The sequence below is a fragment of the Vidua chalybeata genome, chromosome 3, assembly GCF_026979565.1.
Source record: "Vidua chalybeata isolate OUT-0048 chromosome 3, bVidCha1 merged haplotype, whole genome shotgun sequence".
NCBI lineage: Eukaryota > Metazoa > Chordata > Aves > Passeriformes > Viduidae > Vidua > Vidua chalybeata.
Genome location: NC_071532.1, coordinates 42,928,776 through 43,000,864, shown reverse-complemented (window position 1 = coordinate 43,000,864; position 72,089 = coordinate 42,928,776). Strand labels below are relative to the sequence as shown.

General features: G+C 38.5%; 1 protein-coding gene across 2 annotated transcripts; it reads right to left on the bottom strand.

Moving 5' to 3' along the window:
* Positions 1–39,360: 39,360 nt before the first annotated feature.
* On the bottom strand, positions 39,361–71,770 carry THBS2 (thrombospondin 2). 2 transcript variants are annotated; one of them, XM_053938394.1, is made up of 22 exons: positions 71,685–71,770; positions 70,550–70,624; positions 69,067–69,623; positions 67,526–67,610; positions 63,351–63,544; positions 62,420–62,560; positions 62,094–62,190; positions 61,211–61,381; positions 60,211–60,387; positions 59,293–59,466; positions 58,725–58,852; positions 58,474–58,626; positions 57,206–57,424; positions 54,025–54,132; positions 52,079–52,238; positions 50,491–50,609; positions 49,820–50,054; positions 46,759–46,986; positions 46,000–46,271; positions 44,926–45,023; positions 42,578–42,717; positions 39,361–41,904 (listed from the first exon to the last, which is right to left on the bottom strand). In XM_053938394.1, exons 1-22 carry the CDS (start codon positions 71,689–71,691, stop codon positions 41,897–41,899), a joined length of 3,546 nt encoding a protein of 1,181 aa, XP_053794369.1. In that variant the 5' UTR covers positions 71,692–71,770; the 3' UTR covers positions 39,361–41,896. The 2 variants fall into 2 exon arrangements, with proteins under 2 accessions (XP_053794369.1, XP_053794370.1); XM_053938395.1 differs by lacking the exons at positions 50,491–50,609; positions 52,079–52,238; positions 54,025–54,132 and having other exon boundaries at positions 49,820–49,973.
* Positions 71,771–72,089: the final 319 nt, after the last annotated feature.

The following is a 72,089-nucleotide window of genomic DNA, read 5'->3' as shown; positions in this document are numbered from 1 at the left end:
TTTAGTTAAGGATAAATTTCAGAACGGGAACTGCTCATGATTAGAAAACAAGTTTCACCTTAAGAAAACTACTGACACATCTGAAAAACATCTCATAAAGACACTGGAGAAGAAGTTCCTATTTACATTAGGAGAAACCACACATCAAAGTGTCATATGGATAAAAGCCATTAACCTCAGCCCCTCAGAGAGCAAAGCAGGAAAAGGTGGGGAGATGCTAGGACTAGAACACAGGCAGAAGACTAAATACTGAAAATTTATATTAAGCAAGTGTCTGAATTAATTATATCAGGTATTCTATTATTTTTGGTTACTTAAAAGAAATTTCCATCTGAATTTCACTCTTTCTAACTGCTTTTAGTGCACATTGTTTTACTAAAACATTTTGAGCTGGAAAATTAGAACATTTTGCTTATAAAAGGTCAAAAATTTCTGGCAACTTGAAATATATGCTGACTACCAAAATATGCTTTTCTGCATATTTCTGTTTCAACTAATTGGTATTTTCTCCAGTTAAAAGCTATTTAATCAAAATATATAAGATAAATTTAAGGATTCTGAGTATGAGCAATATTTGCCCAGCTGGTGACATTCCTGTAGTGGATAACAGAGAAAAACTAAATCCCAATCTGATGCTGCCAAATGTCTTAATAATGTAGCAAATGCATCTGGATGGGTGGTACAGGCCACCAGTCCTTCAGGCACTTTCCCAGAGGACACTCTCTGAGGAAGGTGACAGGGGCTCCCCAGGCATCCCATGGCATCCCATTTACACTGACCTTATCCTGGTGTGGTGAGCTGTGACCGTGCCAGGTAAAACCAGGAAAAGTATGTTTCAAGTGTCTCGGGTCGTCAGGCCTGACAGCAGAGTGCAGCCCCTGCCAGGTGCACATCTCTCCCCAGGTAGGGGGAAAATCAGGCCCCTGACTCCCACCCCTGTGTGAGCTTGGGTGAATTGCCAGCCAGCTCATGACTGGACTACAGGACTGTCTTGTCACCAAATGGGCATATTTCACAAAGACTTTTGTTGATTTATGTTATCTGTCTTTTTATACTTTTAGAAAAGGTGCCACAGGATACTAGCAAAAAGGTAATGCCCTTTGCTGTTTGTCACATGTGGTATAACGGAGTGTGCCTGTTCAGTGTGTTTATCATCAAGCAAAATTATAAAATTTGCTTTCCCCAGGATGTAGTACATCTTTGAAAACAGTCAGCCCTGCAGATCTAGATAGAGATTATGTGCATGTTTTAAGTCCATTGCAGAAAAAAAAATGATCCTGCACTGCCTATATACATGTGTATATAATACGTTCCTAATTATTTTTGCATTTATATGTATTTTATGCACAAAACCCCACAAGTCTGAAAGAGATGAAACCTGAAAAAAACACTAGGGGTCCCTCTTGGCAGCGAAGCATTCAGCAGTGTTCAAAAGAACAGAGCCAATTCCTGAGATAAATTTAGCTTTTACTGGAAATGCCTTCTCTTGAGAAGGGGGAAAGAATGGAAAAAAAAGGAAAGATAATTTATGGCTTTCTGTTCAAAACCTTCCTGGACCAAATTCACTTTTGCACTTTTTGTCACCTTCCAGCTCTGAAATGGAGACTGGGCTAAGCAGTGTAAGGGCTTGTCTATCCTCTCTTGAACTTCCCTGCTGAATTTGAAGGCATCAGCACAAAAGAACCAAAATACGGCTTTAACCTGGACCTCAGAGAGGGGTGGGGACCTGCCAAGACTGAATTCAGTGCTCAAGCTTCAATAACCCTGTAAGAATGCAGTTGAAAAAGGGAAAGGAGATTCATTTCTAATGAATGCAGCTTGAAATATATATTTCAAGACTTAAATGGATAGGTTTTTAGTTACAGTGTGGTGCAGAGAAGAGTAGATGTGGAACAACTGCTTACACTGACACAAAACAGCCTCTCATTCTCTCACACTCCCTGGGTCCCTTAGGATGCGATTGGACAGATGGATGCAAAAAACACCTAGGAAGACAGACAGAGAAAAAATCTTATGTAAAATAAATGAAATTAAATCCTCTGGCAATGAGGCCAAGAGCTTGTAATTGTGTATTTGCTGGGCATGCTATTTAACACCAGTTGTGGGCTTCCTGCTTTGAAAATATATCAAGGACATCTTTCTAATTTTATTCTTACAAAGGCTAGTATTAACATCATTTTTATATAAAACAAGCTTGGAGAAAAATTGTCAAGTTTTTAAATTCATTTTAGATGCAGTAATTCTCATTGTTTGCAGCAGATTGTTTTCAATGAGAACATTTGACAGCCGATACTATTGTGACAGTTTTTTCTAGTACCCTTACTATTGCACTGTATCTGTTGTATGTTATGTTTCCCATATTTTTTTTTTTGTGACAAAGCAAACAACAAACAGCTCAGAAATCCAATACTGGATAGTTCTTACAGTCTCTACTTGTACCTGTGCAGTGAAATCGTAGAGTGTTTGCAAACATGACATGTATAGAAGACTATACAAAGTTACAAAGACAGAATTTTCAAGAGTTCTTCATAGCATCACAGAATGATTTGAGTTAGAAGAGAGCTTAAAGGTCTTCTAGTTCCAGGCCCCCTGCCATGGGCAAGGACACCTTCCACTAAACAAAGTTCCTCTAAGAACCATCCAGCATGACCTGGAACACCTCCAAGGATGTGGCAGCCTCAGCTTCTTTAGGAAACCTGTTCCAGTTCTTCACCACCCTCACAGATAAGAATTTCTTCCTAACATCTAATCTAAACTTGCCCTCTTGTCCTATCACTTGACGTAAATTAGATGCTTGTCATTTCCCACTGGATTTCAATGAGAATTGTGGACCTGGTTCTTTTCAGTATTTTAGGAAATCTCATTTAAGACATGAGTTATGAGTTCCATTGCTGTTCCACTGTATCTAATTAGGCTTCCTAATGAGCACAAGGTCAGTAAAGTACCATGTGTTTTGCTTAAAGTCTCTGAAATTTCACTAAATCCCAACTAAAAGTCCCAGACTGCAAACTGTCAGGATTATATCAAGTCTCCTGACCAATCCAGTATCTTTCTTTTTTGTGACTGACACAGTCACAGATTGAGAGAAGCAAAGACACCTGAACTTACTATGTGGCAGCATCAAAGGCTTGCATTTAGCATGGGTCTACCTAGAAAAGCTCCTCATGGGAAAAAAAGAAAACTGAAATTGACAAATTTGGCCTTTCACCTGGGAATAGCAAGCCTCCAGCTGCCCAGCCTATAGCACTCATGCAGAGAACTTGTTTGTAGGACATCTCAAACCAGTCTCATGTGTGCTCTGTGTAGACACATCTTACTACACATATGCAGCTTATGTAAGGAATTTGTACCCTATGCATCTGCTCAGTGGATGTACATGGGCCTTATTCCTCCTTGGTACATTATGAATTATTCTAATAATTTGCCAGTAGATAAGAATGAACTCCCATGTCCTTATCTATTTCTTGGATCGGTTCAATTTATGGTGCAGACTAAATGCACATACTTCTGTCCTGGAAATATCTAGAAATAATTTGACAGCTAATAAAGATGAATTAACAGCAATAGCAAACCCCAATGATCTCTAAAGTCACAAGGTAGGGCAGCAGCTAAACTAAGAAATACCAGCTGCAGAAGTAAGATCCCAGTCTCATTTTTAAATCAGTAGGTTATACAACCCTTTACCTTTCCCTGTCTCCTTGGGTGAATGTGAAAATCATCCAGATTAATTTCCATCTCTTGTTATTCAAAGGTACAGTAACTAAGAAGGAGACCAGATAAACCTGTGCAATATTTGCCTGAACCTAGTTTCTTAAATGCCTTTCACATAAAAAAAAAAAAAAAAAAAAAAAAAAGAAAAAAAAAAAAAAAGTATACAGAAAAGAGTGGATATTCAAGAAATTATTCCTTGGTGTCCTTCCATTCAGCTTCAAAATAGTTCCAGTGGGCTACAACATTGGGAATTACACATCATTAAACACATTATTTTGCTAAATAAGAGTAAGCCACTAAATTTGTCCTTCTGAAAGTAGCTCTTGGAACCAAAAGTACAGGTAGATGAATGTCTAATAACTGAACTGTGGATATGTTTCCACTTCAAGTAAAAAACGCTGAAAACATCCTACAAGTGGATCTTGTGAAATCAGGTGTACACATATAAAATGCTACCAAGTACAAGAAACATTGTGAAGTATAGAGGTGTTTATAAAACTGGAGTTCCCTGTGGTCCATTGGAATTGTTTACAAACAGCCTTAAAACTGGTAACATCTACACTGAAAATCCACTTGTTTATTAATATTTATTTAATTAAGATGAGGATTATTCACTGTCTACCTGTACCTGGTGAATTTTTGTGTTAGTAGGCCTGAGTGAACACACCTGGATCCAGGAGTTGACTCATCAATGAAGATACAAGCTATGACCAAAATATGGTGATGCCCAGCTGGATATCAGCTACTGCATGGTCTGCCTGTCTTCCTTGGGTCTGCCCTTAACAGTGTTATGGGTGGTGGGAGAAGTTTGGGATTAACACTTTTGGAGCACTTTAAAGGACTCAAGCCCATATAAAACCAGGTTTTATTAGCCCTGTTACTCACAGAGCAACATTGCAAGGTATGATTTTTTTCCTACAAGTAATTTCCAAGCACCTAACAGGCCACACAGCTGACTTGCTGGTGTCAGCAGGTGCTGCTAGATGACACTGAACACTACTAGCTGATACCCTGGCTGCAAGTTCAGGAGACACAATAGGCCTGTGGCCTGAGACAGCCACTGAGTTGCTGTGTGGGTCATAGCCTGACAGAAATGGATGCAATCTGCCTCATGCAGGTAAGGAGCAGCACTTTGGCACAATTGCTTTGAGTCTATACCCTGGCTTTTACTTGGAGAACAGTGTTAGGGCCTGGCAGGGAGAAAAGTTGTCCCAGTACTCGTCTTAGGAGACTCAGCCTTGAACAACATGCTACACTCAAGCCCACCCTTTGTCTTGCCCAAGCTGATCATTTTCAGTTTTCTCCTATTCAGCACAGAGCAGAACCTCACAGCATGGACATTATCTGGAAGTTTTTGAGGCTGCAGTCATGATCATGAGATACCATTTATCAAATGAGTCAACATCCGGAGTTATCACTTGGGCTCTGAGAAAACTTTAGCATTAGAAAGATTTATGCCAGAGACCATATAATTTGGTTTACCATATGCTGTTTTATCTGATAAAGATAAGTGCAGAGCAGTTGCCAAAAGAAGAAAAGCAAAGAGAAAAAGCAGTACAACAAAGCTGTTTTCATTTAGTTCACCTTTAAGAAGTTGGCTAAATATCTAGAAAGAATTCCCAGATATATTTTTCCCAAGCCCATAAAATCCTTTCTCATCACTACAGAGCCTTTGAAGGATTTGCCCAGGGTTCTTAGAGTGCCTTTCCTCCATGTATATGTCAGGATTTCAAGTACTTCTAAACAGTTTCAAATTCTAAACAATTATCTGCATAATGAAGTGGTCCCCAATCTCATTTGTTCAAAGTCTAACTCAGACAAAAAAAAAGAGTAAAATACAGTGAGACTTATAAACCAAGTGCTATGGGATATCACAGAGAAGATTTCAGAAGATTTGGGAAGAAAAAAGATTAAAAATTAGATTTAGTATAAGAGAACTTTCTAGAAAGATATAATTTATGAAACAAACAGTAGATTGCAACTTCATCTAATGAAAAATTATGCCTGTACTACATGTGTTCTGATGAAACACAACTGAAAGGGGAAGCAATGCTCTCTTAGGACAGAAAAGATATCATGGTTTCAGCAGAGGGTTTCCAAATTAAGAACAGCTGAGCTGAGACTGCCTGTGGAAAGCCGGGACTGTAGCAATTGGTGAGCACTACAGATCACGTCAACAGCTAGCAGTAATAATGCTATTCAAAGGTCTTATTTACAATCCCTGCATCCAATATGGTCCAGAGTTCTCTCAACAAAGAGAAGAGTTTTTTCAAGCAGCCACACTGAAAAGTAAAGTTCTATTGTAATGGATTATTTCCCTTGCTTTTTGTTTCTAGTGCATTTTCTGGAGTTTTATTTCATTTTATCTCACAGAATATGTCCTCCTAACAAGAAAAGCCAAGAATATGTCCCTCTAACAAGAATGAGAAATTTCACTCACTTGCTGTCATTGGCATGTTTTTTACAAGGACATGTGAAAGTCTGACTCTTGAATGTGTTCTGCCAACAAAAAATTAAGGCACTGACATAGATGTAATCTGTCTGACATTCCTAAAATTTTCTGTGTGAAATGGTTTTCCCCATTTGCACATCACACAGTATGCAAGACCTAAATTTATGGTTGTTTTTTTTTCCTAGGAATGCATTCTTTTATAGGGTTTGAACTGATTAACATGTGAAACACATCCACTAACTGATGTTAGCTTTAAGATAATTTGGTAGAATTACTTATTATTGAAACCTTACATTACAATTAGAGATAACAAGATCTCATATAATAAAATAGGAAAGTACAATGGTCCAGTCCTGGTTTATCTCACTGTAAAGAGTCAATGAAGTTCAGATTTACTCTGGGTTTAAATTGCCATAATTACTAGGTTTCCAAATCTGGGTAACAATTTGAGCTTTTCCATTTTTTTTTTATATTATAATTTACCATCAGAAACTTTTCTGTTACATTTTTTAAGGAATTAGAAATCAAGCTGACAGATATTCCCTGAAGGTTGGGTCTGTGTAGTTTTCCCAGACAAAGGCAATATGGTAACTATTCCCTCACAGCAACACACGGTATTTGGGAAAGAAGGCAATATGCTGTGGCTCATGTTTCCCACCCCCTAGCCCAAAATAATGAAAAGCAGTGATAAACAAACCCCCCAGAAGCTACATCATCCAAGCAGGGGTTGTAGCACCACTCTGCCGACCTCAGTCCTGCCCAGGTTCTCCTGCTGCTGCTGTGAACTTCCCGCACTGCTGCTCTCCAGAGCACTCCTGCCCCGCTCAGCTGGGCTCTGCTCGGCTCAGCTGGACCTAACTGGGTCAGGGTTGTCCCCACTGCTACCAGCAGCTTCCCTGCTGGGGCTGTCGTTTCAGCACTACGTTTGATCGTGTTTTGGCCTCTTTCAGCACTGCAGGCGCACTCCAGACAGAACGGAAATGGGGACCAGCAGGATAGCGAAGGGATCACATCTGCAGCAGCTGATGCTGACACCTTCCCAGAGTGAGGCAAAATGGCCAACTTCCAGTAAAAGGCATCAGGCTTTTCCTCAGAAAACCACGCTACCAGAGATAACATAGGTCCCTGCTGCTAGGGACCAAGACAATATGTACAGACTTTGTGAAAAAGAAAGTCCCTTTAATAATGTCTCTAAAGTCCCTTTAATCCACTCTTCAGTAATCTCTCTGACCATTCTTCCCTTTCCTCAATTACATTATTAGTAGAGAGTTAGTGAAGAAGAGGGGCCTAGCTCAGCTTCTATGCAAAGATATACACATGTCTACATATCTACAAAGATATATACATGTCTACCCTTTTGTCCTTTGTTCACTTTTATATAATTCCTATAAATCCACAATGTAGTCAGGACTAAAGGAACTTTCTGTGATCTTTTTATCAGCTGTCACTATTTTAACACTGATATAATCCCAAAGCACTAGGAAAAGATTCATTTATGGAGGAGCTGGATGTGCTTGCCTAGAAGTGGCTCAGCATTGCCAAGATTAAGGAGTAATAAGGCTACTGCAATAAAGTTCATGATCACCAGGAAGAGTAAACATATTTTCCTGGAGCAGTAGAATGTATTCATAGTCCAATTACAATTACAAACATTTTATATAATTTTTGAAAATTTATTCCCTGTTTACTTCTCTCTGTGTTGTATTTGTTAGAGCAAGGATTTCAGACACTGTAAGAATACCATTAACATCTGAAACACATCTGTACATTTACTTTTGACTGTATCACACTCACAATTCACCACAGACAGAGGTTCTCTCAATTTAATCCTGTGTTGGATCTGTCTGGGATGGTTTTAATTTTCTCTGTAGCAACCTGTAATGTGTTGTGTTTTGAATTTGTGACTAAAATAGAGATGATATTAGAAGAGCATTTGCTGAACAGTTCTTGCACACCATTAAAGAGTTAGTCTTTCTAACTCTTCATCTCAGTGACTAAATTTGGGATGCAAAAGAAACTGAGAGATGATGCAGCCAGAACAGATGATACTAACTGATGGAACGGATATTCCATGCCATATAACATCATGGTCAGTAATAAAAGAAAGTGGGGGGATTTTGGCATAGTAGCCATTTCTTGTAGACTGGCTGGGCATCAACTTACTTGGGGAAGGTGATGAATGATTTGCCAATTTTTTTTTGTTTTCTTTCTTCTTCCTCTTTGCTTACTTAACTACCTATCTCTATCTCAAGCCATAAGCTTTCTTAGTTTTGCTCTTCCTAAATTTCTCCTGTCCCACTGGGGAAGGACAGAGGGAGTAAGTGTTTGAACTGTGCTTAGTTGCCTAATTATAGTTAATCTATAGCAGATCATTAAAATGTTCATCCCTTCTGACTTCAGCTACCAAAAGCCATGGCTCAGATACCAAAGCTCACTTCCTCTATAATCTATTGTGAGGTTCAGGTAAGGACAGCCAAGAGCTGATTTGCTCTTTTTCAGTCTCTCTCCTCCCATTGACTGAAGAAGGAACTTGAAATGTACCTCAGGTGCTGACAATACTGACACCAGAGGACAAGCCTTGAGCTGGCATGGGCAAGCTGTTAGGTATCTGATTCACTACCTGGGCAGGTTTTGGATACCTAGCTTTGAATTGCCTACACAGAAATCTGCACACAGTAATGCTTATATGTCTTGATACATGATCTATGTTTCTTGGACAAGAATCTGAGTCCAAAACTCCATGAAGAACAGTCCCACCTTTCTTGCAGGGTTCGTGTAACAAAACTGCCAGATTAAATCAGGTTAAAATCAAATGCTTGGGGAAAAAAAAACCTTTTCTAACCTAGCATATCTTCTCACCATGAATCCTTCTCTCCAGCTTTGCTCTTCAGTCCAGGACTTTTCATAGCCACAGCTTTTACATAAGTTCCCTGGGATTCTGAATGGGACCCCTGTGCACACTGGCCAGACAACTGCCCCAAGTCACCCTGTGAGCTCGCTGCCTGATCTGCCTGCTGTGCCAGGCGCTCGCAGCTTGGACTCCATGTGTCCTCCCTCAGCTCTGTCTTTGCTGTCAGAAAAGAGGCAATTGCCCCATTTGTCCAGTGAATTGTGCCTGAGCCTCTGTCTTCTGTGTTAGTCCAATGTTGCATCCTGGGATTGGGTTTTAGGGGTTCTTATTTGTGTTAGCTAGCCAAGTCCTGTGTACCCCCGTGCTTCCCCTGTGTCGTTCCCCCCCACCCCCGCGGTTTCTGGCCCCAAGCTGCCTGCGGTTGGATTTTCCCCCTCTGCCGCTCCTGTAACCACCACCCCGTCTGGCCCCAGGAAACCCCGTGCCTGCCACCCTAATCCACACGATCCCACTCAGCCCGAGGCTCGGTGCCTGCCCCTGCGGGGTTCTCTGGTTGGTCGCTGTTGCTGGCGTCACTGCCATGGCAGCCGCCCCTATTGGATGGCAGGCCATGGATCCTCTCGCCCCACCCCTCCATAAAATCCTACCCCGCCGGCACCCAGGCGCCATTTTCTCCCATGCGAGTGTCGGGAGAGGTTGCATCTTTCCATCGAACCACGCCACGTGACCAATAAACCGTTCCTGTCAAGCACGGAGTAAATGGACAAATTCCTTACTTCTTTTCCGGATCTCTAGTGCACGGTAACAGCGTCTGGCCAGCCCACGCGCCCGAGACACGGAGCCGTGTCTGGGAAACCGCGGCAGAAAACCCCGGCAGCACGTAGAAGCTACGCCACAGCCAGGCTCCCAAGAGCTGCATGCAGCCGGGGAGAATGAAAGCTAATGCCGCAGTCCAAGGCCATGTCATTTTAGGGAAGTATATTATCCTGTACACAGTATGATGTGAGTGAACAAAGGGAACAGCCCATCCATGAGAATCAGACCTGCTCTGCATTTTTTTCTGAGCACAAGTAATAAATTTGATGTGCGTGGGAGGCGTTTAACTTCCGCTGCATGTGCAGCCCACATGAGATGGAGACATTCAAGAGGTTCAACCAGCACTTCCAGGACCTGTGCAGTTGCAGAGTGCTGAGCTGGCTGCACATAGCAATCCACCACAGTGTGCAAGAATGGCACTTCCAAACAAGGCACGCACCAGTCTGGAATCTTGGGACATATGACAGAGAGAATGCCTATTGTCTGCAGATGAAAAGTCTGAAAAAACAGTTTGCCCTTCTAAAAAAGATTCAAGGTGAAAAAAATATGCCCAGGAAATCCTGGACGCTTGGTAGGTATTCCCAAGCTGGCATCTGTGGTAGCACAACTCTCTTGCCAGCACTGCCTGTGTTAGACTGTTGAAATCTTCGAGAGGTTTGTCTACACTTGGCTGAAACACAGGAGTGACTACAGTGCAAACAGTAATTTGATAAATGTTATGACAGGAACAATAGGAAGAGGTGTCTTGCCAAGCACAGTCTGAATTGCAAAGGGAAGTAATGGAAACATGAGGCAAAGTATTATTTTTGGATATTGGAGAGTGCATAGTATGGAATATTTTGAAATTAATTTCTATTTGTTTGGCAGCTTGTTTGATTGGGACAGATAGCATTTGGATTTTGTTTTGTGTTTTTTCTTCTTACCACAATTTTTTGGCTTTTTGACATGAAACATAATGAAAGGAAAATTAGTAGAAAAATTTATTTCCATACTCTCAGAGCTGTGCTTTGCCTCTTAATGTCCCTTTCTTTCCTCTTAAGGCTTTGTGACACACCTGTGTTAAAAACTCAGTGCTGAATATGGTAGATAAAACAGTCTCCTCTGACTGCACAAGAATGTTTCTTAGATATCACTGCTGACTCTTTGGATTGGAAGTGTGTGAATAACAAGAAAATAGGGGACATGCTGAACTTAAAGAAAAACAAACCTTGGACAAAATGACTGATAAGTAGAAAAAAATAATAATTATTTGCCCTGGAGGTTGTTGCTGTGCCTCTGATGCTCATCAGTAATGTTTCAGAGGGATAATCTTAAAACCATTCCTATAAGGGGCCCAAATGCAGCAGTAAAGTGAGTTAGTAGTGCAGCAGTAAAGATTAATTAGTAGTCATAGCTGCAGATAATTGCTAAACTTTGAACTCAGGTTCTAAAATGGATCATCATCAAAAGAATCATCTTCCCTGCAAAATAAAAATTGTTAGTATAGGTAGCTAATATTACGTTAACATATCATGTACTTCTAGCCCACTTTTCTCTTTCAAATACCCAGGAAAGTGATACCATGAACAGCTGTCTGCTTTTTTCATATACAGGATATAGTTGAGCCTTTCAGATATTCTTCTTACCAGAGATAATGCTGGTAATATACGTGAGTAAAAAAAAAAATTCTCCCCTCAGAATTACTATATCTGGTACTGTAGAATTTATTTTTTACTTAGAACATAGATTGTGACCATATGCAGTGCTGTTCTTTTAACTGTTCCTGCTGTTGTCTTTCCTTTAGACAGTTCCCATAGTGGAGAGCTCCTGGAAATAATTTTGGAGTCAGAAATTCTTTCTGTGTAAAAAACTTGAGACTTCCTGCAGCTGTGGGATATGAGCCATCAGACAGGAGATTTGGACTTGCTTTCCACCTCCAGTGCATGGCAGAAGAAAGGTCCGTAATATCATCAAACTTTGCTGTGGAGGTTTTCCACATAAGAAACGAGGCAACAATGAGTGCTAAACACTAGAACAGAAAGAGAAATAAAAGTATCATCTGTTTGTTCAGGACAGGTATGTACGTAGCTTTTTCACACTGATTTTTATGAAGAGGAAACAGTATCAGATGTGGCACCTGGCCCACTTACTCCTCTTTCTGGCATGTCTTTTCCCCTTATCCAATACATAGCCTGGACCTGGACCACACATAAGGGCTTCACCAGATTGATGGTAGCACATGAGCATCTCGAGTCCTCATTCCAGAGAGAAGGGAAAACAGTTCCCAGAATTGCTCCTCCTAGAACAAACTCGGGGAGCATGTTCTGCTCTGGAGATGGGAAAACATGCCAGTGGAGTCATAATGGGTTATCACTTTTGTTAGCAATATAGGAAAAAAATATACTAGTTATGAGTGGAATTTGAGCTCTAGGGAAAATCAAGAAGAGGCTGATGTTAGCTCCAGTGGCAACAGGATTTAGCTCTGTGTCCTTATTTCAAAGGCCAAATTTAAAAGGTTTTTTGGGCAGATTTACTAAAAGCATTACAAACACAGCTGAAGCACTTCAATCAAAATAATCTCTCATAGGGGTGTCAGACCACTTACTCACAAGTTTCTAAACTATTACTTTAATGGGTGAGAAACTTTCATATCTCTAGTAAAACCTCCATTAGATGCTGTCGTGGTTTGACACAGAAGTGAATTTTTTCAGGAAGTTGAGTCAAACCAATCAGTGGTCAGGTTTGGATATTGGCATTTGGACTGACCACTGAAGGTATGGACATGCCTCTGAGAACACAGGGGGTTAAAAGCAAGAACTCCCAGGGGAACTGTCTCTTTGGTTCCGGTCGTCAGAGAGTGCAGACTCTCCCCTGCCCAGCCACAGGCTGGGTGGGGGAGGGGAAGCCACGTGGCCTGCGGGAGGTAGGCCGAGGGGGCTGAAGGACTGGAACCAAGCTAGCTCCTGCAGACGGAAGGGTGGAGAGAAACGGAGATGCCTTTGTTCCTCCCCGCCCCCCACCCAGAGGGAAAGAGACAGAGAGTGTGACAGTATCTGAAATTTACTGGCAGAGAAGAAGGAGAAGGGGGGGGATAAGCCCAGCATGGGAGTTGGAGTTAGTTCTGGGCAGAGATTTCAGCCATCTGGGGAGTCTGAACTTTTAAGCCTATCCTGGGAAACGAAGGCTTTGTAAAATATTACTCCTCCTCGATTTATAGTGGAAGAGAGACAATCCGGGACCTGAGATGTTAGAAGAAGAAATTTTTAGATGGGAGGAGATGATGGAGTAGCTTTTGACTGGACTTTTCTTGTTAACCATAGACTGAATCAAATTCTCCTGCAACAGAGACTGCATTTTTAAGGGGATGCAATGGTGAACCAAAGAGACCTGCTTTAGCAACTACCAGCACTGGAATGGCAAGAACAGAGAAAAGCTGAGGAGGGAATGGTGATGCCCTCTGTCTTCAGGAAGATGATCTCTGTTCTTCGACCCTCGACCCCAGGGGGAAAGAAATGGGGGGGGGGGGGGGGGACTGTAGTCCCAAGATGAAAAGCTGAACTGTTGTCTCTTTGGGTCCGTCGCAAAGCATCCTTAAAGGAGCCCTATGAGCAGTCTGTCCATGCACGGTGGTGAGAGCACTGTGACATGGAAAGGAGAGTGTCACACTGGCAGATTTTCTCCAGGTGGTTGCCATGTGTGACATGGAAACACAGGAGGTGGCAACTGTGTTTCCTGGGGGGTCTGTGGTGCAAGAGAGACTCCTCTCTCCCTTGATGGACTGAGTATTGCTTATCTGAAGGGTGGCAACTTGATCAGGAATCCCGGGTGATGTCTCACTGTGGTTGTTTTGGAAATTGGGTGGGAGGAGGAGTGTTTTGGAGGGTCTTCATCCTGGATTTAATGTGTGTGTCTTTTACAGTAGTAGTAGTTTAATAAAGTTTTTTTTTTTCTTTTGTTATTAAGCTTGGGCCTGCTCTGCTCGGTTGCTGGTAACATCTCACAGCATTTATGTTGGGAAGGTGTATTTTCATGGGGGTGCTGGCATTGCGCCAGTGTCAAACCATGACAGATGCCAAGCACAAACTGGCAAATCAGCACCATGCTATTATTTTTCATCTGAAAATCTTAGCTGAGGTTGTTAGTAGTTCAGGAGTCTCTCTATGTCCTGTTGCTTTACCCATTATAGGTTTCCCTAAGACATATATTTTAAGTATAATTTAAAATGCAAATACAAACTGGACAAAGACAAGGCCAAGGGTACTAGTATCCAAGCTGGGAATGTATGGCAAGCAAGTGTATGAGGAGGAGAGATTTTATGATTAAGAGGTGCAAAAATACACAGGTAAAAGGAAATCAAATCATTATTGCCGTTGGCAGGCATTGCAGTTCCATTATGGACTTTTGACTATGAACCTCAAATGCAGGGCAGTGGTTAAGTAAATAAAGACCAAACTTGAGTGGGTGGCTTGATAGGGCTGGCAACTGGATCTTTCCTTTCCTTTAATGAGACCTGCTCCAGCCATACTGCACCACAGTTAATTCTTGCTGCTGTTATATCCCATGTCATCTGCCAAATGCTAGGACAACAAGAAGAAGATGCAAGAAGTTGCAAACATAAATATTTAGTCTTTGCCTCATAACAAATTTACAGTGTTTGGTAAAGGTTAAAATGCCTAGCCGTATTCTTGTTCTATGTTTCTTTTTGTAGCTTTGCTTTGTGCTAAGAAATATTTTTATCTACATTGAAATTAACAAGTGGATTTAAGGGAAGGGAGGAGAAAATGACCTAATGTGTCTAATAAGGGACAAACTTCCCATTTCCTCAAACGACAAAACACAGTGAAAATTTAAAAAATATCTTTCATTAAAGTACAGAAGCTTATCCATTCAGGAGAGAGTCTGCTGGGCCTCAGGAGCATGAGTGAATCACAGTATTTAATATTTTGCCCTAACCTAATCACTTTCCTAATGCATGCTGTTAGTGCAATGCTTTCTGAAGTGAGGTAGGGGCAATCAAACCATTCAGCATCAAGCACAGAGTACCAGAATGTTCCAGTTGGTAGCTGTCTAACAGTTGCTGCATCTATTTTAAAAGCATGTTCTTAAAAGCATGTACTACCTAAGCTTCTTGCTGGAGCTTAGGTAGTACAGTCAATAGTGGTTTAGTCTATATAACCAAGGCGGCTTTATTCTGCTGCCACCACACAAGCTTCTTCATTGGAGATGTGCTGAGGGATACAGTCATTGGAGATGTGGATCCAAGGGATCCACACAGATCTGGCAAATATGCTACAGGATCTGCAGAGGAGTAATGCTTTCCTGGTGAATAGGTGGGGGTGCCCCGGTGAAATGAACAGGGCTAATGCCTTTATTAATGTTCAGCTCTTTATTAAAAAGATCAGCTGAGCAGGGGGCTCGACACAGAGCTCGCCCCCACGGTTGTAGCTTTCCCAGGCAGCCGGAAGGAAGGCGGCGTGCAGAGTCGGTCACTGGAGTCCCGAGCAGCAGCTGTCCTTTCTCCTTTCCTTGTGGCACACCGGTGGCCCGAGGATGAGGAGGCGTGGCGTGCAGAGTCTGTTGCTGAAGTCCAGAACAACAGCTGTCCCTGCTCCTTCCGTGGTGGCAGCACCAGGGCTCTCTGTCTCTCTATCACCCTACTTCTCAGAGCCTAATATAGTCTGTTCCTTCTTAGGTGATGGCGACCAGTAAAAGTCAATCAGGGGATGTGTTTCCCTCTTCCTCAGCTAGGGCATTTGTCTAGACTCCTCTATTGTGTTCAGTTTTTGATTTATATTCATTTTTATCTCCTAAAAATACTCCCATGATCCTAAGGGGTTTTTATTTGCATGTTAGTCCCAGAATGGCAGCGTGGAGGGGTGGGAGGCCAGTTAGTTTAGAGAAAACAAACAGAGCAATTAGCTAATTAGCATTTCAATATCGATACTTAGCTAGAGTTAGTAGTTTTCTTTTATGGTTGCCATGGGAACTAGGAAAGCCCTGCCCGCGTCTCTGGGGAACACCTGGAAACTGTTCATAACACCGGGGTATTAAATCCCCATGTACAAGCAGCTGTATGGATGTTGATGAAGTCTAGAAAATTATTCTATTAACTATTGCCAAGTATCTGCCATAGGGTCAAGTTAATTATTCATTAATTTTTTGACTGGCCTGTCAGTGAGTGCTCAGATTTTAGTTCATATACAGAAGCCTGAATAAAGCCAGAGCTGAATCCCACCCTCACTGAGCATAGCCCAGAACAGTTTACTCAGATCTTTCTTGATCTTAATCCTGCTGTATTGCAATGGAGACACGTATCTTCTTTCCTACTTAGAGCAAGATCTCAATTTTTCAGTTCTGTGCTTTTAATCACTTAGGTATTGATTATTTATAATAGGTATTGAATATTTGTTTTCACCTCAGAATGTCTAAAATCAGAGCTAGCCTTAATTCCAAATGCCATATTCAACCTCTCTACTTGGGAATTTTCAGATCTCTATACAGCCACATCTGCTTTGAGCCTGCATTCACAGAGGAGTTCCAGCCTCCATGCTGGCATGCCACAGGCTGGATTCCTCTGGCCAGGACATGTACCCAGGTTGTGTGTGCGAGCTCAGCACTTCCCAGCTGAGAGAGCGCTGGCTGCCATGACCAAAGCTCTGCTCCATTCCCTCTTGCTGTCTGAGCTAAATCCTGACATTTCCTTGTATGTAATTAACTGTCTCAGCTACAGTGCTATCCAGCTGCAAGATTTTTACCCAATGAGTCATATACCCCCCTGCCAAAAAGGCTTTATTTTTTCCTTCTTTGTTTGTTTTGCTTTGCTTTGTTTCTGTGTAACAGACAGCCAAACACGTTAGCCGTTCTTTAGGGATTCCCGTATTCTGGGCAGCTATACCATATGCAAATCTTTCTTACAAGGAATTCTCAGGACAAAGCAACCTCAATTACACACGTTTTTACTTACTGGCTATGAAAGATCAACTTCCCAGCTTCTAGTAGTCCTGGTAAGGCTGTTGATCATACAACTCATATAGAGAGCCTTGCACTCCTCTGCCACAAGCAATTTCTGCACCATTGTTTGAAAATCTCCCTAGCATAGACATTGATTATGCAAACAATTGGAAATCAAACGCACAGCTTTACAGAGGAGCATTCAGACAGATTATTCTATTGGCAAAGGTGTTAGCAGTCTTGTTTTATTTAGATTTCAGGCTTTGGTTACCTGGGAGGAACTAATTGTTTCTAAATCTCTGAAAGTGACATGTGTGCATGAACAAAGCAGCCTAAGGTACTTCATTTTATTCTAGTTCTTTGAATGCTGATAAACACAAGTGAGCAGGCAGATGGGCAGTGACCTGAAGCTTGTGGTGAAAGCAGATCTGAATGATGAGGGATCCATGACAGTTTTCTCCTCCATGGCATCTTTCACACAGTACAAAACCCACAGATAAAATTTGTCCAAAATTTGTAATCTCACTCCAAACTTATGAAATGCACAGTTACCTGAAGTAGAATATATTTCCGGGCAATATATGTGTAGGTGTTACATTTTACTATGCAAACACTTGGTATAAATTTACACAATACAAGTAACATTTAAAATCACCAGTGGCTTTAGTCATTGTCAGGGATTTGGACACTTTTTGCAATCCAAGACAAATAGGGAGCTCGGAAAAAAAATTACAGTGGACATGACCAAATTTTTGCAGCATTGAGAGGAGAGAACTTCAATTACAAATAGCATTTTTTTTAACCTACAAACCCAAACATTTTAAAAAACCACATTGTGTGTCCTTGAATGCCTCTTGCATAGGAATTGTAAATAGCAAAAGGAACTACACAGCAAAATGTGGTGCAAATCTGAATGTAAAAAATGCTCTTGTGAATCAGAAACGGGTAGGTTCAGACACAGACTTCCTTAGTTTTTTCAAATGGCTTGAAGTCATGAAACTGTTTTCATGGCCAGTCATTAAGCCTTTTTCTATGGCTGAAATAATTAAAAGTTTTTAGCTCTGAGCACTTCATATACATAAGGAAAGAATATTTTTCAGAGTAGGGATTGGAGTATTTTAATTTTTTTTAGGGGCTGATGCAAAGATTCTGAAATAACAGATACATTCCCACTTTGAAAGATTAAACACATTCTATTCCTTGAAGCCAGATTTTTTCCCCCTACCAAACAAAACATGACATAACAAAGCAGGGAACACATAGGCTCAATTGGATGATTTAATACAGCACATAAATGAGTGTATGGCTGGGCACAGTAGTGAAGCGATACACGGAATAAATAGATAGACTCCACAACCTGGGGTAGTTATGAAGTGGGTATGTATGTCAGCGCCCAACACAAGTGAGATAGCTCTCCAAAACTTGTGCCCTGAGCCTCAGTCTGACCCACACTTTTATTCCCAAAGATGTTCCATATGCAATACATTGCACAACTTTTTCATGCATATTCAACCCCTGGCCCCGCCTGTCCTCGCCTCTCATGCTGAGTAAGTCCACGCCCTTCTGGGCACGCGTGGTTTGCTGTGGTGGTCGTACGGGGGTCTCTCGGTGGTCCTGAGGGTGAAGATTGTGGTCTTCCTCATGATTGAACTTTTGAACTTTTCCTCTCTGCGCGTGCGCTTTCGGTCCTTTGGTGCTTGCTTATCTGAGTACGTCTGTCAGTCTTGATAGGCTTGGAGACAGAGGAGCTTCTTTATCTGGGTTCTTTGCCTCTTCTGGTATTGTTCTTTATGCAAGAAGCTCTAGAAATTTGCATTTTCCTATGCCCTTTGTACCAGGCAGAGGTTTCTTAAGTAAAAGGTTAAAATTCAATACATAACTCTACAAGCTAAATTATAAATGCTTAATTCATTTTGTTAACTTAACTCCAAAAATCTCTGTTTCAGTAGCACATTTTCTGTTTAAGCAGACTTGACTAGGAAAATATTTTAATTTTTTCTCTGAATTAATCTTTTACTCTGAAGTACAGCTATACAAAATTGACACTTTTCTACTCAAGGTACATGCTCTTTCCCTGTATTAATGTCTGATCTTCTAAATTCAGTGCTTATAGTTTCTCTTCTCTATTGCAGGCCACAGTGTACAATCTTTTTAGTAGGATTTTACATGAATTGTGATTCCAGAATCTTTATTGCTAACCCTGGAGCCAGAAGGAGCTCAGACAGACTTTTATATTTTGAGATTAATTTTTCATAATTTTTAGTCAATTAAGAGACAACCTTCTAGTTGTAATTTGAGCAGATTTTTCATGGAACTTCTTAAAGACAATATATACATCCACAACTTAAAGACACTCTTAGACAGAATATTCAAACTGTTCCAAATTCCTGCTTAATAATAAAATTATTAAGCTTTCTGAAAGGACTCTTCTGGTCTTTCACCTTTAATATCCATGCAGAAATGTTGTCAGAACTTAAATTACAATATTTTTTGTCAAATGAATATGAAATAAGCTGAAACCTGCAATGCACTTATCCTTCTCTTAATTACACTTGCTATGTTAGGAAGCTACAGAGCAGATTGTAATATTCATAGAATTATCTCACTAATGTTAACAGCAGTCCAGAGAGACAGAAAATGGCAAAATGCTCTTATTTGGAATATTGTTAGTGTCTGTACAAACCTGGTCATCCAGATTATAGTTTATTGGATCTAAGGTAGTATATGTAAATATTTCCAAAATGGCTAGTAAGTATCTATTAAGACCTCCCCAGGCTTTTCTTTCAACCAGTTCCAAAATATTTTTAAAATATTCAAATGCTCTCACTGCATGAAGTGCAGAAGTGCTTCTTACTGAGAAAATATTCTGGTGATAGATCTCTTCCTGATTCTTAATCTTTTCTTTAGAGCAACAATAAAGAAAAGGCAGGTCACTTGATTTTTTTCCTTGGGCAGGTTGCTTCTTAATATTCCTAAGGTGAAATCAGTCCTGGTAGGACGGGATATGCATCAGGTCTCCACACTTCTTAGTCATGTTTAAGTGCTACTTGTACTTAGGAACATAAGTGACTCTAAATTTTTGCACATGCCTTGTGCAGCCCACCAGAAGTAAGCAATGGTTAGGGATTGTAGATAATGATCCATGTCCTAATTCAGGCAAAAATTCCCGAAGTACATACTCAGGGTTTTTTCCATCTCCTTAAATTCATGGTTCCTCCTTATGTCTGACCCAAGTACATCACAGTATTTCATGCTTCAGACAAGCTCTTTCTTCCACCTGGCTTCAGAATGGCCTGACTCCATCTAAATGCAGTAGGGCATTCACAGCTAGTAAAATTCATTTGGCTAATATCAACCTTGAAAGCTGAAAGCCTGCTTTAACATGAATAGAATTGCAATTTCCTCACAGCTGATCTGATCACACAGCTTAGCAGCACAAACTCTATAACCAAGGTAGAATATGCCACTAGAGAATTTTCACTGGGTTGCCCACTTTGCAAATTACCTTTTGTGTGGTCCAGTAAAGGTGTCAATTCTGACCAAGTTTTAAAAAGTGAAAATGACCTAATATTTTCATGGGCTTGACCTAAGCATAAACAGAAATATTTCTAACAAACAAACTTTAGGAGTGCACCAAAAATATATCATGGAGATAAGGTTCAGTGGAAAACCAGAGCATAAGCATACACACTAGAGAAAGAAAAGAGTTTTAAAAAAATTGAATATGTTGAATACTTACCAGCTAAGCCCTGCTACAGGAGTAAAGGCCAAATGCTTTTGGAGCAATAGGCTAAGGCTAAAATCCATTTTGTTGTTGCTACTGTTCTAGTCATGATTGTTTGTTTTTTTTTTTTTTACCAAATCACCTTATGCACATGAAAAAAATCGTTTGACTCCTTTATTAAATTGCATATTTATAGTGAAATAGATTGATCTACAGACTCATAGAGACGCAGAGATGATGAATCATACATTTTTGTTTGCTTGTTTTTCAAATTTTTCAAAATTTGCCTGGATTGTTTTGGTGTTGCCTTGTATGACTGAGTGAGCTTGTATTCTCCCAAGTAGTTAATAAGTTTTAATGTAAAAGAGAAAGACAATGTCACTGCAGTAGCCAAGACAGGAGGACAAAAAAATGTAAAATGTAAAGTCTTGTTCCCATACAACTCAAACTCTAGATAGGAACTTTTTTTTTTTAGTCATGTCAGCTCGAATTTCATGTCAGCTTGAATTTTTAACTATATTCCAGTGATAACTTACTCACTATTTGAAGTTTATTTAAGCTGTTTTGTTTTAGTTTTCAGCTTCACCATGCAGCTAAAGCAGAAGGATGCTGAGGGCACTATTTTATTGCCTCTACACTCTTCCATACTTTTACTTTCACTACCTTTAGGTATCAAGCAGTAATATTGTTTTGGTGTGAGATATGCAGACATTTTAGCCAGTAGTAATTACAAGTAGCAATGGACTCATCTGGGCATTTCTGACCACCTGACTCAAAGCCCAGGGTGCCCTGGAGTTAGCTCACAGCATGAAACCAAAGCAAGATTTGAGTTCAACCCCAGTGGGCCTTCAGAAAAATAACACCTCTGTTTGAAAGGTAAAGGCAAACAAAAACATGGAAGAAGGACCAACAGATCTGCCATTTTGGGGGGACACATTGCTGCATTTGTTCCAAGGATGGCAGACAGGATGCTCTGGTTCTTGGCTGTCCTGTGGTCTGAAATTTCATTGGCAGAAGCAGGTCGTGGGAAGGACCAGTTCATTGCTTCTGGAGCACATCTGCTGGTTTCACTTTATTCATAGGCACCAGGTTCACACACTCCAGGATGACTCTGCAGCAAGAACCACTACATGGACAGTGAGAGAGATCAGGAGATTCCCATGAAAAGCACACACAGCTGAGGTCACCTAAGGCACTAAAGTCAGTCTGAGTTCATTTGCTAGGATTTTCACTTACACCTTAGAAACTTCAGCAGATACAGTCAGGAGGAAATAAAGTGATTTTATAAAACGATAGTCCCTCTCTTCTTCACTCACTGAAGGTATACAGAGAAGGGTAACAACAGAACTAGTCATTCTTCTACTCTTGCCCTGTAGGGACTTGTATGGTAGATAGAAGAACCGGACTGAGGTTTGGTTCCAGCACTAAACATTTTCTGAGACATCTTCAGGAACTGATACGGTTCTGAAAAGATACTCTCTACCTAGTTAACTTTTTCTTTCTGTTCCTTAACAAGCTTACCTATCTGGCCAGAGAATATCCGTTCACCATCATCACCCACCCTACTTTCACCTGATTCTGCCTTTGATTTATCTATTTTTTTTCCCTTTATACCCACCATTGCTCTAGATCACATTTGATATACTAAGATACAGTAAATAAACTCTAGTCCAATCCACCAGTGGATAAAAACTGGAACGACTAAACAAAAAATAATTTTGAAATAAGAGATTTGTAAATCATTGTGTGGGTTATGCATTTCTACCCTTTCCTGAGCCTGCTGTTCCCATTACAGGACCTTTCCAAAGAAGACTCTCTCTTATCTTCTACTGACAGAATGGGACTTAATGACCACTGGAACCTCCAAGGACCACTTCATAGCAAAAAAAATAAGCAAAACAGTAATGAACAAAAGAGAAGAATTTGTGTATCAGACAGAGGAATTTAGTTCTTCTATCACTATTGCATAAAATTAATCACATTTGATCAAAATTTCTCATTTGAGTTTTCATTGCCAAGGAAGCTTTTGTAGATCATATTGACCCAGACAAAACAATTACAGAATAGTGTGAACCATAAATATTCCTCTCTCTTTTTTTTTACCTTGGCTGCATTTCTTTTTCCTTGACTTAAGCAATACTATTTCATTCTGAAAGGTTCAAGGGGAGTGAATAAAAAAAATTAGTAAATAAAACAAATATAAGATAGAAAAATAACATAATCCCACTATGGTTTATCTAACTCTCACTAGCCATGAGAAAAGAGTCCTGGGGTCTCACAAAGATTATAGCCCTCATATAGATTTCCAAAGATTATGACATTTGAGACTATAGATTTAAGATGAATTAATAAATAGCATTGTACAATCCCCTCACAGTATGATGGTTTTGTGTCTTTATGAAGCAACTTGGGAGGTTAATGAGTAGAAGTGCATACTACAGATTCTCCACATATTTTACACTGCTTGAGACATGAAGATAATGAAAAAAGCTCTTATCATGTCCTGATAAATAGTAGCAGAGAGTTTTAAAGGAAGATAATGTGTTGCTCCAACATCCCTCAGAAGTCCTGACATGTCACTCTTTTTTACTCAGTGCTGAAGACTGGTTAAGTTATAAGACATACCTTCAGATGGTAGCCATTCCTCCTCTTTCCACAGAGGAGTGGACTGCTTGCTCCAGTTATCAGCTGTCAGGGTGGTTTTTTGCCAAAAACTCTTAATCTCAATCTATCTAGCTATACAAATCTCACTGTTCTTGGAAGCAAGTCTGACTCTATGACCAAGCTCCCCAAGAGTTGACTTCTGCACTAGTGCACAAGAGGATAGCTCAGGTCAAACACTGGAGTCAGCAAGGTAATTTTTCATAAACAAAGGAGACCTAGACTAAAGAGTGTGGTAAATCAGACTAAGGAACTCTGGCAAAGAGAAACATTTTCCTGTCTGCATAGTAGAATGTGTAGCTGAAACTGGGTTTGTGACCTCAAAAGTCACAAAAGAAAAATCTTTTTTTTCCACCACATGTGTTGCTGATGTGTTAATGCATGCCTTTTTAGAAACCAAATTAACCCATGCAAAATGTAGAACAAACAATACTACTTTCAATAGTTACATATCACAGTATAGGCTACATAAAAAAAACAAAAAAAAAAAACCAAAAAAAAAAAACCTGGATGAAATTTATCAGAACAAGCAATAGGTAGTGTCAGAAAGAAATAATCAATCTGACATGTACAAGATGGAGAGCAGCTACTAAAGAATGTGATGTGGGACTAACAGTAAGCAGCTGAATCTGTCAGTATTGTTATACAGATGCAAAAAAACACCAGACAAACAAACCCAAACAAAGCATGTCTGCATATTCTAATAAGAATCCAGCCTGCAAAATAAATGAAGTTGTTCTGCTTTCTGCTGCATTGTGCAGACACTGCTTAATGGAGGGCTATGTAAGGGGTAGGGCTCTGTATTTCAAGAAAGATGTGAACTAACTGGAGATGGTTGAAAAACTGATCAACTATCTGGAAAATTTGAGTTAAAAGGAAAGATTAAACAAACTAAGATTGGCAGAAAACAGGGGAAGACATAAAAGTCCTAAATTGCTACTCAGAGTTTATTTTTTAAAAAGTCTTTTACCTAATGGTAAATATCTATGAGACAATCAGAGTTAGCTCTGTCTTGTGTATGACAACACCTATTTTCCTACTCAAACATGGATTAGAAATGACCACTTAATTCTTGTCCATTACTCAAGTATGATTTATGTGCCTATACAATAATGAGAAAATCTATTTAATATTTCATCCTAATTGCAATTTTTTCTGTCCCTTTGTTTCTTTTGTAATGTCTGAACTTCAATCCCTATTATATTCATTTCAATAATATAAAATTGCACTAATTATGTGTGCCATTTTCTATGATAATATGGGCACATCCTGTCATGTCAAGTTCACAAATGTGTGAAACACCTCCAAAGTCATCCATTGACCTGAAAATCATGTATGGTCATGCATCCATGTCTTTTGCAAACATGTAAAGTTAATTCTACTTTCCATTCAAACTGGTTTTATTTAAAAATAAAAATAAAAATCAATGCCCCATATCTGCCCTTTTGGTTTTGGATATCTTATAAAATATGTAAAAGGTTTCCTGGTTACTATTATCCACTTCTATTTAAATATCAAACAGCAGGTATTCAATGATACTTTTCACACAAGTTTCCCTGCTACCAATTCTTCAGTCCCTACAACCCTAATCCCACCCCCGCCTCCAGAGCTTTTTGGTTACAGGCTCATAATCTGAGGCCAGGCTATTTATCAGATGGTGCTCATATTAAGCACTTTTCTTGCCACATAGAAACTATAAATGATGCTGAGACATCTTGTTAAACCATAAGTATTATTGATAGGCAGGAACCATCTCACTGAAATTAGGCATGGCAAAACTGTCCCAAGCCACAAGTTTATAGAATCATATATTTAATATGTATTGATTTAATTGTATAAATACATATGTCTACAAAGTTAACTTTTTGCACTCCTCAGAACACAGTGAAACCACTGATCTGCACCTGCACCTGGTTGCTGTGGAATCCTTAGTTCATACACAACCTTTTCACAACCCTTTCAACAGGTGTGATGGAATACAGAATGGTTCCTCCTTCCATCCATACAGAACAGCAGGGCTGAGGTTTCATTTCTAAGAGTGAACCAGTAAGAGCAGAGGTGACTATCATGAAAATGGGGAAACTATTTTTATGACATTTAAAAAAAAAACCAACAACTTATGTTTCTCCGTTACAGAATTTCTTGAAATAAAAAGATGAAGCCTCCACCAGCACAGCCTGGGTCAATATCATAACTTGTCTGAGAAAGCCAAAGGTCATTTTCAGTGGGATGCCAGCAAAGCTGAAACTACATTGCAACACAGCCTGTCCTATTTAATTCCCTAATGAAGAATCAGCAGAAATTAATGCAGTGGGATGGCTGTTGTCCTGCTGGAAGGCAAAGCTTCATATTGAAAGAGCACAGCAGAGAAAATAACTCTAAGGAACAGATACAAATTCTGGCTCCAATTCCTATGTGGGATTACAAATTTGATTTTCTGGTTTCTGAAAAAGTGAGCATGAATGCAACTGTAACTTGTCTGTATGGCTGGCAGAAACCTTTCACATAGTCTTTGCACCTCTGAAACACCTGGTATGGCAGGCCTGCCCCTGTGCTTCACTAAAAGACCACCAAACCTGGTATGAACCACAAATAACTTCAAGTTTTACAAAAGAGTCAGCCCTGCCAAGTTTTTCAGAGAAGTTCAGAATAACATTTGAGTGCATCTGAATAAGAATTTTTCAGGGCCCTGTGTGTCCTACCTCCTTCCTTCCCTCCCTCATTTCTTCCTAGGGGTTTAGCTGGAGGGAGGCTGGGCTGTTGTGCCCTTTAAAATCACCACACTGTCAGAAAGACAGTAGTCAAAGATTTGGACCACAAGCATTAGGAATACAAGATAACAATGGATTTAGTAGCTTTTAAAGAGTCCCACTTTTTTGAATAAATCTAGCCTAACAGATTTTGAGAAGAGTAACATTAAAAAAAACTATCCTTTCTATCTACCAGTAAAAATGAAAATAATATACTGTACACACAGTCATTTGTTATGGGATTTAAAACACTGATAGTAGTCCTATTATCATAGTCCTGGCATCAGTAAATATTTGTTGTGTATCAGAAAGAATCCAAAACAGCTAATGCCAATATACATTCAGAAAGAACAACCGCCTCAAAGAATTCTTGTAGGCAACATTACCTCTTTTTTTTTTTTTTACAAACTTCAGGATTAGAATATCTGAATATCCATAGCTCTTTTAGAATATCTATAGAATATCTGTATCTCTTTTTTAGTCTGCTTTGTGAGAACACATCCCATCCTTCCTTCAGAGTTTCTCTGTTTTTCAAGACCTCATCACCTTATGCTTGTACAGAACAGAGCTGTTTAACTGTGGCAATAGGTGGTCTAATGAAATATTACCGTACCGTTTCTTCAAGGGCTCCTTTGGCTTCTTGTGTCATTTATTGTTCTCAGGATCACAATGTTTATTTTGGACCCTTTTTCTGGAATTGTTCCTTGGTGCCTGATTGGTTTGATGAATCACTGGGCCGCCACTGCCCCTTGACCCTGTTCAAGAACAGGAATGTTTCTCCAAGGCTGGCAGCCCATGCTCACTCCAGGTGCTGCTCCAGGTCTCCGAGGAGGAGCAGCTCTTTCATGACACATAGTCTGCTTGGAGGAGTCCTGTTGACATCACCAGAATTGGCTTCCCTTGCACACTGGTGGTAGGAGATGCAATTCAAGGAGATGTGAAAGGCATAGGAGGATGGGGGAAAGAATGGTCTTCTTCCAGTCACAGATTAAATGTATTTTTTCTTCACCAGAGCCAGAAACAGATCACTTCAAAGTGACACTAGGGATTTGAGGCTGTTGGCCTGAGTGCAGCTGGGACTCCAGATAAGCTGCTGTTGTTTGTTTAGGAACAACAATTGTTCTCAGTCAGGAACTTCAGAAAACAGCATATGTTTGGAGAGGCAGGATGATGCTGCCATTGATGTGAAGTACCGAGTGTCCTCATGTCTCCACTCTGACTGCAGTGAGAGCTGAGAGCTCTTAGCACTTTGTTGGCAGTGATCATCACCTCATTATTAGGTCCATGGACAATTAAGGCTTTCAGATATTCCCACACAGAAGTGATGAAGAGTTGCAAACATGAGGTTCTGATTCTCACTACTGTTATGAAGTGTGACTGCTGAAACATTTATTTCCACTTTGAGTATTTGTCCATATGTGTACTCCTCTACTGGTAGGCACACCCAATATGGGGTTGCAATTTGAAATCGTTGGCCAGCAGGATCTGCTGGGGACATTCCTTCTTCTTCTATGTCCACCTGCTGTGATGCCAAACTGTAAGGGGCAGTTCATGTATAATAGCACAGTTTCTTCTCAGCATTCATGTTCTCCTAGGATAATCATTGGTACTAAAGTCAAGAGATGCAAAAGTGTTAGTAACAGTGCTGATAAGTTAGCTGTTCCTTGAGAGTTCTTTAATCAGATTTAGTTTGTAGACAGAAATCAAATAAGATTCCTTCTTTGGGTTAAGCTGTTCCACACTGGGATTGCTGGATTGAAACAATGCCCATCTTTTAAGGAAAAATTACTTCTTGCTTGAAGAAAACACATTTTTACCAAGAAGGACTTCAGAAACTGCAAGAAGTATTTAAGGAGACCTAGTCATCATCTGTACCCATGTCCTTACCTAATTATCCATATGGAGACTGGAATAACTGCTAAGCTTTTTTAACGGACACCAGAGGCTTTGTTAAGTTCAATAATAGAAAGGAAATTAACATTATATACTTTTGCTTCTTTACCTTACGTCTGTGCTGGTTCAGAAAGGAACTCAGAGCACTGAGTAGAATCACTGCAGCAAAGGACATCCAGATCTTGAAAGAAGAAACCAGTCCTGCTCTCAAAGGGGCCAACCATTCCTCCAGTACACCCATAGCAGGGGACAAATGATACAGACACATGGAAAGGCAACCAATTGTCCAAACAGAAAGTAGGTTGTACAGAATTTGGGCAGTACTGAGAGGTGACCACAAAATAAACTTCTGAAAAAATTAAACTTCATACTGGATATTTACAAACTGAAGAGTGGTTTCACAAGACACATGATGCAATCCTTCTGTTCTGCTTCTAATCAGATTTGGGGCATTTTTTAACAAATATGTTAAAAAAACAGGACACCTGAAAATACTACAGTGGAAAACAAGAAAGGTGTTTTTGGCCTGTAATGTGTTACTTATGAGATTAAATTGATACTGGATTGCATGGGAGGAAGTGATATAGAAAAAAATAGGTCTTCAAATATGTAAAAGGTTGCCACAGAGTTTGGCAGTGAAGTATTGCCTGTGTTCACTGTGGATAGGACAAGAAGTAATTAACTCAAAGAGCAGCTAGAAATACTTAATGAATTAGGGAAATATTTCTGTCTGTAGCTGCGGTTAAGCATAATATCTAGGGCAGTTGTGAAATTCCTTATCTGAAGAACAGACCGAGAAAATCATCTGTCAGGAATGGGTTAGATAGAGGCTGCCCTGTCTTGAGGAGGAAGTATGGATCTGGGCCATGGATCTTTCCTATTCTACAGCAATTATTTGATATAGTATAAAATTATTTTTCATTGAAATAGAAGCAGCAGACCCTTGAATGACATGATTTTTTTCCCCCCTAAATATTTTCCTACCTTTTCCCCTGAATGCATACCTGTTACTTTTATCCATATTAACATAGACAATGTCAGTGTCCAATATCATGAAGGAAGATAATTAGTCTAAAAGATCTCACCTGCTAGAAGACAAACTAAAGTCATTCCTCTCAGCTTTTCAAATCCTGCCTAAGACTTCCCATTAGATACTAATGTGAAAGAATAAAACCTGGCATTTGGGAAAATTGTGTTCTGTTCCTCCATGACCTTCTGTGGAAATCTGGGGAAACTCCCTTGACCTGCCTCTTACACAATTCTCCATCTGGCCTTCTCTCCTCTCATGACTTCCACACAGGCTTGAACATGTGTACCTTTATGTGTATCTATCTTGGGCACTTAACAGTTTTTCCAGGACAGCAAAATGCATCTCAAACTGTGCTTGTGCAGTACCTAGCAAGGCTTGACTAGTGCTAATACAGAACAAAGATATTAAAACTTGGTTTTGTTTGTTTGCTTTAGTTCCACGTGAATAGAGCACTCATGAGGATTCTGAGGTATTTCCAGGGACACATGCAACTCCATGGGCACTGGAACTAATGACTGGCTTCCAGTCACACTTTTAGCTGAATTTTCATTCCTCAGGAGCTTTATAATACATCATTGTGTAAAGATGAGAGATCTGAGATTAGAGATCTGCTAATTATGAGGAAAGATTTCAGTCTTAAAGAGAGAATCCACATGGAAGAGAAAACTTAATCAATCCTATTGGCACAAAAACCATATGTACTTTATGATCTTCAAAATGTCTCTGAAATTCAGCTCTGTCAAGTCAATTAAAAAACTTTGCAATGAGCTTAAAACTTCTGCTAGTAAGTCATTTACTAGCAGAAGATAGACAGATGGAGAGCATGGTTGTGCCAGCTTCATTTCTTTGAGAAACTAGGATTTGTAAGAACTCTACTCCAGTTGCTAGTTAATTTTTCACAGCAAGATCGATACAAAGCATGTTTTGTATCCCTAATAGTTTACTTCTTTTGACTGTGCTTATTTTTTTTTCTGTTTTAAACTTTTCTTATTTTGACTACTCTCAAAACAAATGATTTTCAGTCAGAGAAATAAAGAGATGGAAGTCCTTGTGAAGATGCATCATCACAATTCTCTCCAAGTGTCTAATTTTCTCATGGAAAGCAGGTATCTTAGGACCACTCAGGTAGTTCTGTTAGTGTTTAAATCCAGTTCCATTTCTAGACATCTACTGGTCTAAGTAGGACTGTACTCACTTCCTGCATCTATCTAATAGAGTAGTCAGGAACCTGTCTTCCTTCAAGATCTGTGTAATTTGATAGTCTGCATGTGGTACTAAATACAGGTTAAATAGAAGATAACTGTACAGCCTCACACATATCACTGTCTTAAACTCAGATTTAAGTTCACCACTGATTACAGATTTTCCTGCTCAGTCTAATTTGCTGTTGAAACTTTGCCATTAACAATGAAGCACCTGAACCCAGTGCTTCTAGCCATCTGTGTACGAGCTCCATTATTTTTCCATCATTTTCTATAGGGTCACGGAGTGGCTGAAGTAGGAATGGACTGCTGGAAAATGTCTAGCCCAACCCCCCTGCTCCAAGCAGAGCCAGCTCAAAACTGATTCTTTGGTTTAGTGATGAGGTTTCTTATATGCAAGCAATGGCTGATACATCACAGCAGCATTACTAAATTTTTAGGAGATTACTTGTATCTATTCCAATATTGTTAATAACTCTAAAATTAGCAATGTCAGGTGAATGCAGCTGTTAGGATCCAGAATCACAAGCATTTGGGTTTTTCTGTCTGATCAGAGATTTTTGCTTAAGCTCAGAAATAAGTCATTAATGAGTCATTCTATTCAAATGCCTTAGTGCAGGGATGTGAGTCAAACAAAAGGTCAACTTGGATGAAGTCACTCCAGTGAACACAGGCAGTGTTCCTGAATCTACATAGTCAAACAAACACTTGCTCTCATCTGTCAGGATAAAATTAAGCACACCTTGAAAATAATGGTTTTATTTGTATCCCACTAGGCGTTTGTAAGATAAATTTTCTCACTTAAAGGCTGTACCAGAAAGATATGGAATGATTATGATTTTATATTCACTTTTGAGTAGATCACGACTGGAATGGTGTTTTCTCTCTGCATACAAAAGAACTGTTTTTTAAGTCTTCTTTTGGCTTGGACTTGAACTTTTCAGCTTTACTTATCCTATCTTATACATCTAAATTAAAAAACAAAAAAAATCGTTCCAAGAAAAGACTGTTTTCCTATGCTAACTGAAAAGAATGTATAAAAAATTAAGCCAGGTGTAGATATCTACTCAGATGTTTAAATGCCATTTCTGGCTGGGTTTGGTAGTTGGTTTTCTTGCCTTCTCCCCTTTCTTCCTCCTCTCCCCCCGCCCCCATTTATTTACCATAACATCTTCTGATTCACACATCTGGAAATGAATTTTTACTTACAGCTGTATCTGCAAATGGGCCATTGTGGTACACAGACGAAATGGAATGGCTAATCCTTTATGACCAGCATTCCTTTGGGAAACTTGATTTAACAGTTGCCCTCAGCTCAATGTTAACAATCTAAAATAATTTCTGTTTTCATCTTTAAGAGCCCTTAGTATTTCCTAGCTACGAACATGGATCAGTGGCCTTCATACTGTTCTGAAAGTATTAAGAAAACAGAAAAAGAGAAAAATCTCCTAAGCAACAGGAATATAAGTGAAGATTGCCATCTCTGTAAACTCACTCTGAGGAAGATAACGTCTTTTTTCTATGCATACATCAAACTCTTCATCCTGCTTTTGCACAAGTGAAGCAAGAATTTGGCTTTCTGGTTTTATAGTTATTGAATAAAAAATGCACTGCAACAAAGAAAGCCTAGCAGCTGGCTGCTGATGCACACAGCACAGCAGCTCCCCATGGTATCCTGCCAGGCATCTTAGGTGTTTCAGATACTGCCTGATAGTCTATGCAGACTACACCATACATTTCTGCAAGTACTGAGTATGACCTGAGCAGGGTATTTTTTTTTCCTCTGCCCACCTCTTTTGTGTGGTTTATCAGTTGCTATAAAATTTTATGCAATTTTATTGCTGCTGCTTTTCCTGTATTCATTCCTCTAAGACACATCTGGAATGTTACATATCTGCATCTGACAGACTTTTGCTGGCTTTTCAATAGCTTCAGCAAAGTGATATTGGCATAAATACTGTAAAAATGTGGAGGCCCCTTTGCAGCACAATTCATCACAATATGTCTCCATCTGCCACTAAGTCTGAAAGTTTAGTACTGATATTTTTTGTCTATGACTAGTTTAAGTCAGCAGCTATGATGTTGTTAAGAGGAATTGTGCAATAAGTACATTTTTCATTGTGAATTGCATGCTAAGCCCTGTGCACGTGAGCATTTACTTTGAATATGTCTAAATATTTGAATATTTATGTGATTATGAATATGTCTATTTGTACAGACATAGTCACAAGTGCTTTTTGACTGACTCACGGGGTGAGTAAAGTGAGTAAAGTTAGTATCCTTGACTCATTAATCAACAGAAAACCTATAGTAATAGACTTTATTAATTGAGTTTCCCAAGGTTTTGTGCCTCAGGATTAAACCACACAAATTCAGATGCACTCCCCCTGCTCCTCAACATGCATAATCTTAGTCTCACCACAAGGGTCGGACTTTTCCCTTCCTCCATGGCAGCATCTCTGGCACTCATGAAGCTCCATAACATGTTCTAGATAAGAAAAAAAACTCTCTCTGACAGCTAAACAATTCTCTTTATAGGACACAAAATGTGTTTCATTTAGTAGGAAAATAAGGAGGATTATTTTTTTGCAATTTACGCCCTGAAGTGAACTATCATCAATAGAAAGGGAATGAAAAAGAACTTTAAATAGATAAGGTAACAGATATGTTGGCATTCACAGTTCTGTATTAGACAAATTTTACAAAAAATCCCCTTGGCTTAATATACTTCAGGAAATTAAACTGAAGAAAATTTAGGAATCCCTAAAGCTCCCATCAGGGACTGCTATTTGATGCTGTTGGACCTGGCAAGTAGCAGTAACAATTCCTACCATCTGCCTTTTTGTCTTAATTTTTCTTTTTTTCCCTTCTCAGAACCTGATGGTCTGTAATGCCAACTGACTCCCACCACCTTGGCATTGCTATGCACTTCTGAGATTTGTGGCAGGTAGAAAGGGGAGGATTTTCTATCTTTCCTATAGGTTACCCTAAGAGAAATTGAACAACTTCTCATGCAATAGGGATGTCACAAACATAAATCTGTGTCACAGCCCCAGATGATGAGATAGAAAATTATGGTTATGGCAGGAAATTAAAATGCTCTGAGATGGTTTTCTTTTGAATTAATAACTTTTTCACAGTTTCAGTTTTATTTTACATTTCAAATGCAAAACTTTTGCAACATAAGTGTCAAACTTTTTGCTAAAAAATTATATATGTATCTCAAAATTTTGAACATGTCAATGAAAAACTGGCAGTCATAATAAGGCCAATTGCCAACATTGGCTCATTCCACAAGGACACATCTATGCAGATTATTGAATGAACAGTAGAAGAGGTAAAGATACTTCCATTTATTACTTTATTAATCACAGTGAAATGTTTACAGTTTCTTGCAAAAATTAATCTTTCTTCTTGAGAAATACCAGTTCTGTGTCTTGAATTGTTTAGATGTCACAGCCCAAAGGTTTTCCAAGCCATTCCTCAGTGTTAAAACTTTACTAGAATATTGCAGGAAGTGGCACAAAAGTGTGCATTGATAATGTCTTTTTCATATCCATATGGAAATGCAGCATAAAAATTGGACAGAAAAGTGAACTTCCTCTTTATAAGAAGGCCATATGTGTCAACACACACACTAATTTCTTTTGAAACTATAGAAATTAATGCAACCATTTTACAAATAATCTTTCCTTTCTGAAAGTACTACAAAAACTACAGTGGCTCCACTCCATTTTGGGAATTGTGCATAATGTAAGAAGTTGATATGAAGTAACAGCTGATAGGAAATAAGTTGTATTGGTAAATCACAATATTTAATGCTCTGTCAGGAGAAACAACAGAGGGAAGAAAGTATGTATATAATTAGGGAGCTAAACAATGCACACTTTTTCAGAAATAGGACTCACCACATTATGAACTTGTCCTGGACAGGAATGAAAATGCACAAGCTAGGATCCTTCCAGTATTATAACACTACAGTGGTTTACACTGGAGTTTCTCTAAGAATTCTTTCAAATCATTCCATGCTCTGGGACATACAGGAACACTATGAAACCTCAGTTCGTAGAAGGAAAAAAAAAGCAGCACTGGCACAAATATTCCAGAAATAAGCAAGTAATACTGTTTCATTTTAGTCTGTATGCATCATTAAGAAAAGAAATAAATCTTAAGTGCAGTATTCAGGTGCTAAATCTGGAACTAGATTGTACACAGATGCATTAGCATAAGGCTAGGGGAATGTATTTTTAGTACAGGCAACACAGAAGCCATGGAGCTGATCTGCAAACCTCAGTGGGTGAAGTAACTATCCATGGCCTCGGCACATATTTCACCCTTCTCTGTAGAAGACTGTACCCAGGACAGATGTAAGCAGGACTTCTGACCTTGGCTATTTCTTTGGCTGTCATGACAGGTCAAGTGGATTTGTGCCACAGATGCCAGGTTCTGATTTCAGTAACTCAGTTGTACTGTATCTCTCATCAGAAGGCTGTTAATGCCTTCTGGAAGAGAACTGGAAGAGAACAGTTCTTCCCCTCCACAGAAGAGTCAAATGGTTCTGGATAGAACATTCCTGCCTAGGGCATGTGATTTCCATAAAAACCAGACTTCATATCTTCCATGCAGTTAAGAATGGTTGCTAATAACAAAAATCATCTCCTCATTTTTATGTTACTGTAGATGGAAACATAAAAAAAAAAACAACCCTAAGAACTGAAAAGATTACATGAAATCTTCAACCGCTGCAAAAAAGTGGGTATTATCCACACATCTTCAAATACAATATAGTAAATATTTCACCCCAACTTTGAAAATATTCCATAGATATTTTTTTGCCTTAACAATAAACTCAGATAATATATTGAGTACGAGGGTCATTTTTTTTTAAATTAGGCATTAGCTCCAAAACATTTTTCTGTACTCAAAACTGCAGAAATGTTTGAAAGTCTGGACCTTACCACTGTAACCTGCCAGTTTAACAGTCTCAACCTGCCAAATAAAACAAATTAGCAGGAAAGAGTTCTTTTCATCTCTGCCTCTAGCACAGTGCCCCATGGTTAAATGAATAACTAGAAGGTAAACAAGAGAATATGGAAGCATTCAGTTAAGATTGCTCATCTTAATTTCTCTTAAATTGACATCAATTCATTTTTAGAGGAAATTCTGAACAGGAAATAGCAGGAGCTGATTTTTTTTTTCATATTGTTGTCATAATGACTTGTGCCTTCTTGTTTTAAAACAGATGGTCTTGTGATAAAGTCATTGCCCTAGTGTTCAGAATCTCTGTTTCCTTTCTGCTCAGCTACAGCTTCCTTTTTTCTTATGTTTAGGAGGAGGAGGATATTATCTTGTCACACCACAGGGATGGCTGATGTAAAGCATGAAGAACAACAGGTTTCTTGATTGTCCAGTGATGGACAATACAGCTTCTATGCAGAGTTGAGAAATCTTCCTATCTATAACCATGAATGGCTTATTTCATTCCATTTAATGAATAATACTGATTTAATTTGTATTTCAAATTTGGACACCAGTCTTTGGTGAAGACACCAAATAAGCTGACCCAAAAAGATAATTTATCATTGTTGACCATTTTAATATTGTTAAATAAAGAAAGAAAACTATAAAGTCTTCAATAAAAAGTAATTAATTAAATCCTATGGAGGGATTTGGAACTGAAAAAAAATAATTGTCTGTGTTCTCTGTATAAAATTGAATTTGCTTCCTTCTCAAATAAGTGGGAGCTTTACCTTGATATATAACAAATCTGAAAGCAAAGTGACTCTTTATTTCTGTCTTAAAAAAAATCTTAAAAGGAAGAATTTCCAAGAAGAAAAAACCAAAAAAAAAATAATGTGGTCTATTGCCATTTTACTGCCTGCACATGCTCCATTTCTCTGAAAATTGTGCAGATCTTAATCTGAGCATTTAACAATGTTCTGGTTTCCTTACCTCTCCTTTACAAACATTGGAACTTTTTAAATGGAGAACTGTTGTTCTCTAGAACAGTGATTGACAATATATTTGGAACTTAATCTCACTTGAGAAGGCACTTGATCTTCCAGTTGTCACTAGTTTCAGCTTGAAACACTGTCCCTATTTCTTCAGCATCAGTTAAACCCACTGGATTACATCCACATCCAGATGTGTGGTCTTTTGCTTCTGGCTGCAAAAACCTAGACACTGAGCGGAATCTTTAAAAACCTGGACAGATTAATTTCCTTGGGCTCCAGCTCTAAAAAGTACTCCAGTCTGACTAGCAAGTAGTGCCTTAACAATGTCTTTCTAGTGGAGGTTATTGCTATTTGCAAGAAGGCAGAAGCAGCAACTCCAGGAAGTACACTGGATTGAATGATCAGTCAAAGACTTCCTTGCATGAAACTAAAACCATTAGGTTTCTTTTTCTTCACACATATGAAAAAAAAGCATTGATCAAAAATTATCCTTTTCAGTTGCTAACAGTGCCTGCAGCTTGCTATCCTTTCCTTTGTTTTCTTTTCCATCAACCTTACTTAAAGAGAAAAAATCAGCTCATAAAGTGGGTGTCAAGATGTTACTGAATGACTGACTGACAGATGTTACTAACTGCCAGAAGTTACTGAATGACTATGTAATCTCAATGACTAAAATAATTTTCTAAATTACCAGTTACCTTATTACAGCTGTTGCTAAGATTTGAAGTGTGATTTGCAATGCAACCCTCTAGCTTCCAGAGGCTAGTGCATTTAGCAGTGCTGAAAAGAGCTCAGAAATGACAGCAGGGGTCTGAAAAGAAATTCACTTGCTTCTAAAAGAGAAACACCAAACACTTCTAGCTCTGAATATATCAAGAAGAACAGGTAATGATCAGTGATAATTGACAAGAGGAAAGGTTTTAAGAAATCTGTCAACTCATTTGCCTGATTCCAGCTGCGGCCAGTAGCAGCTGGCTAGGGAAGGCATTAAGAACAAGCCAAGCGCAGAATGATACTTAACCTTTGCAAAATATGTAGATTTTTCTCTGTGTGTGTGCATGTGCATATATATAACATTTCTGCACAAGAGCTAAAATGACAGATTTGAAGGAGGCCATAAATATGGAGAGCATCCTGTATCTACAACAAAATATCAACACAACAGCTGATCTTTTCAGCAAGCAGAGAAAATTCTTCTACCTTTGATGTACCACATGAACCCATTACAGACACTTGCACAAAGTAGTAAAAGCAAACTAGGATATTGTTTTTCTAACACACAGCTGTATGATGAAATATATACTATTAATTCCTTTCCAAAGTCTGGGAGAAATCAAGCCTGTCAATGAAATTAAATAGCAACAGACCTGAAATTGGTATAAAGGAAATTTATACTGCACAGAGTGTATAATCAATGTCCAGAGTTCTCAATAGGAGGAGAATTTGGATTAAAAATCTGGGATATTTATATGAATAACAATAATATTTGCAGTTATGTTAGTGCAAAATAAACCACGCAGGCACAAAGGCAGACCCACCCATTTACTGCCTGGGGCTAAGAATAATGTTTTCCTTCTAGGAGTGCTAATGTATGGTTTTTAATGATAAATACTTGACACCTTCCTCATTTGAATTTGATATAGGCACCTTTCAAGAAGTAGGATAATAGATTAGAAGAACCTTTGGTTTAATCAGCACCAGGTTTCTTTTCCTTCAACGTCCCCCTTCCTGACCTACAAGGGTGGTCTTCTCCACAATGGAAACAACGCTGTGCCAAGTTATTACATAGTTGGTTTTTTTTTTTTTTTTTTTCAAATGGCTTTGGAGAGCAGATGTTCCCATGCAAGCATTAGAGCTCTTGCTCTGTGGATATCTGCAGCACAAATGAAACACTGACTCTCATCCAGCTATCACTCAAGCAAAACTCCCACTGAACTGACCAAGGTGAGGTTTTGGCCCACTGACCGTGATAGTCTGTGCAGCTCCTGTCCCATGGTGTAGCTAGCAGGGAGTACACACGTATGTTAGTATTCATGATGTATTATTTGGTCTGCCTGATGTGCAAAATCACAGGTATAATCCTTGGGTGGAATTATTGCCTTTCTTTCTGGAAGAAAACATGACAAATCTGCTTCTCTTATAATGGACAAATCCTTAAATACTGTGAGCTCATCTTAACTTTTCAGAATTCAGTGGTTTATCCGAAGTTTACCCAAAACCCCCACATTTTAAAAGAGGTCAAGAAGTCTCATCAGAACTTAGTTTTAGGAAGGTTTCAGGATTTCAGGATTTCCTGGTTTTCTGGCTGGCCCAAAACCAGTTAGATACACACAAGATATAACAAGTATTTTAAAGGTGAGGAAATTTTACTAGGTGGGAACATGATGCCCAGGGAAGTGAAAAAAATTCTGCCTAGTATTACTCATATATTAGTGGCAGAACCCTCACCTACTCTACTCAGCTTCCCCTTGTGAGAAAAAACAGCCTCTCCACAGGAATTTCAGACCTTCTTCCATACCCATCTCTTTTTGGGAACCATATGTGCAGACTCTGTATAATTTTTAAATATGTATTTTAACCAGATTATGCAAATACTTTTGAGTATATTCAAAAGTCTTAAAAAAGGTAGAGCAATGGTCACAAGTTAGAGGATGCCACTGCTGTAGGTGAACCTGCTTGTTCACAGCAATTTTGCTTTTTTTGGTCCTTCCCTTCTGTTTTTCTGAGAGACCCTGTATTAGTGCTAAAGTGCTGCTGTTATGTTTTCACACGTTTCCAGTAATTTTATTTTCCTGTCTTTAGTTTTGTGGGGGGTTGTTTGATGCATGAAGAGATTTTTTCCCCACAGAACCATAAGTGCTCATGTTCAAAACTCTCATGAAGATCCATACCAAAGAGTTTTGTAAACTCTTGAGAAAGTGGACAATAAGTTCTTGATCACACTCTATTAGCTGAATAAGGTCAGTCATTGATATCCTTGCAGCTGTCTACAAGATTGAACATTTGTATTGTTTAAAGGACTCACCAATAAATGTACTGAAGGATACCTGGCTATCTTGTGTAATCAAGTACTCTCATGGGAATCAAAAGCCAAGGAAACCAAATAGCTGGGGTATTTGTAAGGCCAAGAAAAGTTAGAAGTTGTGTTCACAGTTCAAAACTGGCATTTTGACATGCTCAGCATTATTTTTCCTAAAGCAATTCAAATTCCCCTCCCTGCGAGTTGTTTATAGTCATAGGAAAGATGTCTCAGGCTAAGAATTATTTTATTGTATTTTATTATCTTTGGTTTGTGATGATGCACTGGTTCCTGAAATTCTCCAGCAGGAAGGCAATCCCCACTCACACCAACGAATCCCAGTGACTCAGATGGGACTCAGAGAAGCAGCAGTTGCAAAATAAGATGTATTTGTTCAAACACATGGGCCAAGACACAATACAGAGAAGCAGGACTAAAATTTCTCATCCACAATGCTATAAATAAAATCTATGATTGTTTGCCAGATAAAGACTTCATGGGGAATGATGTCTTGTCAGAGATACTAGGAAACCTGCTGTTTACAAACTTAGAAGACAGTCAGTGATTTTTTAGCAAAGCAACAGATTTCTTGGTTTGCTTGAAATGAATTGGTTTACAGCGAGGCAAGAGGTTTAGCTAAGGGCTTAGCAGAATGGAATGTTTTCTTTGAAGAAAAACTGTAACTATAAAAAAGGTAAAGAGATTTTGGATTATAAAACCTTTTTACAGTTTATTTCCTATTATTAATTTCTTAAAAAAAAATATATATATATATATAAATGAGGATCTGACTAAATGAATCAGGACACCAATTGATAAATGTCTGTCCTTGTAAACAAATAAATAATTATTTACAATCTTTGGCAAAACAAAATGAAATTTCATCAGTCTCACTCTCTCACACACACTTGCAAAGAGAAAAAAGAAAAAGAAATTAAAAAAATCATAAATAATTTACATAGAATAGGAAAATTATGATACAGTCCAAATATTAACATCTTCATCCCTAAACTGATGTCTCTGTCTGACAAAAAAAAAACCCTACACAGCCATTACTCATTATATTTAATGAGGTCATCCTCCCTTCTGCTTGGAAATTGGGGATGTCATTTTAAACACTAAAATAAACAAATATTTAAAAACCTCTTCATGAGGTGAAAACAACCAAAAAAAAAAACCAACAAAAAAATCCAAAACAAAAGAAAAACCAGCAACAAAATAACCTGAAATAAAATATTTGATAATATTAATACTATAAAATGTGCAATAAAGCCAGCAACTGTTGATTCCTTTCTAATGAATATAGCCACAAAATCTATTTCAAAGGAGAAAAAGTTGATTCAACATTTAGCTCACAGTGCCCTAGAAGAAGGCAGAGGTACTGTATTCTTCCATCAGGTATCCCATCTATGAATAAAATTACACCAGCCTGTGTTCTTTTTATGAAGGAAGCTCATAAATCTTAAACAAAACAAAAATGTTAAACATGTCTATACTACTGTTTATCTGAGTAACTGTTGTATCTGTTTAGAATAAACACTGGTACCCCTTCAGCATTATTTAAGAAGTTCTATATACAGCAGACATAGGTAACAATACAAAAATGTTAAAATTAGGGTAACTGGATATATATTAAGGTTCCATTTGTAAATTCATTATTATTCATTTAACTTTAAAGTATACATGACTATAACCCATGGAACTATACTTAAGTGTGGGCCATGCTTTGACAATACCTACATATTGTGATATGCTTTCCAAAATAGCTTTAAAATACCATTATTTGTGAATTTATTTATGGATTATTATTACTTGTGTATTATTGATGGATTATATGCTTTAAAATCAATTATCAGAGAAGGTAGCTTGGTGTGATAATCACAATAAATACTAACGAAATATTTATAAATGGAACCTTAAATTCATATGTTACCAAATTAAGTAATGGCAGCGTTACCACCTTTTCAAAAACCCACATCAGGATTCAGGATGTCAAAGTGCTTTTTGCAGCAGAGGTGGAAAATTGGTTCAGGTTCATTTTGCTCCACATAGTCATGGTATATTCTTTATTACAAAGCAATGCAGAATATGATGAAAGCAGGACAACTGGAAATAATTTTTTGAAAGTCAGACAATAGTGATAGCTTCAGATGTTTAAATGAATCACTCACCCCTTTCACATGAGAGTTTCTAGTTCAATTCTGTTTGGCCTAAATAAAGCCCCTACTAAATGCTTTAGGTTGCAAATTTGACAGTTCTACCACTAATAATTTTAAAGAGTGTTACTAAGAGCATCCTTATCAACTAAGCACCTTTTTGAATCAAGAGATATTTATAATTGATCTTTAATATCCAAAGTAATTTTCACTGTTGGTGTGGCCCTCCATTACTTTGCTAAAATTAGACCCAGAAGCTCTGTGTTACTGAAGTCCAGTGTTGATCAGAGCTAGGAAGTATCAACCATATATCCAAAAAATTAAGACACATTTTTCCTCACTTAAACATAACAACTGATAATCATCATCCCCCCTCTTTTTCTCCATATATATAAATACATTAAGTAATTACATTTTTATATGTAAATGTCATTCTTTAAAAAAGACAAGTAAAGAAATGTTTTCACTCTACAAAAATGTTCTAATGTATCAATCTGCTTTTGCTTCAGTGGTGGGTCCGACGTTCACGTTTAGGTTTCATTAATCCTGGCTCTGAGAAGGCACTTGGGTGGAAGGGTGGCTGAAACACTCCTGGCAGCTGGGAGGATCCTGGAGAGTGGAGCTTGAGGAAATAGGACAGGAGGTACACAAAAATAGAAACTGGGAGTACCAGGGTGTACTGAGGTGTCTGGGTTGCATAGCATCTACAGTACTTTGCTGGTACTTTGCTAATGCAGCAACCATTGCTCAAGCATCTGAAAGAAAAGGGAAAAATATATTAATTGTGATTGGTTTTTTTTTTTTGGTTAGGAAGTTAATCAAACAAGAACTCCACCATGATACACTTAAAAGATGCAGCACAATGCCTTCTGTTCATTTTCCTACAAACAGGAGGATATTTATATAAAAACACATGTGCCTACATATAGAAAGAGACAAGCATGTGTATGTGCAGCTATGCATCTAGCTGCACAAAATAATATACAAGAAAACCTAGAAAAGCATTATCTGTATTTCAAAACATTTCAGACAAAGCATTACAGACAGACATGCTCATTAAAGGTATCTGCTCTCTTTTCCATGCCTTTTGAAAGAGGGGTGATCCAGAAGTATCTCTCTGCCTGCAGGACATACTGAAATAGCCTACAGAGGACAGTGGATATACAGAGAGAATTCTAAGTAAGTCTTTCTCAGAAGTTTCCACCTCATTTTTCCAGGTGGATAGTATTAAACATCTGGGGTTTATTATTCAAATTGAAATTATTCTAGGGGCAAGGGGCATTCACAGCATTTCACCAAAGGTTTATACCATGCTATGATATTACAGATTGCTTTTCATTTAGAGGATACTTTTCATTTAGACACTTCGTGCTTGTTCCATGAGTTATGAAAGGCTTAAGCATCTTCCAGACATATTTTGTAACTAACCTCTGCATTCATATTTGAGGTCAGAGAAATAGACCATCTCTTGAGAGAAGACAAAAAGACCTAATCGTCCACCAGCAAAAGTTGTATCATAGATTGGTCCAGAATCCACCATGACTTGTTTCCCTTCATAAACCAGAACTCTGAAAAGAAGAACATAAATTAAACAAGGAGGATAATGCAGCATCCAGTGTAACAGCTGGTAACAGTCTCTAAAAACTGGAACAGAATTAATTTTAACAAGGCACCAGAAAACCCAACCTCATTGTAGGGATCACTTCTCATCTCTATCTCACACCCATGTGGCTGGCAGCCATAACACATTAATCAGGAACAGTGGGACTGCTCCTTTAGTGTTTTCATGCACACCATCTGCAAAAGATTTCCCAGTTCTTTATTTAGAAGAGTCATGTCTCCTGGAATGAACTATGTCATGTACTAGCATTCACTGATAAGCCCCTGTCCCAGTGAACTCAGGGGTTAGCACACAACCTTGTCACATCACTGAACAAAGCTGTCTTTGCAGCTGTGTGAACAGCTGATTTATTTATCTTTAGGTGCAAGGACCAACATCAGAAATTGGAAGAACCATCCCTTTAGTCAAACAAAGCATTAATTGGAGACATGCTGAATTTCAATTTCAGACATTTTAAGAGCTTAATGAAAGCTGGAAGGATTTGGACACAAAAAGCTAGACTAATAATATACTGGAAAAGCAGAACTTGGTTTCTTTGGTTCTTGGAGGTCTTTTTTAGTATTTCAGGCATTGACTCTGGAGACAAAAGACCTTGAAAGCCAGCACTTCATTTCCTTTCTTTATCAGAGAGACTGCATTTCCGCAAACTTGGATCTCAGTCTCCTTGGCCAAATGAGAAATTACTCTATAGTTTGTTAATTTGACTAGTCTTTGGAGTCAGGGATTATTGTCCTGCTTCAATTGACAATGCATTAGTTATACACAGCAAGATGGCTTCACATGAGGATGACAACCCTTGAGCAGCTTCCTAGAACTCAGTGGTTAGGTAGGAGCAGATTTCTGTTTAGACAGAAATGCATGTCCAGCACTTGTAATAAAGTGTTTTGTTTCCTGAAAAGAGCACAAAGACAAGTATGAAACTGCTTCCTGAGATCAGGAATGGATGGTGAAAAGAAGAGTAAAAAAAAATGACAGATTTTCATGTTCATGTAATCCTATTTAATATAATTCTCAAAATATCAAGAACCCAAAACATATGGAAACAGTTTAATAATTTGTTCAACCCACCAAAAAATTACATAGCTCTTATCATGTTCATATGGAATTGATATTTCTGTACAAGTAAGTTGTTTCATGGCTTCATTACTGAAAAAAATAATTAATTCATTTTCTATCAGAACACCCTAAAGTATGAAGGAATTTAATGCCCCAAACTACAGAATTTGCCATGCTAGATTAATATAATGTGATACCAGTGGTAACATCTTTTGTCTGACAGTATGTAGATTGTATAAAGCAATTTACAGGTAAACAGCAACATAAATGGAAAAAAAAATCAAGTTTCTTTTTGACCTATATCAGTCAATGCTTTGCACTGCAATACACTGAAGCATAAAGAAACTGCTTTCTTTACAAAAACCACGTAACTTAGTCTATCCTAATTTGTCTACACTTTGTCTTTCACAGACAAATGAAAACCTCCTGCACGTAAGCACAAGCAAGACCTTTGGGGGTAAGGTCTGACTCTACCCCAGGAAAAATATCCTTTACAGTTCCAGTAGTTAGTAGAAGAGAAAACTGACATGAGCAGTTAATGCTCAGTCTTTGAAACATCAGCTAAACAGCTGGGTTCTACAGAAAGTCATTTGCCACAGCTCCTTGTGTGCATTACAGATGTGCTCATGGCCACTTCTGCAGTGCCTTGTGTAAGCCACTACAGGAGACAGGATGCTGAAGTAGACAGGCCCTTGGCCTACTTCCCTGAGGCAATGCTCATGTTTATAATTATTTTCATCCACTGAAATCCCACAGGCTGGGGAGCAATCTCATGTTCTAATCTTGCTTTGAGTTTTGCGCAGGAATTTTTGGTCTCCTTACAGAAAAGCTATTGAGAAAGAGGCCTTTTTTTTTTTTTCTTTAATTTAAGGGTATTTAGCTGATGTAAATATTGAACCATCCAGACTAAATTAAATACATCTGAAAAGGAAAATAAATTATTCTGAAGATAATAAAATGTTCCCAAGATATTGGACAAACTGTCATAGAAGTAACATAATTATCAGAAACAACAATGAAACTGATAATATAGCTTTTAAATCAATAGAGACAAAAGCATTGCTACTAGAAAATGTAGAGGTACAGAAATATTTCTTACTTTATTAATCCTGTTTTAGGCCTATGAATCAAGTGCCACCTGTAAGCAGTATAATCTTTCCAACCAATGTTCTTGGGATCATGCCACAAAGTACGCACCTACAGTAGGAATACAAATGCCTTATTAGAAACACACCATGCCCCAGTAACTCTACATCCACCACAACAACTGCCAAAGCTTACTTTCTGAAGAGTATGAAACTGAAAATAGTATAACATTTGACTGTATCATCAAAAGACTTCTTTTATGGGGTGAGAGTAATGGAAATTTCTGTCTTAAACTGTCGATCAATTATTTACCTGCAGTTTCATAGCTAGAGTCACTGAAGACCATTATGGCATTGAACCTTGACTTCCCTTATGACATCACAGAATCAGCTGAATTGGAAAAGACCCACAAGGATCATCAAATCCAACTCCTCGCCATGCAAAGGACCATTCCCAAGGGTCACATCATGTGTCCAAAAGTATTGTCCAAATGCTTCTGGAACTCTTCAGGTTTGCACATACACACAACCAGGCTGACAAAGTTGATGCTGAATGAGTGCCTCCAGTGAGGGACAGGAACTGCAGTTTGCACAGATGTTACTGCCTGTGGCTGCTCCTTAAAAATTTCCACTCAGTTACAGTCCTGTGAATTCCTATCCACACATGAAGCCATACTAACCTGATTTCCAAAATGCACAAGTTTCTTCACGGTTGGACCCTATTAGAACAGCAGAAGTTTTTCTCTCTTTTTTCAATGTCTTTTCTCTTTTTCTGTCAATGTACTCTAAACCACATATAATTAAAACAAGCTGGAACACCAAATAAGCAAGTGCCAATACAGACAAAGGATCTGTGCGTAACTGAGATATCTCTCTCATCTTTCTTTTGATCACACCTCATCCCCCTTTTATGTGATTGTCTTTGAAATACAACGCATGTGTTACTATTGACACTACTAATAAGGGAATTGAAGAAAAACTGATAAACATCTGCAAAAATTGAGGTGTGAAAGGAAATTATTTTTGAAACATGTCCTTTATTTTTAAAATATTAGTCATGCACTGTTGGTCTAAATTAAATCTCTCACCTGTCCAGGGGTGTTTCCTGTGTGCCAGAGAGCATTTCGTAAGCGCTCACCAGTACCAGTTGTTGAATTCACTACTTTGAGTGACACACCAGAATAGCCATAAGCCCTGGTGGGTTTGTCCTCCCAATAGGTCTGAGTGACCTGCTTCCACATCAGAACATAAAACCGACTGCTGGACTGATAGCCAAACACAAAGCCAGCATAGTCATCATCACGATCTGTGTTAACATAGAACGTCCCGCTGAAGTCAACAGAGCTGAACTCATCGTAGCCTGGAAGAAGACAAGAGAGACAAATCATTGAGTTACAATGCTGGGTCCAGTTACACACACCCCAGAGTCCCATCTACATCCTGAATTTTGGCAGGAGACATAAGTGGTATTTCTCAGTTTCCCCACCTGTAGAAGTGGAGGTAATTACACTTGCCTGCATGAAGATTTCTGGAGAGAAATAAGTTGGCTTACAAGGGGCATTGAAGACAGCAGGCACTATACTTACAAAACATTTTCATTAGTGTATTTTATCTATGTTACAGTCACTGATTAGATGAATGGACAAAAAAATGCAGGCAGCATTGAGCTGTTTATACTTTGGGGATATACACTGCATCTATCGTTAGTCCAACATTTGCAGCACCAAAAAAGTGCATTTATGTACCTTTTTCCCTAAATTTCTACCATTTTATTGACCTTTTTTTTCCCTTTCCTTATCACAGAATCACTTGTTACTTTTCCAAAGATGATGACATCTGATACTCACCTACAGCTATTCCAGGATCAGAGTTAGCAGTCTGTACCAGTTCCTTGCCTTGGTGGCGAATAACCCAGTTGGGATCAATCTGAGCCGTTCCCTTGGGGTCCAGAGGGACCATCTGGAACTTTCTGAAATCAGTTTCACTAATGGCACTGTTTTCAGGGCACACATCATAGATATCTGGAACATTGTCATTATCAAAGTCATCTTTGCAAATATTACCTCTGCCATCACCTGTAAGTAATGTGAATAAGCAGAGGCAATTGTTAGCACTTTATCCAGCCCCACTTTATACACCACTTTGGAATCAGGGTGGGAAAAGTTGGAAGTTTGCTGCATCAATGTAATTCACTAATGCTTGCATTTCATTTTCAGTTTGATTTGTTCCAGATGTGGATACAACACCACATTTTAATATGTGCTGTGCAAATCAATTCAAAGAATAGCATTAAAATTTTAATCTTCCACACATCATTAAATATTATACATTACTAAATATTTATATATTGTTGATCATATTAAACTATTTTTCAGACTCTTATCACTGTCTTGAGATTCTTTCTGTAACAATCCATCTAAGATGCCACAGATTGGAGATGTGTCACCTCTATGTCAAAGAAAGGGGGAAGAATGTTGCAGTAAAATATGCATGCTTAGCCACTCTTTCACTTGTAGATAGAGCAATTTGACTTATAAATAACATAGTGCTTCAGAAAAATGCATGAGAAAAGAAGGCAGCACTGCATTCAACAGGACTAGCCTCAGAAGAGTGAAAAAATTAAAGTTTTGTTATAGGGATCACAGGAAGTTTTTTGGAGAACAAAATGTACAGCTTATCTATAGCTGTGCTTCTGCTCCACACTTCTACTACACTAAATATTTTAGAAAAACTAAAAATTATTTTCTTTCTTAGTTTACCTGTAATATTAATGGACACCAGGATACTCAATTTGCCTCAAAGAGCAAGAAGTGAAAGGAGGCATTTATAAAAAAAGCTCATTGCCAATGACTATTATTCCATGGCATACAATAGCACAAAGATCTGAAAATAATGTAGAAAAGCTGGGCTAGACAAGTATAGAATCAAATTCCCATATGGCTCCAACTTTTACAACAGAAACCACTGGATATTACATCGGGTACTAATGCAAAACCAGTGCTGCCAACTAATTTGTTTCTATCCTCACGTAGCAGAGCATCTGTTTTTTGGGTTCCCCCCCCCCCCAACCCCAGTGTTTATGACTGCTCTAAGAACATGGGAATTAACACAGTGGGCAATAGCAATGACCCAACTCAGTCAATACTGACTTACTACAAGATGTTTCACAGAAAAATGGAAAGCTACATTACCATGACTAACCAACACAGCATTACAAATATGGAGCTTTCAGACAAAAAACAGAATGAGTTTTAGGCAACAGCCAAAAAGAAAAGAGTAATTAGAGAAAATTGAAACATCTAGTATCTCAGGGCTCTCTGCAACTCAGATATGTGGTAAAATGGTCCCATTTTCCACCCTCGATATCTGCCATAGACAAATCCAAATCCTGACTAGCTGTGTGTTCCTCTACCTGTTCGTCTTAGCACTCATTGGAGAAAAGGGAATTAATTTCCTATTTTGTTTCCTTTGCCAAATCAACGAGATAATTCACAGAAGAATCTAATTATTCACTAAAAGTCCAGCTGATGCTCATTTGGTAGTGAGTTGCTGCTGACAACATTCATTCCCTGTCAAGGAAAGTTAGAAAGTGTTTGTTTACCCAGTCATATCCAACAGTTCTCTCCAGGGCCTCATCTTTATGTGCTAAAACTCATATCTTCAAGAGCAAGGGAGCAATTTTTGGCTTTATTTACCCTTTTTCCAAAATTTATGTTGGACCTGCTGCTAATGACAGTAATGAGCTGGCTAAATTAATTAAATATCTACTTTTTCTGAATCGTTAATCCATACATCAATGTAGTTTCCTTTACAAGAACCAGTTAATGGATGACTTAAACTATCTCAGCTTTTGGTCACCCTGATTCTGGATTTATGAAATTAAGAGGCTATTCCAGGGACTGGCAAATACAAAGGTATTTTGGACACATATAGGGCTGAAAGGTTATTTAAATTAAGAGCTACTACTGACTACCAACCAGAAACTTCCTACTGACAGCAGTTGTCACAGCAGGAAATCAGACAAGGCTCAGCATTTTATCTTTCTAAATGTACATAAAAACATATTATGTAGGTAATAAATTCTGCTTTCAATTTCTACAGCACAGCCATGGAATGGCTCCAGCAAGTTGTATAGCTTGGAACAGAAATTGCTTACCTGCATTTGTTGCAAGGGTCATTATTGTAAACATATTTGGTGCTTTTTAAAGGATCATAAACATTTTCAAAATTAAAAAAATAATTGTGAAACTATCTCTATTTAATTATTTAAATAATGCCAAGCACAGAGAAGTACTGTTTGAGGTGACCAACATCATTTTACAAAAAAAAAAAAAGAGGAAAAAAGGGCAATTACATATCCATTTTTTAAACTGCGGCATGTATATCAAGACATATTTAAAGCAGTCTGTAAAGAAAATTTGAGAAAAGCTGCTCAGGAGTCAAAAAAAAAAAAGACAGACTTAAGAAATCCTGAAGAAATAGTCTGTTTTTCAAAATAAAGCAGAGCAGTAAATAATTTTTTTCCATTTTAATTTTCAGATGGAAAGTGAAACAACTCACTTTTCATTTTTTAAGGCATTTGTAATTCAAACTATTTGAAATATTTTCTGACACTTTTAATATTTCAATTAAATGTGAAAATAATATTAACAAAAACATGGATTTTTTTTTAATGGTTAAAGGTTTTCTCCTATAATTAAGTATGCATGTTTGAGCTCCTGTCAAAGATGTTTCCTAGTGCTCTAACCCTTGACCAAACTGACAGTTCAGTTCCGTTTAATTCCATGGTCTCTCAAATGTCAAAAGCAGCTCAGTTTGACATGAAGTCTCTCTTCTCCAAATGTTAATACTCCAAGATCAAAATCAGATACTAAGAATTAGATGAAATTCATATGACCTTGCTCTTACCATCTGAGTCCTCCTGCTCAGGATTGTATCTGAGGCGGCAGTTGTCCCTGTCATCTGGGACACCATCATTGTCATCATCAGGATCACAGGCATCTCCTTTACCATCCTGATCGTGGTCAGCCTGGTTAGCGTTGGGGATGTAAGGGCAGTTATCCTGGTTGTTCTGGTGGCCATCTTCATCTATGTCCTCATTATTGTCACACTGGTCACCAACAAGGTCATTATCAGCATCAGTCTACCCCAAAAAAGAATTGTACAGAGTCATTTTATTATTTTTACTCAATACAAAAGTACAGCATGGTACTTAACTGTTCAACACTTCTCTTCAAGGGCTTCTGTAGTGACAAACAGCACAATGACAACCGTGCTAAACGCACAAGCATAACTTCAAGCTAGTATGGCAACTTATTCTTCTGTCATTGGGTAAGATCTGGACCCCAGGATACTTGCAGGGCAGGGCTTTACTTGCAGATGGATTAAAGTAATCACTGTACTTCCCCTTCATCTGATACAAAGGGATCTCACAATATGAAAAGTGAAAGTGAGCAATATAGATCCACCTTTTCAGCTGTTCAGTACAGGGACTGATAGCAATTCCTATCCTATTCCTGTGGTCTTTTTTCTGCCCTTGTTTTGATGTTACCATTAAGGACACTATATTCATCATTTACCTGGTCTGGATTATGCATCAATGGACAATTATCACACTGATCACCAACTCCATCACCATCTGTATCACTCTGGTCTGTGTTGTAGACATAAGGGCAATTATCGCGTTCATTAAAAATGTCTAGGAGAAAAAAATCCAACAAAATATTGAAAAAATCAAAATGATACAACATACAACACAGACAGCCATAGACTGCAGGAATCACCAGTGAAGAAGTAAGGCTCTTAAGGGGCTCATAATCTTCTTGATTGCTACAACATCATTGCTACAAATAGTTAAAACTAATATTAGAAAAAAAATAATATATCAGTTCCATTTTTCTTATTATGACAAAGTTTTCTGTATCTATTTTCCTATGGAAGAATAAAGGTTGATTATGTCTTAGAATTTAGTCCTTTTCATTGAATAACAGGTAAAGGGGTGGGGTATTTTTTTTAATGACTTGGTTTGGATTTTATTCCCCCACTCTAAGAAACGGCATGGAATGCACAGCTATGTCAGGTTCAAACTTCTGAACTTTTGTATAGAAACAACTGTATTAATGTTCAGCTGCCTCAGCATTAAATAATTTTAGCAGGACATGTGCTATCATTAATTGTATAGCATGTCAAATTTTCAAAAGAAACTGTTCCTCCTCAGGAAACTTCATTATAAAACCAACAGTTCACTTCAAAATTGTAAGATGAAACAAACACATATCGGTGTATCTGTCTGGGAAAGATACAAGGACCCTTCCCTGTATTACATGGTCCCTGTATATTTGCATAATCTTTCAGCCAATAACATGATTGAATTTTTCTTCAAATGCAGAACTACCACGAGTACTAGTATGAACCTGATGATCAGAAGGAGGATGAGAAAACTTCCAAATGTTCAGAAGCTAGAGTCAGATAAACATCCAAATGTTTAAAACCCAAAGCTAGATTTCTTCAACTTTTAGTATTTCTGTGTTGTCATACATTTGAAATGACACATGGATATGAATTTTGAACAATATTTAAGTGCTTTTCTCCCATTTTAATTCTGATCAAGTGGGGGTTATAAGGAATGTACTGATGGAGGAAATAAGCACTTCTAACAATATTTTAAGACATGCAAAAAAATGTGTATTTGGATAACTGTGAGTTTTGCATACTTCTACATTCATAGAAAAGCAGATTACTTTACTATGGATATTTTCTTAACTGTGTGAATGTTCTGATGTTCTTTTCCCTCCCTGAAAGGAAAAGGAAAAGTCAACAGAAGTGTTATATTAGACCCTGATTACTTTGGAACACAGATGAAAGAAAGTTGGCTTTTTTCTTTTTTAAAGATTACACTGATAAAGACTCACTGTGATTTATTTTTTAGTAATATTAATTGTAGTCATTTAGGGACTGCATGGACAACCATACTACACAGGGCAAATGAACTTCAGCCTTCTGTCTTCTACATTTTTGAGCTGCTAGACCCAATTTTATTCCAAGTAGCCCATCTTTTATAAATAAAATTTTTATAAATTTTATAAAACCAAGTAGCCCATTTTACTGGACGTAAAGCAAAGTGCACTTGTGGAATAGCAACTAATTCTCAAAACTGGTAAATCATACCATCTCCATCAATGTCCACAGCACATGAGTCACCCTCCCCATTGTTGTCTGTGTCAATCTGAGCAGGGTTGTGCACATAGGGGCAATTGTCACAGCGGTCACCAACTTCATCCTTGTCATAATCAAACTGGCGAGGGTTGAACAGAAGAGGGCAATTGTCCTAGTAAGAAAAAAAATAGATTTCACACTATAAATCACAATTCATGAGAACATACTATGAAGTGGTAACTGCTGTTCATCTTGGACAGAATTCAAAAATCAAATATTGATCCATTATTTTTTTAATGGACAAGCTGTATCTATACTGAAGGTCTTGGTGGTAACAGGATGGCATCTGGATTGCCTGGCTCACTCTCTGTTTTGTACAAAACATGTGAATTGTGTTCCATATCTCATAGGGAGAGCAACAGGAATTTTGAACTGGATCTGTACTCAGACATGTAAATAAAGGTGTATCATTGGTACACGGACTTAAAAAATCAGAATATGTTGCAAAATCAGGTCAACTTCAGCTGCATTTTATAACTTTCGAAAAACAAAAAAGAAACAACTAGAATTGTTACTCTGACTTTTTTGGAACAAACTAGTGTCAGTATTTTCAAGTTTATATCACATATTTTGATTTTTCAATTTAGATAAGTATTGACTTTTTATTGGTTGTGCTCTTCTGAACAAGATAATAAAACGTAAAAAGTTTTTTAAAATGTTAAAATTAAATACTCTCATTTACCAAAGATCTTTTTACCTGAGACATTTTAATGGAATTTTGAACACTTCCTATCACTTTAATTTAAAAATGTGCCAGAAGAATAATTCTTACATTTCACACATTCCCAAATTGTATATGGACTTTTTCACATGCACAAGAAAGTGCTCAATGTGAAATGCAAAGAAGAAAGGAAGAAAACCAAAACAGTGGAAGTGAGGGCTACATCAGTAGCATAGAATCTGAAGGGAGGTCATAAGGAAAAAAAAAAAAAAAAAAGTCTTTAAACTTCTTTTTCCTCTAAATAGAAAAAAAACCACATTTTATAGGAAATAATTTTTAGCACAATACTTGACATTCCCCAGAAATACCTTTCATATAATCAGGGGCAACACATAGAGGCAAGACAAAATCTTATGTTGTTCATAAAACAATTTCTAGCTACAATTTTAAAAATACACCTACTAAATCATATTTCTTTATCAAATTATTATTTGGGTTTTTTTTTAATTTTTCCAAATAGAGACCAAATGAACACAGCTCTTACCCAACTTTAACCATCTGAAGCTCTAGAGCATCTAGGTTACTTCTGAAGGGAACAAAGAGGAACAGTAAAATTCTACTACAAATTCATTTATCCTAAACATGTTCTGAAAAGCCAGGGTGAAGCAAAATCTCAAAGTACCTCTATCTTTCTGTTGATTGTACAAGGCAACAGTTTTAGACTAAGTGACTATCTTTTAGGCTCTGCAGGTAAATGAATTTGTCTTCTGGGCAGATCTGAAGGAAAGTATAAACCAGGCTAGGTTTTTCCTCCCATCATTTTCCTTTGATACTGGCTGTGTTTATAGTTGTTTTAGAAACAAGTTACAATGAATAAAAATAACATCATATATATAATATTTACCAGCTTTTCAAATACAGTAGACTTGCCATTCTCCCATTACAATATAAAAAAATCCAATACCACTTTCCATTAAACTGTTTTCATGTACATAACTGAACTCAAAACCGATACAGAGAACATAGTTCCTAGGGTTCCCCAGTCTGCTTTGCTCTGCACAGTACTACTTCTCCTTTGACTGAACACAGCTGTACTCTGTATTACACATCATTCAGGGAATGAAGTGCAGCATAACTCAGTTGAAGCTCTGAATAATAAAGTTCACATCTATTGTAATGATTTTCCTTAAAATCAGATGTTTAGGTCAAACATACTGCAAACAGATACACATCTTACTTTGTCATCTTCGACACCATCATTGTCATCATCCTCATCACAGGCATCTCCTTTGCCATCTTTATCAAAGTCTTCTTGGCCAGAGTTAGGCAGAAGGGGACAGTTATCCTGGACAAAAGAAAGAATCAATATATTATGTTTACATTATGTCAGGATAACTTGCCTGGGCAGAAGAGTAGATATGGTACACCAGAGACTATAAAACAAGAGCAATCAGCAAAGTACTTTTTAAAGTGCCTGTTTTTTTTTTTTTTGGCAAAGGTAGTATTCATTTGCTGCATTCATATTGTAAAGTAAGTGAAATGCAGCTGCAAATCATTCTATTTCCCAGCTGCTATTAGTGTGACATTTCTAGTAAATTTTAGAGGGAACTAGCAAAGAACAAACACACCACACGCACAGACATGCACTCTTACACCAACTTTTTGTAGACTATTCATGAGATATATTTGAAGATTACATAAAAAAATCACCAGGTTTTGTTGCCAGAAAAATAAAAAAACAAGCCAAGAGAAGGTCTTCAGAAACAGCTGTTCATATGGAAACTTACTACACAGCAATGGAATGTACTACACATCAATGAAGGGGAACACTCTAAGAAAGGATTTTGAAAAAAGTGTCTTTATATTGTTCTGCAAAACAGTACCTTTGCACTCCTGTGGTTTTAAAAATAAAACTCAAACAGATCTCTTTATTTTGTATCACAGCTTTGTAAAGAATTATTTATATAAACAATTCTTAAGTTACACTGAAAAATAAGTAAAATAGCTTGCCAAACTTTTATTATGCCTTTTTTTAAATACCAAAATCAGCTAAAATGGATTGCAATTCTACCACTTGCTATGAATAAACACATCTATGAAAACACTTATTCTCATTTTTACTCACATTCCAGATCTACCTTACCCAAAACTGAATCTGACAAAAGAGTGCACAAATATCTGTTTTGTAATACATACTCTAAAAAATGAGAATTATAGTCAGATCTTTTCAATCTCAGTGGTTCTAATAGTACAGACAATTTAAGAAAGAGTACTGGAAATATTGTGATAAATATCAAATCCCCAACATTTTTATCAAATACCTGTGAAGAGTCTTGACTGTCCACCTCAACACTGGTTACCAGTAATACAAAAAAAATTTTGAAATATTGAAAGAAAATAGTCACAAGAGTAGAGTTAATTTTCAATCATTATCAGCTCAAGGAAGGAAGCTTTTTAAAATCAAATTACTCAACTAGGATATTTTATAAAGAATACAAGGGCCTGCAAATTTGTGGTATTTTTAAGGTTTTTTTTTTTTTTTTTTGGCAGGTGGAGAGGTCCTCTTAAATGAAGTACTTGTGTCTATTAGATCAACACATACTACACAAAACATTAAACAATCTTTGGAAATCAGTTTTTTCTGAATGGGCTCAGCATGTTGTATTTAACCAAAAGTAATGCTTTGTGTTACATCAAGAGTGAATATGTGCAAATTCTGATGACAGGAACTAAAAGAAATATATATGAAGTGCAACAGCTAAGTTGGCTGAATCTACAATGAACAGACATCAATTACAGTGAGGACGACCAACATTTGAGGCCCAAATCTCCATCCATATCTGAAACTCTTTGGCTGATAGAGCCCAGATGCACACGAGTGACTTATTCTCTCAAACAGTCTGATTTCAAACTTTCCTAATCTCTTGGTCTGTATTTGTTTAACCACTACAGCAGTCTAGAGTTCAGTAATTTTTGTATTTCTTTCTTCTTTTTTCTTAAGCAGAAGTTTTTTTGCTAGAACTTCAAGAAGATTTATAGGCAGATCACTTTAACACAGAGAAGGAGAAGCAAAAATGTTTCAGATCTGGGAAAAGAAACCCTCAGAAACCTCAGAAGAGAAAATCTTGCCCTTACAGCCATGACTGATTAGCAAAATACTTGAGTGTCTGCCTAGTGAACATACACAGGTAATCCAGTGCTGTCAGCAGCCCAACAGGTAGGTGTTTAAAACTGAACACATGCACATGCCTTCTACTCTGACAAAATGCCTCCATCCCACTTGCTTAATTTGCTGCTGCCAACAGTGTATGCCCCTCTGTATTGTGCCTGTCATTCAGCCATCAGCAAGGCCACCACTCAGAACTAGGATCCAGGGAATTGCCTGTCAGGGGGTGCCTTTGCCCCTTTAGCTATTTGGGCCACTGTTAAACTGGTAGAACAACTTTTGGGCCTGGTTTCATACAGCATCAGGGTAAGACCTACAAGGAAGCTCACCGTTTCTGAGCAATTCCCATTGGAAGGAAGGTCAGGCCATGAAACCAAGAAGGACTTACTGTGTCCTTCAGATGAGCACAGAACCAGGTCCCAGGGAACGTACCACATGGACACACCCTACTAAACTGACATGCCACCATTGTAAGCACCCTGATGCTGATTTTTCTCGTTGGTGTAATAATGTTTCATTGTTCACTACAACAGCACAGCTGCACAGCAAGATTGGATAGGTCCCATTTGCCATGTGTAGAGCCAATGGTGGCAGGCAGGTCAGGTGATTCCCCCTGAGAGGGCGAGAGCTGGGATTTCACTTCTCTGAAGGGTGAGAGAGGCTGCATCTCTCATCCTGTTCCTGTGAGCCTTTGCAATAAGGAGAACTCCTCTAATTAGTCATATTCATTAGGCTCCTATTGTTAAAAATTATCTCAGGCTTTGAATCCAGTTGTCACAACATGTGGTCTGCTTAACTCTTTAAAAATGAGGGTAGTTCAAGACAGCATTTTGAACTCTAGCCCTTACATGGCTGTCAGTGTTTTTTTACAAGCCCCGCAGGTAGGATTTCACACTCTCCTGGGCCCTGAGATCCCTGTTTGATTCTCACTAGCTCCATTGCTTCACACCCATGCTTTAGGCAACTCCTGCTCAGTGTGCTAACTCCATTCACAAGCATCCCAATTGTCCATGTGTTCTGAGTAGGAAGAAATCAAAGGCAGAGGACTCTGGATTTAATTTTGAGAATCCCTTACTGTATCTTACCAGATTAAGTGAATACAAATTTCACAGCATCTCCTAGAAAATGAGCATGCTGTAACAGTCAAAGCTTACTGAAAGCAACCACCAGCTTCATTAACTAATCGCAACTATTTAGAAAAAAGAGAATATGTTGTTAACACATAGCATTTTTATCAACCTTTTTCACCTACCTTCACACAGTGGTATGTTGCATTAGCAGCACAGACCAAGTTATTATTAGGCCAGCCATCCAAATCTGAATCCTCACCACAGATGCGTCCATCACCAGCATAACCTGTCCTACATTCACATTTGTACACTGGATCACTGAAATGGCCCAGATAGATGCACTCTGCAGACTTGTGGCAGCTGTGTGTCTTGTCCTTGCATGGATTCTCAGGGTCACAGACCTATAAATGATAGAGCATATTCACTGAAACGTGATAATCACAGCCAGCTGTGTGTGCCTCAGCTTCATCAAAATCAGACCAGTTATTTAGAGGTCTGAAGACTTTGTTTTGAGATTGTGGTTAGTAAATTATACTGCTCTCTCAGTTCACAACTCCAACAAATATGTACAATGAAAATAATTAAAACAAACCACAGGAAAAAATTGACATTATTTTAAAAGCAATTAAAGCATTTAACAATTTTGAACAGTACCTGCCTTCTTCCAGATGTCATTAAACCCCAGAAATTAACTGCAACAGAAAGGAGATCGCACTCACCTCTTTTCTTTAGTGCTTTGCCTGACAGTATAAAAGGACTATCTTATTTTCTTAAAACAAAGAGACCCTAAGGAATTCTTGTGTTCACCTCACGTAGGTTTTTGTTACCTCTTCCTTATCACTATATTTGTCATTGACAGTATTTGAGAATCTTACACAGATAGTTCACATGTAGAATTCACAAGGTGAGCTAACCACAGATTGATTCAATAGCAACAAAGAGAAGAAGGCAAACCATTACTTTCACTTTAAGATTTTTGTCTTTTCTAGGAAACTCTAGTCTTCAACCTCACTTCTACTTCACGTTGTCCTTCACCACTGATAATCTTTGGCCTGGTGGAATTTTGAGAGTGAGAACTTCAGACATCTGTCTGATAACACTGATATTAACAGCATCATATTTATGAAAAAAAAATCCTAATTCTTCAGTTTCCACTCTCAAGAACAGGTATGTTAACCTCAGAGAAAGGAATGCAAAGCAGGGAAATGTTTGTTCCTGGAATTTTAGGTTCATTTAGTACAACTGTGAAGATGCCTAAAACAAATCAAACCCTTAAAAAACCCAATCCCAAATTCCGTGTTTTGTTACTTAAAACAAAAATACTCTGAAACAACAGTTAGTTATTTCAAGCTATTTTTATTTGGTACCCAAGTTTATCTTATGCCATCATTCAAAGATATTTCAGATGAGAATTACTCAAAGCCATCAAATTCCCTTCAATATCACTTACTTGCTTCTCTGTCTTGGCAACTTCAAGCCCTACTCCATAGGGCTGACTTCCTTTATAGCGTGGAGGACATGGCAAGCAGTGGAAACCTGGATTTGTGTTCACACAGCGATGGACCTGATTCACTTTAAAGCAAACATTTGACACAGCTATACACTGCAGGTAAAGAAAGAAAAAAAAGGAGTAATCAATTAGATGGCTGTATAATTCCCAAATAATGAATTTCCTGATGTTAATGGAAACAAAGCCAATACCTCATCAAGATCCTCACAGAAGGTACCATCGCCTAGGTATCCTGCGGGGCATGCCCCACATGACCAAGACCCATCTGGGTAACTGTTGCATTCTGCTCCAGGAAAGCAAGGATTTGACAAACACCCATCTGGCAAAGACACACAAAAGTGAAAATTAAGTAAGGAGCATAAAAGGCATGTAAAACTTCATTTAAGAAACAGGTATTCTCTGATCATTATCTTAAATCACACTTGATACAATGGAGTCTTATGAAACCCCAAAAGTTAGGGTTATTAAGTGCACTTATGACTAATTACTATTGATTTAATATGAAAAAAATTACAGATTGCTACACCCAGTTGAATACATTACAGCATATTCAATCCCTATTTAAGAAAGGCATACTTCAAGAAAGTTGGTATTGCAAATATATAAAAAATCTCACTAAATAGCACTCAAAACAGTTAGATGCCCTCTACTGAAACAAAGGTATAATTACCAGATTCCTGTAGTGTGACTTCATAATTACCCATTAAAGAGATAACAGCAATAATAGTTACTCAGACTGAGTAAAGAATGAACACCAACCAATTGGGCAATCCTTCTTATTGCACATATCATGTTGCTTGGTATCTCCCACACACAGCTTTCCTCCATATTGTGGCTCTGGACTGTTACAAAGGCGAGACCTCTCACGAATTCCTCCTCCACAGGTGACAGTGCAGGCAGACCACGGAGACCAAGGACCCCACTGGCCATTCACTAAGATATGTAAAAGAGCAGACAATCACAGGCAATAAAGTGGGGGCATCTGGTGCCAATGACAACAACCCTTCATCAGATCCCTGACTAGAGACAGTTCCTCGCTATGTACGTAGAAAGATGATGGCAGATGTTTGTACTGAGACAGCAATATTTCAGAAACAAACCAATGAAAAATACCCAACTGCTTCATAGGCTTCATTTTTTGGCCAATAATTCAAAAGAGCATGCCATGTCCATTAGATACGCAAAGAGAAAAAAAGGAGGAAAAATTATATTAAAGGAAAGTGAAAGTGTATGGAATGAAAGGTCTTTAAAAAAGGTTTAAAAGTGTAGACAAATATGAAAGAATTATAATATCAATTAATTGTGCTGAATGTGTAAAAAATGTATGCACAAATATCAAAGAAATCTGGCTATTGGGGGATTCTATGTCTATTCCTAACAAGTACAGAGAGTTTCCTTTTAGAAAGGAAGTGTTTATTTTTGATATGCAGAGACACATCACTAAAATAGAAATTTATCAAACTCTTTATACTTAAAGCCAAATTATAATTTGCAAGGTTTACAAAACCTCTGACTGCATTGTTGTCTTCATTTTCAAAATACCCTTGTGTGTTATTTCACTTGTAAGACAAAATTGTGTTTTGCATCATTGAAATTCACTGTCATTTAAATCTGAATAAAGAGAAAAAAATCCAGCTGGAATATTGTGTTACTTTTGATTCAAGACCACAGACATACCTGGACATGGAACCTTCTCACACTTCTCTGTTTCACGCCCATTTCCCACACAGTTTTTCCCACCCATCTGGGGAATAGGAGAATTGCAGAGGCGGATGCGGGTGGTATTTCCCACTCCGCAGGTAACTGAACAGGAGGACCAGGGAGACCAGTGACTCCAGCCACCATCTTGACGTACTGCCAAAGAAAAGAGCACAAGTCAAGCAAACAGCCCACCTGTAGCAGTAATACAACTCACTTGTGAGGTTAGCTTTCTAATGAACCTCTCACTATCTCTGATTAATGGCACATCTCTTTCACACCATTTCATTTACAAAACCCAGCATGCCAACTCGGGTACTCAAAAGCAGCTTTCTTAGGAATTTCAGTAACCAACATATGACTAAAGTTATGTCAGATATTTTACTTAAAAATAAACTTTTCCAGTGAAACAAACACTTGTTCAAAATGCACATTTGGACATCTAGCAGCCTTAGCTGCTAGATATTGCCTTAGGTACAATATTAGCCTGGATAGCACAGGTACTTGCAACAGTATTAACTACTATATTTCTGGAATATCATCCTTATAAGTGCCTTAAATATAAAAGTAGTTTGATATTTATCAGAAATCTTCCATGATTACTGCATTCCTAAACACAGCTAAGTTAATGGAATGGCCCAACAATCATTGAATGGCAGATGTAAACACAGCCTTGAACATCATGTTTACAAACTAAGTGTAATATCCAAACTGAGTTCAAACAAAAGATTCTAGTTCATAATGTTAAAGAAAGGATCACTCATCTTTTTTTTAACATAGCTAAGCCCAGAATGTACATACCTATTAAATTGTCAGGAAAGGGAGAAATATTTGAAAGGGGAAAATTGGCAAAGACTCTAACGATAGCTACTTTAGTTGTGCATATAGGATTTCTCAAGTACATACTGTCCTGACTAAACTTGGTTTTGCTTTGAGATGTTAAAAGAAGCTTTTAAAAAGGAAGAAATGCATTACTTACTGCGATGATCACATTTCTTAAAGCTGCACATCCTTGTTTGGATGTGTGGGCCTGCACAAGCACTCCTGGTGACATCACACGACCTTCCTCGCATTTGTGTCCCAGAGCCACAGGTAACTGAGCACTTTGTCCAGTCTGACCATGGTGACCAGCCCTCCTCACTGTCATCAGCTGCAGATCAAGAGGTAAGAAAAAGTGCTTAGCTTTGAAAGTTGCTCTATTATCCTACTTAGAAGATAATATCTTCTTTTTCTGCAGAATATGTACTTTAACATTTAGAACTCTCCTTTTCTAATTTTGCTTTCCAAAGCTGCCACTGACGTTATGGAATTATAGGGTAATATAATGAGGGGTTAGTTGAGAGAAGAATCCTGGATCTTCATGAACTTGTGTGCAGTGTGTTTTCACACTGATCTTTGAAGGAAGAACATCTCTCTAGAATGAACCGAGCCAAAACCTGAGTCCAAACTGCCTTTGGCTTCAGAATATAGGTCAGTGTGATATGTGGCCCCACCTTTGAAACCTGCATCATGGTGAACATGATCAAGAACACATTGTAAGAATATGCCCTATGCTCTGAATGGGAAAAAAAAAGTGAAACATGACTGGGGAGAAGCATGCTTTTAACATTTTATGCCCAAGATAGCTAAGCAGGTTATCACCTTAATTCTAAGTAACCAATATAATCAATTAAGACAGACCAAATCCTTCAGAGGGTAACTTCAAGCACCCAAGTTATTTTGTATGATCTCTGTATACATACAGTTCTATATTTGATCTTACCTGCCTTGACATCTTACTTGTTTTGAGCTTTCAAAAACACTAGTAGTGATTTTAAATAATGCCAAAGACTATCTATCTTTCTCCTCAGCTAAATACTCACAATGAGAGCAGACTGGACAGCATTCACCTTCAACAAAAACTGGATCGGCACAGGAAACTGCTGGGCAGGTGATTTGATTACACACAATTTTGGAATCCTAAAGGCAAAGAAATCAATTTACTGATTTATGCTCACAGAGAGGTAAATGAACGTAGGCATCTGGGGAAGTTTTGTGTGGAAATGTTTTGATTTGTTCTATCATGGACATGGGGACTCCTTTTTATAAATGTCATTAAGTCCAGACAAGCTCTAAGTAAATATGACCTGATGTGGACAGTTGTGCTGGAACTCCATTTCTGCAGATAAGAATATTTCCAAAACCTTACCTGGCAAATACACTTGGTGCAGCTATCCACAATCCAGCTTTCATTATCTGCAAAGACACGGCCATCCTGCCAGCAAACCGGTTGGTTCTTCACTGTTTTGTTAGGCCCAATCAGTTCCCACATAATTTGGTTATCTTCAGACTAGAAGATGAATTTAATGAAAACAAACTGTGTATTTCAAAAGCAAACTGTTTTAAATAGATAAAACTGAGATACAACCGGACAAAATTCTTCCATCAAAAAATTTATTTTTATGTTCATAAGGAAGAAGATCTTAAGTATTGCAGTCCTGCATAGCAATTCTTCTAGCAATGTACAAACACAATCACACAATACTAAGGGAAATCTGCTCTTAGTCATTTTGCTTTGCTTTACTACAGCTTAACTTTAGGTGATAAGATTTTAGTCCTGACACATATGGCATATAAAGAAAATTCCTTTAGAAATAATTAGCTGATTCAGAATAAGAAGAGGGGCAGACTTCAGCAAAACATCACCATGACACTTCAACTATAAAAATCCCATACATTTACTTGCAGTTTAGGTACCCCATGTAGCCACTTAGTGAGATATTCATAAATGGTGTAAACATAGTAAAAAGGCTTTAACATTATGCAAGCAAGGTTGGGATTTCTAGCTTTCAATTTCCAAACCGTCAGAAGGATTTCCCCTGTGTATGAGTGTATGTGTATGTGTGTGTGTGTGTGTGTGTGTGCGCTCTTTTAAACCAAGCCTTGATTAAAGTGTTATACTCAAGAACTACCAAACTAGTCTCAATGAAAAGAGGACATCTTTATATTACATAGATATACTAACAGGTGTGTTCATATGCAATACAGAAATCTCTATTAAATACCCCAGCATAAATTAAGGAAGGAAATAGCACTGCACAGCAGATCTCTGTCAGTTCTCCAGACTTGCAGGTACCTACCACTTTTTGGAGGTTGTCAGCCAAGTTGTTCACCACGATGCGCAGGCCGGTGAGCTCTGTGAACATCGATCCCAGCTCTTCACAGGAGCGGTCACAGAACTCGGCCTTCTCCGGTTTCTCACCCACATACTCTGTTCTGACTGCTGGATTCAAGTGAAGGATTTCAGTGCTCTCGTTGATGGTGTTCACTTCAGCTGGTAGCAAGAGAATGAAAGAGAAGAGCAGCATATACAAAACTCTTCCACAGATTACAGATTCTGCTGAAATCACAGACTGGCACCCATAGGTAGGGTTTAAACACATCTATTTTGGCACAGCTTCATGCTTATTATACCCATGAATAAAAGAGGGGTTAGATGTCAGCTGGTTCCAATTATAGGCTTTCCCTTTTCAAAATTAAGAGCCAAGCTGTGTCTCACATGGTCCTCACTTTAAAATTGTTGGCACTGCAACACATTCATTTATGAAGAAGGCTAACAAAAGGACACAGTATCAAAAAAGGAAACCTATTTTATCCTCTCAGACATAAACGGTTTCAGATTTTTTCATGATCTATCACATTTCCTCAAGGCAGGGAAAAAGGCAGGAGAAATAGTTTCCTTGCAGAAAGTAAGTGTCCTTGTTCTTCCATAAATTCCATGGTTGGATCAAATTTGGATCATTATTCAATGCATACCCGATTGGGCTGCTCTATATTGCACTGCCAGTGTTAAGCTCAGAGGCGCTGTTATAAAAACAGCTTCATTCTGAAGTGAAATGGAGGTCAAGCTAAGATCAGACAGATTATTTAATTTGTCACTCCAAACACTCCTCCAAAAGGCAGACTGTAATTAAAACAGAACTTTGTATGCATTAGACAGGGAGAACTGGACATGTTTTAATATAATTTTAAAAGCATCCCTGTCTACAGTAAAGTACTGAAAAATAACAGAATGCATTATTTTAATTAATAAAAAAATACATAGATAACTAAATAAAACAGTCTGTGTTCTATTAAGCATTTGAATCTCCATCAGGTAAATGTCTTATGGATTCCAAGGACACTTTCTCTAATGACTCCATGAGAAACTCAAAGTTGGCATCAGCTATACACACTTCCCTATCCCTTAAGATTTCTTTACCAGATTTAGTGACATTGGAATAGCTCAATGTAACCAAAGAGAGAAGACAAGCAAAGGATATAGCAATATAAAAAGAAGAAATCAGCACAGGAACATGTGCCATAAAACATATGTGTCAAAACCCCAATACCATTCAGTGTTGACAAATCACCAAAGGTGGCAATCTTCAGAAATGTTAAGGGCTTGATTTGATGCTTTACCATACAATGTAAAGTGTTATATATAAATATAAAAGGAAATGAAAACAGGAGCGAAGTATTCTTCATTCATTTGGAAGGCTAAAAATAAAAGAACAAAGAACCAGCCCACAATATAACATTAAGTGATTACTTTTCAACCAAACTTAAAATTATTGGCTTGATGTGCTTTTAAATTAGCTATGAAACATCTGCCACTAGCCAAGGTCTATAAAAAATTGTTCTCAATTTTCCAAAGTTGAAGCAATTGTCCAGCTTCGTTTACAGTATGGGAGAAAACCACATAGCAGATCAGAACTCTGTGTCAATTATTTCAGCTGCTTTTTGATTCCCTGGAAAGAATGCAATTTTCCTACCACATTGGAACACTAGATTTCTCAGATCCCCCCACAGCACTTCTCAGATCATTAATTTCATATTTTTCAAGCCATCATGGAGTGTGCCTTGACCGGAACATTCTGAGGACATTAATAAAGTTGCAATCTCAGCAGGAAACAGAAACCAAAACTATGTTAGAAGAACTAAATCCTCACTTCCTACTGGTACTTGGCAGTGACTGAAAGAAGATGCCTGGAGATCACTGGGAAATCAGTTCTCTGCTGCTGGCTTCCTTCTAATTTCCTAAGGACCAGATGATTAAAATGAGAAACCAGAAGAGCAAAATGTGCATCCTCTTACATCTGCAAATATCATTCTGTTGGTATAACTCAAGAAGGGATTTTATTGATGTTCCTATTTAGGTGTGTTTTTGTCATCTTTCCTATCCCAGTGCAGTGCATAAATCCTGCCTAAAGGATTAGCAGTCATCAAACTACAGACATACTTTCCTACACTCAACCAAACAGCAACCCCCAGCCACCACTTCACCATATGTCACATTCCCATATTAGGCTTAAAGATACATTAGTTAAACACAGTCCTGTCTTCTTTTGTGTCCTTAGAGCTGAGGGAACTTCATTGGTAACATGTCATGGGACATTAACACATAAATATGTCATCTCAGTGCCTGTACTTCAGCTCAACGAGTCTGCCATCAAAATGGGAAAATATCTTGTGGTCAGTAACATCATTCATGGCTTTTCAACTGTGGTAATTGTCATTAGCAGCATCCCCCAAGTTTCAATAATGGGCCTGGTATTGTTTAGGCCATCCATCAGTGACTTGGATGAAGGGACAGATGCCTCTTCAGCAAGTTCACAGATGACACAAAGCTGGGAGGAGTGACCAATACCCTAGAGGGCTGTGCAGACATTCAGAAGGACCTCAACAGGCTGGAGAGATGGGCAGAGAAGAACCATTCCACCCCTCTCCTCATCCTCAGCCATATCTGGAGTGCTGCGTCCAATTCTAGGCTCCTCAGTACAAGAAAGACATGGAGCTCCTGGACTGGGTTCAACCACGGACTACAAAGTTAATTAAGGGATTGGAGCCTCCTTCTTATGAGGAAAGTCTGAGGGAGCTGGGCCTGTTCAGCCTCAAGGAGAGACAACTGAAAGGGGACCTCATCAAGGTGTATAGATATCTAAAGGGGATGGAGCCAGGTTCTGTTCAGTGATGCCAAGCAATAGGACAAGAGGCTGTGGACATAAACTGATGCACAGGAAGTTCCACCTGGATATGAGGAAGAACTTCTTTACTGTGTGGGAGACCAAGCACTGGAACAGCTGCCACAGAGATTGTGGAGTCTCCCTCACTGGAGATATTCAAGAATCATCTCGACACAACCCTGTGACACATGCTCTTGGATGACCCTCCTTGATCAGGGAGGTTACACTGATGACGGCCTGTGGTCCTTTTCAACCTGACCCATTCCATGAGTATGTAATAAATCTGGATAGGCAATGTCAGACTCTGACATGCACATAAAAACCTCTCAAGTAATTTTGATGGCCTCACTGTGCTATTAGTTATTTTCTGTTACTGCATGAGAAATTTCCATCTTGTAGTGTTCTCTTGGTGTTGCAAAGTAAAAGCAGAAATACTGTGAATTGAATTATTTGCTAAATAATTCCCAGTAAGGATAAAACAAAAACCCCAAATATGTATAATTTATAGAACTGAAAATTTGGCAATTGACAGACGTGATACAAATACATTAAGAAAATATTACTTGTTGGTTATCAGCAGCTTACAGCTGTACAAGAATTCCTCCTAAGGTATGTATTAGCATGAAGAATTTAATTATTCTTTTAGGTTCTTATTAGTTTCCTCTTCATAGCAGAGGTACAGTAACATTCCATTTCTACTTGGTGATATTTCAAAACATTTGAAGAAGTCAAGATGTGCTATCGTTTAATTTCAGGGTCATGTCAGCCCATAACATACATGCCTTCCATGTCTCTTCCTTTGATTTCTTATTTTCCTGAGGCTGTTTTGATTAACAACACTTTAGGAGTCAAACCCAAAGCCTCTTTCAGTCAAAGGTACTGCCAAGGAATTCAGTGTCTTTAAGAATGGTAGACTAGTTTGTGGGCCCATTGACAGTCAACAGCAGAATTCAGAAGCAACACTACCTGCCTTGTGTGCAATGAATTGCAGAAAACTCGTGTAAGAAAATATGTATTTTCTTACCTATGCTTTTTTCCCTTATATTTCTACTAATTTATTGCACTTTTTTTCCCAACTTAAAAACAGAGATTCAGAGTTATAAACCTAAATAACTGAACTAAAATAATAGGCTAGAGAGTAGAAATGACATCATATAAACATAAAAGTTCCCATTACCACCAAAAAGCAACTTATTCTCCTTTTCATTTCAAAGGGATCTGTTGTCCAGTTTTAGGATAATATTTCACAATTGACATTTCTAATTTTCAGATTCAACTGAACAGTATTAACAAGATAACAAAAGCCTTACTTGATTGGCTTCTCTGGCATCCTTTCTTACGCAGAACATCCTCTATTGAAGTATCAAACATTAAATGAATATTTTGCAAAAGACCCTGTAATAATAATTTTAAAAAGCAATTAAAAGCAGTAAGATCAAATTTTGAGTAACTAATAACTGATCTTTCTCAATTCCATGCTACTGACTGTATTCAGACATAAGCAAATACATAAAAAAAAATCTACAAGGCATTAAATCTGACACACAGAAAAAAAAAAAAGTGGTTATAGCTTTGTTATATACCATTTCAGTATTATAAGGCGCAAAGCTAGGTAAGTTCTGAAACATGTAATAATAAAAGCTATTAATCTGCAACAAGCTCAAATCTCCATTTTCATAGTGAATTTTAGATTTGTCATAGAGTCAAAGCCAACTATTCTGCACCATCATACTTCCATCCTTGGCCAGTCATTCCCATGCACCATAGTTCACAGCCTCCTCAATTGTGCTGACCCTACTCTGAGACAACACTCTAAAACTCTAAAACCAGACTGGTATCTGTTTCACTTGGAAAAAAAAAAACTCAAATAAAAAAAAAAAAAAAATTAAAAACCAGACTGTTTCAGTGAACCACTTAACAGTACAGCTTCAGAACCAGTTGTAAGAGCACTGCTGATGGAATAACAATCATGGAGGCAGGAATGGTGAGGCTGTGGGCAAAAACTTCTGAAGTCCCTGCCAAAAGTGGTCATCCCATGGAGGCAAACTCCAGCATGTCAGGCTCTGGCTGAAAACTAGATGGCACAACATGATGAGAAAGAAAGGGCTTTTTGAAATTTTTGGAGCCATGAGTCCAAGTTGTCACTGTGGAGGCATCTGTGACTGAAAAGAAGCCAGCCTTAAAGCAGTTGGGCCAGATCACATCACTAGATTATGAGGTGGAAGGTTGCTTTCATTTGATAGGAAAACCAAAAAGCTTGTAATTGCTTAATCTCAAAGCTTTTTGTTGTATTTCTTTTCTCAAATTTTTCCTCTTTTTAAAATTTAAATTGAAAAGAAACATTCAAAATGTCAAAACAGGATGTTCTGCTACAGGATGGACCAACACCACATGCTTCAGCTCCATTAAGAATTCTTTTTTTTCTTCTTCTTTTAAATAAAAAATTAAAATATTGACATATTATCATGATTTTAATAGATTAACTCAATGTAAAAACAGTACTTCAAGAAATTTGCAAAAAATTCTACAAATCACCACAAATACCCAACACCTCTAGAAGTCTTACATCTGGAAGAGAAAAGGGATGGCTGCACAGGAAAGCCAAAAACTGGTTTTGCATACTTTTTCTGGATTTTGCTTTGCCCTTGCTTTCAGGAACCCTAAAATCACACAACACAGATCCAGCAATTAATAAAAGCACACTCTGAAGAAAGTCTGCTTGGGAACACCTGTGACCCCATCAAATCCCAGAGGCATTGGGACAACAAAACTGCACCCACTGCACCTTCCCAAACTACTTGCAGTTACCTTCTTACCACACAAGAGATCCAAGCTTCTGCAGGTCACCTACCCTGAAATGATTCTCCCGAGTAGACCCTTTTGCCACGTACAGCCTGCTGCTCTCTGCTTTCAGCTGCTCATAGAAAGGCTCCTCCAGGATGAAGCTGTCAATAAGGTCACAGCCAACATAAAGGTTGTAGTTCTCCCCGGTTATCTGCACGGTGAGGTTCTTCCACTGGGAGTCAGCAAGGTCCACATCTTCCAGGGAAATCACATTCTGGAAGCCATCCACCCAATAGATAAGGTCCAGGGTGTTGGCCCGGCCATTGGAAATTATCTCAAACTGCCTCTCACTGATGCCAGGACCCTCTAAAGCAAGGATAGTGCCTCTAGATTGCCTGTCCTGCCTCAGGGTGGCTGAGAGGATAAAGCCCTCATTCTGTTGTATTAGTTTTAGGATCTTTTTTAGTTTCTCCGGTTTACATGGAGGTATATGGTCAAACCGAATGAAACGATATGCTGGCATAGTGGGGTCTGGGCCCCGGAACACCTTTGCTCCAATTGTCTTTCGGTTTATGCTACTGACTTGAAGTAAATCAAAGGTAGTCTCTTCTTCCTTGTCACCATCTGAAAAAGTTAACAGCATGTGACAATGTGTCTACAAAAAGTCTTACAAGAAACAGCACTGTACAGTACACTTAGAAACTGCAATTGTGTGACAGACATTAGGGACCAGCAAAGTAAACCCAGTACTTTCCGGCCTCCACAAATGGAACTGTTCCTACAAGAAGGCAAGTGAATCGTATTTTCTACCTGACATTTTAATATACATAACAATTCTCTCCTTCTGTGCATACAAATACTTTTCATTATACACTTATACACTTATACATATGGCTTCATAGCACTATATAGTACATACTTTTGCATATATATGTATTCTGTAGGCCATGTATATGCCTACATGTGGATGCATGTAGCAATTTAGTCATTAAATATTTTTTTTACATGAATGGATAAGGAATTTGAGGCAATTTCTATATTTTGATTACCAGAAAATGGAAAACCAAATATGAGAATCCATGTGTCTATACAAGGACAAAAAAAAAAAAAAGAGATTTGCTTTTTAAAGACTGTAACCAAGAAATCTGATGTAAATGAGGGTCTGGCACTGTGCCAATTTGTATTCTACTTATATTTGGTTTGTAGATGTCTATTTTTCTACCTCTATCTTTTTAAAAATGTTCATCTCAGTGATTATGTTTATGTTACTTTCTGTTTATGTTAACATTTCCACCACACAGAAAAGTGTAACATAAATTATTTCTGGGATTATATACATTTTAATCAATAATTTCTAAAGAAAGCAATTTTGAGATATATTAAGAAATCAGCATTTAGCACTGGCACAGTGTAGCTACCAAAATACCCCAGGCACTTCTAAAATAATCCTTTATGATTACTTTGCCCACTGTAGTTCAGGTAAGCCAACACTTCACAACTTTTAACTTTGGGAGTTAGTCTGTATTCAGTTAAGAAGTGTGTGAACTTACCCTGAGCATTTGAGGAAACCCACAGGGTTATCAAGGCAGTAAGCCACAACAACCCTCTCCTCTTCAGCATAACTCCTGCGAATAAACCAAAAAGTAGTAAGTTTTAGGGAAATTATCAACTATAAACAGCTCAATTTTCCTCATGAAATTCCATAAACAGCAACTACCTATATAAAATCAGAATTTTTATTTTGACTGATTCTAGTAACACTTATTCTGGGTCTATCTTTGATGGCAGAAGTAAAATGTGACATCAGGTGAAGGGAAGAGGACTTATGAAAATGGAAATGTCCTTAATAAAAAGGAAAGGCATACAGAAAATATACATTATTATTTTCTTAATGAAATTTCAGTAGCTGGCATAGAGACCATATGACACTACAAGAGATACAGCTTATTGCTAGCACATCTTTACTTTGGAGCACAAAACCAAAAATCCTTGTAGGATAATGGGATCTAAACTGGATGATGGTTCTGAGTAATAGGGGCACTTTTCAGGACCTTTTTCAGTGCCATGATAGGAACACCCTCTTCCATATATATATAAAAATATATACAATCGTCTGTACCCAATCATAGCTGGATAAAGTGACTCTTTACGTGATGCCGGGTTTGCCCTGTAGCACTGTGCAGTTATAAACCACATAACTGCATCTCCATATGTGTCTCAGCTCACAATGAATGGAGCAGAAGCATTCCCCGGAATGCATAGAAATCCAGTTCTCTGGGTACAGCCAAATTACTTCAGCACTGCCAACTCCACACATTATTGCAAGGATACATGGATGCCGCCAGTGCTTCCTGTCTACATTTTCTTTATTTTACACGGAATTCCTATTACCTGGCATCTCCAGGGTACCATCGCTACGGCCAACTACCGGCAGCTGCCAGGATGCCTCTCTCGCCTCTCGAACCCAGCGGCTCCCGGCGGGACAGACCCTGCCTGGTGTCACACACCCCCCTGTTCCGTGGCTGCTCCCCTCACCCCGCACACCGAGTTCCCGCGGGGTCGGCAGCGGGGTGACTGCCCACGGCGAGCTCCGAGCGAGCAGCGGCAGAGCAGGCTGAGACCCTCCTCCGCCCGCAGAGCGGGCTTCGGGGCGGGCACGGCACCCCCCCCCGCCTTGCGCCTCACCTGGCATCGGGGAGCCGACAGCGCGCTAGTGCTCTGCGGGGCGAGGGCCGAACGGGAGGGGAGTGTAATGAGATGCGCTGCTGCTGACGCTGTCGCAAGTCCCTCCACGGCACCACGCCCCGCGTCTTTATGGGCTGCGGGCCGGGCCCCGCTGTCAATCAGCGGCGCCAGGGCGCGCCCTCGGCTCGCTCCTCCGCGGCGGCGACATAAACCCCCGCCGCCCCCTCCCCACCTCTCCTACCTGCGGGACCATCGCGGGCCCGGGCCCGCCCCCGGTGGGCGGTGCAGGGGCGGTGCGGGGGGCGGGAAGGACGGCAGCGACCTCCACCCGGGGAACGGAGCGGCACGGAGGGAGGGGCGGGGGAGCTCGTCGTCAGTGTGGCGGGGGACGAGAGCGGCAGAGCC

Bases quoted from the DNA above. Each gene is read 5' to 3' on its own strand.
- THBS2 (XM_053938394.1), bottom strand. The intron at 58,627-58,724 runs GTATTGGCTTTG...CTTTACCTGCAG, and splicing joins TCTGTGAGGATCTTGATGAG to TGTATAGCTGTGTCAAATGT. The intron at 54,133-57,205 runs GTAGGTGAAAAA...TCTTTTGTCCAG, and splicing joins CAACATACCACTGTGTGAAG to GATAACTGTCCCCTTCTGCC.